This window comes from Nerophis lumbriciformis, linkage group LG09 (genome assembly GCF_033978685.3).
Source record: "Nerophis lumbriciformis linkage group LG09, RoL_Nlum_v2.1, whole genome shotgun sequence".
NCBI classification, from domain to species: domain Eukaryota; kingdom Metazoa; phylum Chordata; class Actinopteri; order Syngnathiformes; family Syngnathidae; genus Nerophis; species Nerophis lumbriciformis.
Window position 1 is genome coordinate 42210383 of NC_084556.2, and position 72089 is coordinate 42282471.

Here is a 72089-nt window from a genome sequence, read left to right on the forward strand (position 1 = left end):
GTCATATTGAGTGTGACAGTACACTTTCATAAAGAGTAAAACCTAATTTTTGTTTTTGCAAACTTTACTAAAACAACTGATTCTAGTAAAACTCACATGGATTCAATAATACAGGCATATTTACACATTTTGCATGTTTAGTTTAGAATTTATGATTGAATACATTTTTATTGCTTTTTTCGCATTATCTCAGGATTTTAAGAACATTACTGTCATATTGAGTAAAAAAATACTTTTTGTGATTGCAAGCCTTAAGAAAGCAAATGTTTCGAGGAAAACTCCCAAGGATCCATTATTTCAAACATTATTAGCCATTTTGCAAGAGTAGTTTAGGAGTTATGATTAAAAAACTGTCATATTGAGTGTGACAGTTTACTTTCATAAAGAGTAAAACCTAACTTCTGTTTTTGCAAACTTTACTAAAACAACTGATTCTAGTAAAACTCACATGGATTCAATAATACAGGCATTTTTACACATTTTGCATGTTTAGTTTAGAAATTATGATTGAATACATTTTTATTGCTTTTTTCGCATTATCTCAGGATTTTAAGAACATTCTGTCATATTGAGTAAAAAAATACATTTTGTGTTTGCAAGCCTTAAGAAAGCATATGTTTCGAGGAAATCTCCCAAGGATCCATTATTTCAAACATTATTAGCCATTTTGCATGAGTAGTTTAGGAGTTATGATTAAAAAATTGTCATATTGAGTGTGACAGTTTACTTTCATAAAGAGTAAAATCTAATTTTTGTTTTTGCAAACCTTACTAAAACAACTGATTCTAGTAACACTCACATGGATTTAATATTACAGGCATTTTTAGACATTTTGCATTGTTGGTTTAGGAATTATGTTGGAATACATTTTTATTGCTTTTTTCGCATTATCTCAGGAATTTAAGAACATTACTGTCATATTGAGTAAAAAAATACTTTTTGTGTTTGCAAGCCTTAAGAAAGCAAATGTTTCGAGGAAAACTCCCAGGATCCATTATTTCAAACATTATTAGCCATTTTGCATGAGTAGTTTAGGAGTTATGATTAAAAAACTGTCATATTGAGTAAAAACTACTTTTTGTGTTTGCAAGCCTTAAAAAAGCATATGTTTCGAGTAAAACTCCCAAGAATGCATTATTTCAGGCAATATTAGCTCATTTTTATGTGCAGTTTAGGAGTTACGTTTAATTTACTGTCATATTGAGTGTACATTGTCATGGTGAAAAAAACCTAATTTTTCTAATTGCAAACCTTTAAACAGAACTGATTCTAGTAAAACATACATTGATTCAATATTACAGGCATTTTTACACATTTTGCATGTTTGGTTTAGGAATTATAATGGAATACATTTTTATTTTGCTTTTTTCGTATTATCTCAGGATTTTAAGAACATTACTGTCATATTGAGTAAAAAAACTACTTTTTGTGTTTGCAAGATTTAAAAAAGCATATGTTTTGAGTAAAACTCCCAAGGATGCATTATTTCAGGCATCAATAGCCATTTTGCTTGTGTGGATTAGGAGTTTTTAAATAACTGTCATATTGCGTGTGGCAGTTATACTGTTATTATGAGTAAAACCTAATTTTTGTATTTTTAAACATTATAAACCACCTGATTCTAGTAAAATTCACAAAGATACAATATTACAGGCATTTTTAGACATAATGCAGGTTTGGTTTTGGAGTTAGGTTTATAACTTTTCATATTTAGTATGACAGTTATACTGTCATATTAAGTAAAAAAAAAAAAAAAAGACGTGTCTTTGCAAACCTTACAAAATATTTTTTTCCAGTAAAACTCACAAAGATACATTTCTCTTATTAGCCATTTTGCATGTGTGGTTTCGGAGTTATGTTTAAATAACTGTCAGATACAGAGACAGAGACAGAGACAGTGTGCGAGGTGGAGAAGTTCCGGCTAGATATAGTTGGACTCACTTCGACGCACAGGAACCTGTTCTCTCGAGAGGGGCTGGACTCTCTTCCACTATGGCGTTGCAAGCAATGAGAGGCTGGGGTGGCAATTCTTGTTGTCCCCCCGGCTCAAAGACACGAGTATGGGGATCAGACTGTCTGATTGTGGCGGGTCGCTCCCTGTATGATCAGTGTAGGGCAGCCTTGGTCCGCTTAGGCTGCCCTTTGTCACCGATTCTGTTGTTAACTTTTATGGACAGAATTGCAGTCATGGCGTTGAGGGGATCCGGTTTGGTGGTTGCAGGATTAGGTCTCTGCTTTTTGCAGTTGATGTGGTTCTGATGGCTTCAACTGGCCAGGATCTCCAGCTCTCATTGGATGGCCGAGTATGAAGCGACTGGGATGAGAATCAGCACCTCCAAGTCCGAGTCCATGGTTCTCGCCCGGTAAAGGGTGGGGTGCCATTTCCAGGTTGAGGAGGCGATGGCACATACTAGATGGCCCCAAGTGGAGGAGTTCAAGTACCTAGGAGTCTTGTTCACGAGTGAGGGAAGAGTGGATCATGAGATCCACAGGCGGATCGGTGCGGCGTCTTCAGTAATGAGGACGCTATATCGATCCATTGTGGTGAAGAAGGAGCTGAGCCAGAATTAAAAGCTCTAAATTTACCGGTCGATCTACATTCCCATCCTGCACCCATGGTCATGGTTATGACCGAAAAGACAAGATCCCGGGTACAAGCGGCCAAATTGAGTTTCCTCCGCCGGGTGGCGGGTCTCTCCCTTAGAGATAGGATAAGAAGCTCTGTCATCCGGGAGGAACTCAGAGTAAAGCGCTGCTCCTCCACATTGAGAGGAGCCAGATGAGGTGGTTCGGGCATCTGCTCAGGATGCCACCCGAACGCCTCCCGAGGGAGGTGTTTAGGGCAAGTCCGACCGGCAGGAGGCCACGGGGAAGACCCAGGACACATTGGGAAGATTATGTCTCCCGGCTGGCCTGGGAACGCCTCAGGATCCCCCAAGAAAAGCTGGAAGAAGTCGCTGGGGAGAGGGAAGTCTGGGCTTCTCTGTTTAGGCTGCTGCCCCCGCAACCCGACCTCGGTTAAGCGGAAGAAAATGGATGGATTTAGTAACGACAACAAAAACTGATTCTAGTAAAACTCACATGGATACAATTTTACAGGTAATGCATGTTTGGTTTTGGAATTATGTTTATATAACTTTCATATGTATTATGACAGTTATACTGTCATCTTAAATAAAACTAACTTGTGTCTTTACAAACATTACAAACTATGTTTTTCCAGTAAAACTCACAAAAATATTTTTTTCCAGGCATTATTAGACATTTTTCATGTGTGGTTTAGGAAATATGTTTAAATAACTTTCATATTGAATGTGGCAGTTATACTGTTATTATGTGTAAAACCAAATTGTTGTATTTGCAAACCTTACAAAAACAACTGATTCTAGTAAAACTCACATAGATTCAATATTACAGGCATTTTTAGACATTTCACATGTTTGAATACAGTTTTATTGCTTTTTTCGTTAGGGCAAGTCCGATCGGCAGGAGGCCACGGGGAAGACCCAGGACACATTGGGAAGACTATGTCTCAGGCTGGCCTGGGAACGCCTCGGGATCCCCCGAGAAGAGCTGGACAAAGTGGCTGGGGAGAGGGAAGTCTGGGCTTCCTGCTTAGGCTGCTTCCCCCGCAACCCGACCTCGGATAAGCGGAAGAAAATGGATGGATTTAGTATGACAGTTATACTGTCATATTGAGTAAAAAAAACTATTTTTCATAGATTCAATATTACAGGCATCTTTAAATGGATTGCATGTTTGGTTTTGGAGATATGTTTATACAACTTTCATATTTAGTATGTCAGTTATACTGTCATATTGAGTAAAAAAAAACAACTTGTGTCTGCAAACCTTACAAAAGATTATTATTCTAGTAAAACTAACAAAGATACATTTTTCCAAGCATTATTAGCATTTGTTGTTTTGGAGTTATAATGCTTGCATTGAGAGGCGACGGGCTCGGGTGGCAATTCTTGTTGCCCCCCGGCTCAAAGCCTGCACGTTGGAGTTCAACCCAGTGGACCAGTGGGTAGCTTTCCTCCGCCTTCGGGTGGGGGGACGGGTCCTGACTGTTGTTTGGCCTTACGCGCCAAACGGCAGCTCAGAGTACCCACCCTTTTTGGATTCACTCGAGGGAGTACTGGAAAGTGCTCCACCGGGTGATTCCCTCGTTCTACTGGGGGCCTTCAACGCTCATCTTGGCAACAACAGTGAAACCTGGAGAGGCGTGATTGGGAAGAATGGCCGCCCGGATCTGAACCCGAGTGGTGTTTTGTTATTGGACTTTTGTGCTCGTCACAGATTGTCAATAACAAACACCAAGTTCAAACATAAGGGTGTCCATATGTGCACTTGGCACCAGGACACCCTAGGCCGCAGTTCCATGATCGATTTTGTAGTTGTGTCATCGGATTTGCGGTCTCATGTTTTGGACACTCGGGTGAAGAGAGGGGCGGAGCTTTCTACCGATCACCACCTGGTGGTGAGTTGGCTGCGATGGTGGGGGAGGATGCCTGACAGACCTGGCAGGCCCAAACGCATTGTGAGGGTTTGCTGGGAACGCCTCCGGAAGAACTTTGAACATGTCACGAGGGAGGCGCTGGACATTGAGTCTGAGTGGACCATGTTCCGTGCCTCTCTTGTCGAGCCGGCTGATTGGAGCTGTGGCCGCAAGGAGTTTGGTGCCTGTCGTGGCGGTAATCCTAGAACCCGCTGGTGGACACCAGCAGTGAGGGATGCCGTCAAGCTGAAGAAAGAGCCTATCGGGTCCTTTTGGCTCCTGGGACTCCAGAGGCAGCCGACAGGCCAAGCGAAGTGCGGCTTCAGCGGTCGCAGAGGCAAAAACTCGGACATGGGAGGAGTTTGGAGAAGCCATGGAAAACGACTTCCAGACGGCTTCAAAGCGATTCTGGACCACCATCCGCCGGCTCAAGGGGGGGCAGCAGTGCACTGTAACACCGTGTATGGTGAGGATGGTGCGCTGCTGACCTCTACTGCAGCTGTTATTGATCGGTGGAGGGAATACTTCGAAGACCTCCTTAATCCCACCAACATGTCTTCCTATGAGGAAGCAGTGCCTGGGGAATCTGTGGTGGGCTCTCCTATTTCTGGGGCTGAGGATGCCAAGGTAGTTAAAAAGCTCCTCAATGGCAACGCCCTGGGGGTGGATGAGATCCGTCCGGAGTTCCTTAAGGCTCTGGATGCTGTGGGGCTGTCTTGGTTGACAAGACTCTGCAACATCGCGTGGACATCGGGGGCGGTACTTCTGGATTGGGAGACCGGGGTGGTGGTTCCTCTCTTTAAAAGGGGAACCAGAGGGTGTGTTTCAACTATCGTGAGATCACACTCCTCAGTCTTCCCGGTAAGGTCTATTCATGTGTACTGGAGAAGAGGCTACGCCGGATAGTCGAACCTCGGATTCAGGAGGAACAGTGTGGTTTACGTCCTGGTCGTGGAACTGCGGACCAGCTTTATACTCTCGGCAGGGTCCTTGAGGGTGCATGGGAGTTTGCCCAACCAGTCTACATGTGCTTTATGGACTTGGAGAAGGCATTCGACCATTTACCCCTGGAAGTCCTGTGGGGAGTGCTTAGAGAGTATGGGGTAACGGACTGTCTTATTGTGGCGGTTCGCTCCCTTTGCAAGAGTCAGAGCTTGGTCCGCATTGCCGGCAGTAAGTCGGACCCGTTTCCAGTGAGGGTTGGACTCCGCCAAGGCTGCCCTTAGTCACCGATTCTGTTCATAACCTTTATGGACAGAATTTCTAGGCGCAGTCAGGGCGTTGAGGGGATCCGGTTTGGTGTCTGCAGGATTAGGTCTCTGCTATTTGCAGATGATGTGGTCCTGATGGGTTCATCTGGCCAAGATCTTCAGCCCTCACTGGATCGGTTCGCAGACGAGTGTGAAGTGACTGGGATGTGAATCAGCACCTCCAAGTCCGAGTCCATGGTTCTCGCCCGGAAAAGGGTGGAGTGCCATCTCCGGGTTGGGGAGGAGATCTTGCCCCAAGTTGAGGAGTTCAAGGACCTCAGAGTCTTGTTCACGAGTGAGGGAAGAGTGGATCGTGAGATCGACAGGCGGAACGGTGCGGCGTCTTCAGTAATGCGGACGCTGTATTGATCCGTTGTGGTGAAGAAGGAGCTGAGCCGGAAGGCAAAGCTCTCGATTTACCGGTCGATCTACGTTCCCATCCTCACCTATGGTCATGAGCTTTGTGTCATGGCCGAAAGGACAAAATCACGGGTACAAGCGGCCGAAATGAGTTTCCTCCGCCGGGTGGCGGGGCTCTCCCTTAGAGATAGGGTGAGAAGCTCTGTCATCCGGGAGGAGCTCAAAGTAAAGCCATTGCTCCTCCATTTCGAGAGGAGCCAGATGAGGTGGTTCGGGCATCTGGTCAGGATGCCACCCGAACGCCTCCCTAGGGAGGTGTTTCGGTCACGTCCGACCGGTAGGAGGCCCAGGAAGACCCAGGAAACGGGAAGCTTATCTCTCCCGGCTGGCCTGAGAACGCCCCAGGATCCCCCGGGAGGAGCTGGACGAAGTGGCTGGGGAGAGGAAAGTCTGGGCTTCCCTGCTTAGGCTGCAGCCCCCGCAACCCGACCTCGGATAAGCGGAAGAAAATGGATGGCTGGATGGATGGAGTTATGTTTAAATAACTGTCATAAAGAGTAAAACCTCATTTTTGTATTTGTAAACCTTACCAAAACAACTGATTTTAGCAAAACTCACACAGATTCAATATTACAGGCATTTTTAGACATTTTGCTTATTTGGTGTAGGAATTATGATGGAATACATTGTTTTTGCTTATTTCGCATTATCTCAGGATTTTAAGAACTTTACTGTCATATAGAGGAAACCAAATACTTTTTGTGTTTGCAAGCCTTAAAAAAGCATATGTTTCGAGTAAAACTCACAAGAATGCCTTATTTCAGGCATTATTAGCCATTTTTTATGTGTAGTTTAGGCATACTTGCCAATACTCCTGGATTTTCCAGGAGACTCCCGAAATTCAGCGCCATCCTCCCGGGACAAATTTTCTCCCGAAAATCTCCCGAAATTCAGGCTGATCTGAGTGAGGACAGCCTGTATTCATGTCTGCTTTCCCACGATATAAACAGCATGCCTGCCCAATCACGTTATAACTGTAGAATGATCGAGGGCGAGTTCTTGGTTTCTTATGTGGGTTTATTGTTAGGTAGTTTCATTAACGTCCTCCCAGCGCGGTAACAACACAAAACAACAGCAGTCACGTTTTCGTCTACCGTAAAGCAGTTTGTCTGCCGTAAACAGCAATGTTGTGACACTCTTTAAACAGGGCAATACTGCCATCTACTGTACATGCATATGTGACAATAACATCCAGGGCTTTTAGAGAGTGCAGTGCACAACTGCGCACACAACAAGGAGACAAAGCAGAAGAACGCGGAAGATACAGCCATGGCGACGCCGACGACAAGTAAGATGAAGAAACATGCTTATAAGTTCCAAGCCGCAGCTGCGATTGGACCTGGATAGCCTCCGGGAAGAAGTAGTGGAATACCAAGTGCTTGGCAGTGAAGATCTTCCTCAGGAAGCAAAGATTGACCGGTTTTTGGCCATGCTCGGGAGGGATGGAAAATTCCAGACTCTCGTGCATTTGATGAAAGCACTTTTGTGCGTGCCACACAGCAATGCATCATCAGAGAGGTTGTTCAGCATGGTTATAAAAATAGTGACAGAGAATAGAACAAGGATGGACAATTCAACCCTTAACTCAACAATGAGTAGATGAGTGTTATGTGTGTGTATATGTGTAAATAAATGAAAACTGAAATTCAAGTATTTATTATATATATATATATATATATATATATATATATATATATATATATATATATATATATATATATATATATATATATGTCTTATATCTCCTGATGATTGAGGGAACCCCTCATGAAACAGGCCTGTAAAGATGATGTAGTCTTGTGATTTTTTTCCCCACACATACATATATATATATATAGCTATACATACATATATATATATATATAGCTATACATACATATATATATATATATATATATATATATATATATATATATATATATAAATATATATATATATATATATATATATATATATATATATATATATATATATATATATATATATATATATATATATATATATATGAAATACTTGACTTGGTGAATTCTAGCTCTAAATATACTCCTCCCCTCTTAACCACACCCCCAACCACGCCCCCACCCCACCCCTGACCATGCCTTCCCCACCCCCACCTCCTGAAATCGGAGGTCTCAATGTTGGCAAGTATGAGTTTAGGAGTTATGTTTAAATAACTGTCATAGTGAGTGTGGCAGTTACACTGTCATATTGAGTAAAAAAAACTAACTTGTGTCTTTGCAAACCTCACAAAAGAAAACGTTTCTAATAAAAATCACAAAGATACATTTCTTCACGCATTATTAGACATTTTTCATGTGTGGTTTAGGAATTATGTTTAAATAACTGTCATATTGAGTGTGGCAGTTATACTGTCATTATGTGTAAAACCTAATTTTGTATTTCCAAACCTTATAAAAACAACTGATTCTAGTAAAACATAGATTCAATTTTACAGGCATTTTTAGACATTTTACATGTTTGGTTTAGGAGTTGTGTTTGAATACATTTTTTATTTTTTATTCTTATTGTTGCTTTTTATTTTTATTCTATTGTAATATGTTTCTATTTTGTTTCAATTTATACCCCCATTATTTACTTTTCACTTTTTACAATTTTGTACACTACTGCTGGAATTTAAATTTTCCTGAGGGAACTCTCCTGAAGGAATCAATCAAGTACTATCTATGTATCTATCTATTTATGTCTCCTGGCTGGCCTGTAAATGCCTCGGGATCCCCCGAGAAGAGCTGGACAAAGTGGCTGGGGAGAGGAAAGTCTGGGCTTCTCTGCTTAGGCTGCTGCCCCCGCAACCTGACCTCGGATAAGCAGGAAGAAAATGGATGGATTTAGTATGACAGTTATACTGTCATATTAAGTAAAAAAATAACTCGGGTCTTTGCAAACATTACAAAATATATTTTTTCTAGTAAAACTCACTAAGATACATAACTCAAGGCATTATTAGCCATTTTGCATGTGTGGTTTAGGACTTATGTTTAAATAATCGTCAGATTGAGTGTGACAGTATACTGTCATAGTGAGTAAAACCCATATTTTGTAATTGCAAACCTTATGAAAACAAATGATTCTACTAAAACTCACATGGATACAATATTACGGGCAATACGGCCTAACCAATCTGGCGCCCTAGGCAAGATTTTAGGTGGCGCCCCCCCACATCGGCAGTGAAGTGTATATACTCACAAGAAACCGAATAGCTTTGTCTTTGACCTTTTTTTTTACTTACAACCAGAGGTGGGTAGTAACGCGCTACATTTACTCCGTTACATCTACTTGAGTAAATTTTGGGATAAATTGTACTTCTAAGAGTAGTTTTAATGCAACATACTTTTACTTTTACTTAAGTATATTTATAGAGAAGGAACGCTACTTTTACTCCGCTACTTTTATCTACATTCAGCTCGCTACTCGCTACTAATTTTTATCGATCTGTTAATGCACGCTTTGTTTGTTTTGGTCTGTCAGACAGACCTTCAAAGTGCCTGCCTTACTGGTGACGTTTCACTTCGTTCCACCAATCAGATGCAGTCACTGGTGACGTTGGACCAATCAAACAGAGCCAGGTGGTCACATGACCTGACTTAAACAAGTTGAAAAACTTATTGGGGTGTTACCATTTAGTGGTCAATTGTACGGAATATTTACTGTACTGTGCAATCTAATCATAAAAGTTCCAATCAATCAATCAAAAGTGTGAAGGAAAAAATATACTTATTTTATTTCAACCGTACATCCCGTCAAAAGCCTCAAGACCGACCGCACATGAGGATGTTTCTGTCTTCACAATAAAAGTGCCGCTCCATCGCGCCTGCGCTTTCAAAACAAGAGTCTCCGAAAGCCAGCGCGAACAAGCTAGCAAGCTACGGAGTTTGACGCCAATATATTTCTTGTAAAGTGTATAAAAACGAATATGGAAGCTGGACAAACAAGGTGCCAAAAACCAACCACTTTCATGTGGTATTAGACAGAAAGGAGGAACTTTTCTTCTCCTCCATTTGAAAACGTGGACGTTATCATCACTACTGTCTGATTACAGTCAACGCAAGTCATCAGAATCAGGTAATACACCAACTTATATTCTAGTCTGCATGAAAGAAAATAATCTATATGTTAAACATGCATGTATATTCATTAAAACATCTTTAACATGTAAACAAAAACAGCAAAATAAATACATATAAATTATATACTGTATATATCAATGTATATGTATGTATATATATATATATATATATATATATATATATATATATATATATATATATATATATATATATATATATATATATATATATATATATATATATATGTGTGTGTGTGTGTATGTTACTCATCAGTTACTCAGTACTTGAGTAGTTTTTTCACAACATACTTTTTACTTTTACTCAAGTAAATATTTGGGTGACTACTCCTTACTTTTACTTGAGTAATAAATCTCTAAAGTAACAGTACTCTTACTTGAGTACAATTTCTGGCTACTCTAGCCACCTCTGCTTACAACTATACCTAATATATAAAGGGGTGGAAAAGTGACTATTACCTGCACGGCAAACATTAGCTAACCAGAAGGCAATAACAATGTAAACAAAAACACCTGCTTAAAAGATCTAATACAAATGTCCCTGAGGAATGTAAGGTGGGAGTACTGTAATTACCTACCGTTACATTATTATTTTCCATAACAATTTAGCCCCCTCCACAATATTAACCCGACGTTAAAACAGAACTAGCTATTTATTGATTAGCAATTGCCGAATCATGTAACATTAGCTTAATGCTAAAAAGCCAGGTTACTATCACATTCTGTAACAGACAAATAATTTCATGTAGGCTAACGTTACCTACCTGCTACCTCTGTCTTTTCTCGTTTCTCCTCCTCTTCTTTTCTCTTTTTTCTTCCCTGGGCACCTGACAGTTTTGGCCGTTTTGACATCTTGTGTTGATTTTTTGATGTGGTGACGTCCAAAAAGAGTCATGATACGGGAAAGGGGGGGGGGGGGCACCGTGCGGGGGGAAGGGTGGGGGGCGTAATGTTGTAACAAATAATATTTCTATTAAATAGGCTTTAATTTGCATTTTAATTAACGTGGGATTATTTTTTGTATTTAGAAATAATAGTACCAACTTTTTTCTTTTTTTTTTTTCTCCAACATTTGTGGCACTGGCGTGGCGCCCCCTGATGGACGGCGTCCTTAGCATTTGCCTATGCGGCCTATGCCACGGGCCGGCCCTGATTACGGGCATTTTTAGACATAATGCATGTTTGGTTTTGGAGTAATGTTTATATATTTTTCATATTTTGTATGACAGTAATACTGTCATATTGAATAAAAAAAACTAACTTGTATCTGTACAAACCTTAAAAAATATTTTTTTCCCTGTAAAACTCACAAAGAGACATTTCTCCAGGCATTATTAGCCATTGTGCACATGTGGTTTAGGAGTTATGTTTAAATAAATGTCAAATTGAATGTGGCAGTTATACTGTTATTATGAGTAAAACCTAATTTTTGTAAATGTTAACCTTACCACAATACCTGATTCTGGTAAAACTCACATAGATTCAATATTACAGGCATTTTTAGACATTTTACATGTTTGGTTTAGAGTTGTGTTTGAATACATTTGTATTGCTTTTTTCATTAGGGCAAGTCCGACGGGCAGGAGGCCGCGGGGAAGACCCAGGACACATTGGGAAGACTATGTCTCCCGGCTGGGCTGTCGAACGCCTCGGGATCCCCCGAGATGAGCTGGACGAAGTGGTTGGGGATAGGGAAGTCCGGGCTTCTCTGCTTAGGCTGCTGCCCCTGCAACCGGACCTCGGATAAGCGGAAGAAAATGGATGGATTTAGTATGACAGTTATACTGTCATATTAAGTAAAAAAATAACTCGGGTCTTTGCAAACATTACAAAATATATTTTTTCTAGTAAAACTCACTAAGATACATAACTCAAGGCATTATTAGCCATTTTGCATGTGTGGTTTAGGACTTATGTTTAAATAATCGTCAGATTGAGTGTGACAGTATACTGTCATAGTGAGTAAAACCCATATTTTGTAATTGCAAACCTTATGAAAACAAATGATTCTACTAAAACTCACATGGATACAATATTACGGGCAATACGGCCTAACCAATCTGGCGCCCTAGGCAAGATTTTAGGTGGCGCCCCCCCACATCGGCAGTGAAGTGTATATACTCACAAGAAACCGAATAGCTTTGTCTTTGACCTTTTTTTTTACTTACAACCAGAGGTGGGTAGTAACGCGCTACATTTACTCCGTTACATCTACTTGAGTAAATTTTGGGATAAATTGTACTTCTAAGAGTAGTTTTAATGCAACATACTTTTACTTTTACTTAAGTATATTTATAGAGAAGGAACGCTACTTTTACTCCGCTACTTTTATCTACATTCAGCTCGCTACTCGCTACTAATTTTTATCGATCTGTTAATGCACGCTTTGTTTGTTTTGGTCTGTCAGACAGACCTTCAAAGTGCCTGCCTTACTGGTGACGTTTCACTTCGTTCCACCAATCAGATGCAGTCACTGGTGACGTTGGACCAATCAAACAGAGCCAGGTGGTCACATGACCTGACTTAAACAAGTTGAAAAACTTATTGGGGTGTTACCATTTAGTGGTCAATTGTACGGAATATTTACTGTACTGTGCAATCTAATCATAAAAGTTCCAATCAATCAATCAAAAGTGTGAAGGAAAAAATATACTTATTTTATTTCAACCGTACATCCCGTCAAAAGCCTCAAGACCGACCGCACATGAGGATGTTTCTGTCTTCACAATAAAAGTGCCGCTCCATCGCGCCTGCGCTTTCAAAACAAGAGTCTCCGAAAGCCAGCGCGAACAAGCTAGCAAGCTACGGAGTTTGACGCCAATATATTTCTTGTAAAGTGTATAAAAACGAATATGGAAGCTGGACAAACAAGGTGCCAAAAACCAACCACTTTCATGTGGTATTAGACAGAAAGGAGGAACTTTTCTTCTCCTCCATTTGAAAACGTGGACGTTATCATCACTACTGTCTGATTACAGTCAACGCAAGTCATCAGAATCAGGTAATACACCAACTTATATTCTAGTCTGCATGAAAGAAAATAATCTATATGTTAAACATGCATGTATATTCATTAAAACATCTTTAACATGTAAACAAAAACAGCAAAATAAATACATATAAATTATATACTGTATATATCAATGTATATGTATGTATATATATATATATATATATATATATATATATATATATATATATATATATATATATATATATATATATATATATATATATATATATATATATATGTGTGTGTGTGTGTATGTTACTCATCAGTTACTCAGTACTTGAGTAGTTTTTTCACAACATACTTTTTACTTTTACTCAAGTAAATATTTGGGTGACTACTCCTTACTTTTACTTGAGTAATAAATCTCTAAAGTAACAGTACTCTTACTTGAGTACAATTTCTGGCTACTCTAGCCACCTCTGCTTACAACTATACCTAATATATAAAGGGGTGGAAAAGTGACTATTACCTGCACGGCAAACATTAGCTAACCAGAAGGCAATAACAATGTAAACAAAAACACCTGCTTAAAAGATCTAATACAAATGTCCCTGAGGAATGTAAGGTGGGAGTACTGTAATTACCTACCGTTACATTATTATTTTCCATAACAATTTAGCCCCCTCCACAATATTAACCCGACGTTAAAACAGAACTAGCTATTTATTGATTAGCAATTGCCGAATCATGTAACATTAGCTTAATGCTAAAAAGCCAGGTTACTATCACATTCTGTAACAGACAAATAATTTCATGTAGGCTAACGTTACCTACCTGCTACCTCTGTCTTTTCTCGTTTCTCCTCCTCTTCTTTTCTCTTTTTTCTTCCCTGGGCACCTGACAGTTTTGGCCGTTTTGACATCTTGTGTTGATTTTTTGATGTGGTGACGTCCAAAAAGAGTCATGATACGGGAAAGGGGGGGGGGGGGCACCGTGCGGGGGGAAGGGTGGGGGGCGTAATGTTGTAACAAATAATATTTCTATTAAATAGGCTTTAATTTGCATTTTAATTAACGTGGGATTATTTTTTGTATTTAGAAATAATAGTACCAACTTTTTTCTTTTTTTTTTTTCTCCAACATTTGTGGCACTGGCGTGGCGCCCCCTGATGGACGGCGTCCTTAGCATTTGCCTATGCGGCCTATGCCACGGGCCGGCCCTGATTACGGGCATTTTTAGACATAATGCATGTTTGGTTTTGGAGTAATGTTTATATATTTTTCATATTTTGTATGACAGTAATACTGTCATATTGAATAAAAAAAACTAACTTGTATCTGTACAAACCTTAAAAAATATTTTTTTCCCTGTAAAACTCACAAAGAGACATTTCTCCAGGCATTATTAGCCATTGTGCACATGTGGTTTAGGAGTTATGTTTAAATAAATGTCAAATTGAATGTGGCAGTTATACTGTTATTATGAGTAAAACCTAATTTTTGTAAATGTTAACCTTACCACAATACCTGATTCTGGTAAAACTCACATAGATTCAATATTACAGGCATTTTTAGACATTTTACATGTTTGGTTTAGAGTTGTGTTTGAATACATTTGTATTGCTTTTTTCATTAGGGCAAGTCCGACGGGCAGGAGGCCGCGGGGAAGACCCAGGACACATTGGGAAGACTATGTCTCCCGGCTGGGCTGTCGAACGCCTCGGGATCCCCCGAGATGAGCTGGACGAAGTGGTTGGGGATAGGGAAGTCCGGGCTTCTCTGCTTAGGCTGCTGCCCCTGCAACCGGACCTCGGATAAGCGGAAGAAAATGGATGGATTTAGTATGACAGTTATACTGTCATATTAAGTAAAAAAATAACTCGGGTCTTTGCAAACATTACAAAATATATTTTTTCTAGTAAAACTCACTAAGATACATAACTCAAGGCATTATTAGCCATTTTGCATGTGTGGTTTAGGACTTATGTTTAAATAATCGTCAGATTGAGTGTGACAGTATACTGTCATAGTGAGTAAAACCCATATTTTGTAATTGCAAACCTTATGAAAACAAATGATTCTACTAAAACTCACATGGATACAATATTACGGGCAATACGGCCTAACCAATCTGGCGCCCTAGGCAAGATTTTAGGTGGCGCCCCCCCACATCGGCAGTGAAGTGTATATACTCACAAGAAACCGAATAGCTTTGTCTTTGACCTTTTTTTTTACTTACAACCAGAGGTGGGTAGTAACGCGCTACATTTACTCCGTTACATCTACTTGAGTAAATTTTGGGATAAATTGTACTTCTAAGAGTAGTTTTAATGCAACATACTTTTACTTTTACTTAAGTATATTTATAGAGAAGGAACGCTACTTTTACTCCGCTACTTTTATCTACATTCAGCTCGCTACTCGCTACTAATTTTTATCGATCTGTTAATGCACGCTTTGTTTGTTTTGGTCTGTCAGACAGACCTTCAAAGTGCCTGCCTTACTGGTGACGTTTCACTTCGTTCCACCAATCAGATGCAGTCACTGGTGACGTTGGACCAATCAAACAGAGCCAGGTGGTCACATGACCTGACTTAAACAAGTTGAAAAACTTATTGGGGTGTTACCATTTAGTGGTCAATTGTACGGAATATTTACTGTACTGTGCAATCTAATCATAAAAGTTCCAATCAATCAATCAAAAGTGTGAAGGAAAAAATATACTTATTTTATTTCAACCGTACATCCCGTCAAAAGCCTCAAGACCGACCGCACATGAGGATGTTTCTGTCTTCACAATAAAAGTGCCGCTCCATCGCGCCTGCGCTTTCAAAACAAGAGTCTCCGAAAGCCAGCGCGAACAAGCTAGCAAGCTACGGAGTTTGACGCCAATATATTTCTTGTAAAGTGTATAAAAACGAATATGGAAGCTGGACAAACAAGGTGCCAAAAACCAACCACTTTCATGTGGTATTAGACAGAAAGGAGGAACTTTTCTTCTCCTCCATTTGAAAACGTGGACGTTATCATCACTACTGTCTGATTACAGTCAACGCAAGTCATCAGAATCAGGTAATACACCAACTTATATTCTAGTCTGCATGAAAGAAAATAATCTATATGTTAAACATGCATGTATATTCATTAAAACATCTTTAACATGTAAACAAAAACAGCAAAATAAATACATATAAATTATATACTGTATATATCAATGTATATGTATGTATATATATATATATATATATATATATATATATATATATATATATATATATATATATATATATATATATATATATATATATATATATATATATATGTGTGTGTGTGTGTATGTTACTCATCAGTTACTCAGTACTTGAGTAGTTTTTTCACAACATACTTTTTACTTTTACTCAAGTAAATATTTGGGTGACTACTCCTTACTTTTACTTGAGTAATAAATCTCTAAAGTAACAGTACTCTTACTTGAGTACAATTTCTGGCTACTCTAGCCACCTCTGCTTACAACTATACCTAATATATAAAGGGGTGGAAAAGTGACTATTACCTGCACGGCAAACATTAGCTAACCAGAAGGCAATAACAATGTAAACAAAAACACCTGCTTAAAAGATCTAATACAAATGTCCCTGAGGAATGTAAGGTGGGAGTACTGTAATTACCTACCGTTACATTATTATTTTCCATAACAATTTAGCCCCCTCCACAATATTAACCCGACGTTAAAACAGAACTAGCTATTTATTGATTAGCAATTGCCGAATCATGTAACATTAGCTTAATGCTAAAAAGCCAGGTTACTATCACATTCTGTAACAGACAAATAATTTCATGTAGGCTAACGTTACCTACCTGCTACCTCTGTCTTTTCTCGTTTCTCCTCCTCTTCTTTTCTCTTTTTTCTTCCCTGGGCACCTGACAGTTTTGGCCGTTTTGACATCTTGTGTTGATTTTTTGATGTGGTGACGTCCAAAAAGAGTCATGATACGGGAAAGGGGGGGGGGGGGGGCACCGTGCGGGGGGAAGGGTGGGGGGCGTAATGTTGTAACAAATAATATTTCTATTAAATAGGCTTTAATTTGCATTTTAATTAACGTGGGATTATTTTTTGTATTTAGAAATAATAGTACCAACTTTTTTCTTTTTTTTTTTTCTCCAACATTTGTGGCACTGGCGTGGCGCCCCCTGATGGACGGCGTCCTTAGCATTTGCCTATGCGGCCTATGCCACGGGCCGGCCCTGATTACGGGCATTTTTAGACATAATGCATGTTTGGTTTTGGAGTAATGTTTATATATTTTTCATATTTTGTATGACAGTAATACTGTCATATTGAATAAAAAAAACTAACTTGTATCTGTACAAACCTTAAAAAATATTTTTTTCCCTGTAAAACTCACAAAGAGACATTTCTCCAGGCATTATTAGCCATTGTGCACATGTGGTTTAGGAGTTATGTTTAAATAAATGTCAAATTGAATGTGGCAGTTATACTGTTATTATGAGTAAAACCTAATTTTTGTAAATGTTAACCTTACCACAATACCTGATTCTGGTAAAACTCACATAGATTCAATATTACAGGCATTTTTAGACATTTTACATGTTTGGTTTAGAGTTGTGTTTGAATACATTTGTATTGCTTTTTTCATTAGGGCAAGTCCGACGGGCAGGAGGCCGCGGGGAAGACCCAGGACACATTGGGAAGACTATGTCTCCCGGCTGGGCTGTCGAACGCCTCGGGATCCCCCGAGATGAGCTGGACGAAGTGGTTGGGGATAGGGAAGTCCGGGCTTCTCTGCTTAGGCTGCTGCCCCTGCAACCGGACCTCGGATAAGCGGAAGAAAATGGATGGATTTAGTATGACAGTTATACTGTCATATTAAGTAAAAAAAACTAACCTACAAAATATATTTTTTCTAGTAAAACTCACAAAGATACATATCTACAGGCATTATTAGCCATTTTGCATGTGTGGTTTAGGAGTTATGTTTAAATAACTGTCATATTGAATGTGGCAGTAATACTGTCATCATGACCTAATTTTTGTAATTGTAAACCTTACCAAAATACCTGATTCTGGTAAAACTCACAAAGATTCAATATTACAGGCATTTTTAGACAGATTACATGTTTGGTTTTGGGGTTATGTTTATACAACTTTCATATTTAGTATAACAGTTATACTATCATATTGAGTACAAAAAACAAAAATGTGTTTCTTTGCAAACCATACAAAAGATCATTGTTTTAGTTAATCTAACAAAGATACATTTCTCCAAGCATTATTAGTCATTTTGCATTTGTTGTTTAGGAGTTATGTTTAAATAACTGTCATAGTGAGTAAAACCTAATTTTTGTATTTGCAAAAACCTTACAAAAACAACTGATTCTAGTAAAACTCACATGGATGCAATATTGCAGGCATTTTTAGACATGATGCATGTTTGATTTTGGAGTTGTGTTTATATAACTTTCATATTTAGTATTACAGTAATACTGTCATATTGAGTAATAAAAACTAACTTGTGTCTTTACAAACCTTACAAAACATTTTTTTCCTGCAAAACTCACAAAGAGACATTTCTCCAGGCATTATTAGCCATTTGGCATGTGTGGTTTAGGAGTTATGTTTAAATAACTGTCAGATTGAGTGTGACAGTATACTGTGAGTAAAACCCATATTTTGTATTTGCAAACCTTACAAAAACAACTGATTCTAGTAAAACTCACATGGATACAAAATTACAGGCATTTTTAGAGATAATGCATGTTTGGTTTTGGAGTTATGTTTATATAACTTCCATATTTAGTATGACAGTAACACTGTCATATTTAGTAAAAAAAAACTAACTTGTGTCGGTACAAACATTACGAAACATTTTTTTTCCAGTAAAACTCACAAAGAGACATTTCTCCAGGCATTAATAGCCATTGTGCATGTGTGGTTTAGGAGTTATGTTTAAATAGATGTCAAATTGAATGTGGCAGTTATACTGTCATTATGAGTGAAACCTAATTTTTGTAATTGTAAACCTTACCAAAATACCTGATTCTGGTAAAACTCACATAGATTCAATATTACATGCATTTTTAGACGGATTGCATGTTTGGTTTTGGAGTTTTGATTATAAAACTTTCATATTTAGTATGACAGTTATACTGTATATTACCATTGAGTAAAAAAAAACCTAACTTGTGACTTTGCAAACCTTACAATAGATCGTTATTCTAGTAAAGACTTAGACTTAGACTTTCTTTTTATTGTCATTCAAATTTGAACTTTACAGCACAGATAAGAACGAAATGTCGTAGTGCAGGATAAAAAAGCAATAAGGTGCATATTTCGATAAATAAATATATATAAATAATATATAAATACTATATATATATATATATATATATATATATATATATATATATATATATATATATATATATATATATATATATATATATATATACACATATATATATAATAAATAAATATATATAAATATATATAAATAGATAAATAGATTACTGTGCAGATAAATATATTGCACTTTTTCCACATGCGCCCACGTTTATGGGTGTATGTAATATTGTTTATTTCATTCCAGCGAGTTAATTCATTTTGAGGGGAGTTGAGGAGATAATTTAATTATGATGCGTTCAAGAGTCTTACGGCCTGAGGGAAGAAGCTGCTACAGAAGCTGGAGGTTCTGCTTCGGAGGCTGCGGAACCTCTTTCTAGAGTCCAGCAGTGAAAACTGTCCTTGGTGGGGGTGGGAGGAGTCTTTGCAAATTTTCTGAGCCCTGGTCAGGCAGCACTTTTTGCGATCTCCTGGATAGGAGGAAGAGGAGTCCTGATGATCTTTTCCGCCGTCCTCACCACTCTCTGGAGATACTTCCAGTCTGAGGCACTGCAGGCTCCAGTCCAGACAGAGATACTGTTGGTCAGCAGGCTCGCTATAACAACGATACATCTCTCCAAGCATTATTAGCTATTTTGCATTTGTTGTTTAGGAGTTATGTTTAAATAACTGTCAAAGTAAATAAAACCTAATTTTGGTATTTGAAAACCTTACAAAAACAACTGATTCTAGTAAAACTCACACAGATACAATATTACAGGCATTTTTAGACATAATACATGTTTGGTTTTGGAGTAATGTTTGGCGCAGTGGAAGAATGGCCGTGCGCGACCCGAGGTTCCCTGGTTCAATCCCCACCTAGTACCAACCTCGTCATGTCCGTTGTGTCCTGAACAAGACACTTCACCCTTGCTCCTGATGGGTGCTGGTTAGCGCCTTGCATGGCAGCTCCCTCCATCAGTGTGTGAATGGGTAAATGTGGAAGTAGTGTCAAAGCGCTTCGAGTACCTTGAAGGTAGAAAAGCGCTATACAAGTACAACCCATTTATTTATATATAGTATGACAGCTATACTGTTATATTGAGTAAAAAAAAACTAACTTGTGCCTTTACAAACCTAACACAATATATTTTTTCTAGTAAAACTCACAAAGAGACATTTCCCCAGGTATTATTAGCCATTGTGCATGTGTGGTTTAGGAGTTATGTTTAAATAAATGTCAAATTTAATGTGGCAGGTATACTGTCATGAGTAAAACCTAATTGTTGTAATTGTAAACCTTACCAAAATACCTGATTCTGGTAAAACTCACATAGATTGAATATTACATGCAATTTTTAGACGGATTGCTTGTTTGGTTTTGGAGTTATGTTTTTACAACTTTCATATTTAGTATGACAGTTATACTGTCATAGAGTAAAAAAAACAAATAACTTGCGTCTTTGCAAACCTTACAAAAGATCATTATTCTGGTAAAGACTTAGACTTTCTTTTTATTGTCATTCAAATTTGAACTTTACAGCATAGATAACACAATTTCGTTACATAAGCTCATGGTAGTGCAGGATAAAAAAGCAATAAGGTGCATTTATAAATAAATAAATACAAATAATATATAAAATAAATAAATATACTTAAATATATATAAATAAATAAAAATATTACTGTGCAGATAAATATATTGCACTTTTTCCACATGCGCCCACGTTTATGGGTGTATGTTATATTGTTTTTTGTTTATTCCAGCGAGTTAATCCATTTTGAGGGGAGTTGAGGGGATAATTTAATTATAATGCGTTCAAGAGTCTTACGGCCTGAGGGAAGAAGCTGGAGGTTCTGCTTCGGAGGCTGCGGAACCTCTTTCTAGAGTCCAGCAGTGAAAACAGTCCTTGGTGGGGGTGGGGGGAGTCTTTGCAAATTTTCTGAGCCCTGGTCAGGCAGCGCTTTTTGCGATCTCCTGGATAAGAGGAAGAGGATTCCTGAAGATCTTTTCCGCGGTCCTCACCACTCTCTGGAGAGACTTCCAGTCTGAGGCACTGCAGGCTCCAGTCCAGACAGAGATGCTGTTGGTCAGCAGGCTCTCTATAACAAAGATACAGTTCTCCAAGCATTATTAGCTATTTGCATTTGTTGTTTAGGATTTATGTTTAAATAACTGTCATAGTGAGTAAAACCTAAATTTTGTATTTGCAAACCTTACAAAAACAATTGATTCTAGTAAAACTCAGATACAATATCAAAGGCATTTTTAGACATAATGCATGTTTGGTTTTGGAGTTGTGTTTATATAACTTTCATATTTAGTATTACAGTAATACTGTCATATTGAGTAAAGAAAAAACAACTAACTTGTGTCTTTACAAACCTTACAAAATATTTTTCCCAGTAAAACTCAAAGATACATTTCTACAGGCATTATTAGCCATTTTGCATGTGCGGTTTAGGATTTATGTTTAAATAAGTGTCATATTGAGTGTGAAAGTCATAGTGAGTAAAACAAACTAACTTGTGTCTTTGCAATGCTTACAAAAGAAAATGTTACTTGTAAAACTCACAAAAGATACATTTCTTCATGCATTATTAGAAAATGTTCATGTGTAGTTTAGGAGTTATGTTTTAATAACTGTCAAATTGAGTGTGGCAGTTATACTGTCATTAAGTGTTAAACCTAATTTTTGTATTTGCAAACCTTACAAAAACAACTGATTCTAGTAAAACTCTTATAGATTCAATATTGCAGGCATTTAGACATTTCACATGTTTGGTTTAGGAGTTGTGTTTGAATACATTTTAATTGCTTTTTTCGTTAGGGCAAGTCCGACCGGCAGGAGGCCACAGGGAAGCCCCAGGACACATTGGGAAGACTATGTCAGCCGGCTGGCCTGGGAACGCTTCGGGATCCCCCGAGAAGAGCTGGACGAAGTGGCTGGGGAGAGGGAAGTCTGGGCTTCTCTGCTTAGGCTGCTGCCCCCGCAACCCGACCTCGGATAAGCGGAAGAAAATGGATACATTTAGTATGACAGTTATACTATTATATTGAGTAAAAAAAACTAACTTGTGTCTTTAAAAAACCTTACAAATTATATCTTTTCTAGTAAAACTCACAAAGATACATCTCCAGGCAATATAAGCCTTTTTGCATGTGGTTTAGGGGTTATGTTTAAATAACTGCCATATTGAATGTGGCAGTTATACTGTCATGAGTAAAACCTAATTTTTGTAATTGTAAACCTTACCAAAATACCTGATTCTGGTAAAACTCACATAGATTCAATATTACAGGTATTTTTAGACGGATTGCATGTGTAGTTTTGAAATTATGTTTATACAACTTTCTTATTTAGTATGACAGTGATACTATCATATTGAGTAAAAAAACTAACTTGTGTCTTTGCAAACCTTACAAAAGAACATTTTAGTAAAACTCAAAGATACATCTCCAGGCAATATTAGCCATTTTGCATTTGTTGTTTAGGAGTTATGTTTAAATAACTGGCATAGTGAGTAAAACTTAATTTTTGTATTTGCAAACCTTACAAAAACAACTGATTCTAGTAAAACTCACATGCATTCAATATTACAGTTATTTTTAGACATTTTGCCTGTTTGGTTTAGAAATTATGATGGAATACATTTGTATTGCTTTTTTCGCATTATCTCAGGATTTTAGGAATATTACTGTCATATTGAGAAAAAAACTACTTTTTGTGTTTGCAAGCCTTAAAAAAGCATATGTTTCGAGTTAAACTAACAAGAATGCATTATTTCAGGCAATATTAGCTCATTGTTATGTGTAGTTTAAGAGTTATGTTTAATTTACGGTCATATTGAGTGTACATTGTCATGGTGAAAAAAAACACAATTTTTTATTTGCAAAAATATCAAACACAGCTGATTCTAGTAAAATTCACAAGGATTCATTATTACAGGCATTTTTACACATATTGCATGTTTGACTTAGGAAATATGTTTGAATACATTTTTAATGCTTTTTTCGCATTATCTCAGGATTTTAGGGATATAACTGTCATAATGAGTAAAAAACTACTTTTTGTGTTTGCAAGATTTAAAAAAGCATATGTTTAGAGTAAAACTCCGTAGAATGCATTATTTGAGGCAACATTAGCCATTTTGCATGTGTAGTTAGGAGTTATTTTTAAATAACTGTCATATTGAGTCTGACAGTATACTGTCATAGTGAGTAAAACTTAATTTTTGTATTTGCAAACATTATAAAAACATCTGATTCTAGTAAAACTCACATGGATTTAATATTACAGGCATTTTTAGACATTTTACATTGTTGGTTTAGGAATTATGTTGGAATACATTTTTATTGCTTTTTTCGCATTATCTCAGGATTTTAAGAACATTACTGTCATATTGAGTAAAAAACTACTTTTTGTGTTTGCAAGCCTTAAAAAAGCATATGTTTCGAGTAAAACTCACAATAATGCATTATTTCAGGCAATAATAGCTCATTTTTATGTGTAGTTTAGGAGTTATGTTTATTTACTGCTATATTGAGTGTACTTGTCATGGTGAAAAAAACCTAATTTTTTTTATTTGCAAAAATTTCAAACACAACCGGTTCTAGTAAAACTCACATGGATTCAATAATACAGGCATTTTTACACATTTTGCATGTTTAGTTTAGAAATTATGATTGAATACATTTTTATTGCTTTTTTCGCAGTATCTCGGAGTTTAAGAACATTACTGTCATATTGAGTAAAAAAAAATACTTTTTGTGTTTGCAAGCCTTAAGAAAGCATATGTTTCGAGGAAAACTCCCAAGAATCCATTATTTCAAACATTATTAGCCATTTTGCATGAGTAGTTTAGGAGTTATGATTAAAAAACTGTCATATTGAGTGTGACAGTTTACTTTCATAAAGAGTAAAACCTAATTTTTGTTTTTGCAAACCTTACTCCAACAACTGATTCTAGTAAAACTCACATGGATATTACAGGCATTTTTAGACATTTTGCATTGCTGGTTTAGGAATTATGTTGGAATACATTTTTATTGTTTTTTTCGCATTATCTCAGGAGTTTAAGAACATTACTGTCATATTGAGTAAAAAAATACTTTTTGTGTTTGCAAGCCTTAAGAAAGCATATGTTTCCAGGAAAACTCCCAATAATTCATTATTTCAAACATTATTAGCCATTTTGCATGAGTAGTTTAGGAGTTATGATTAAAAAACTGTCATATTGAGTGTGACAGTTTACTTTCATAAAGAGTAAAACCTAATTTTTTTTTTGCAAACTTCACTAAAACAACTGATTCTAGTAAAACTCACATGGATTCAATAATACAGGCATTTTTGCACATTTTGCATGTTTAGTTTAGAAATTATGATTGAATAAATTTTTATTGCTTTTTTCGCATTATCTCAGGATTTTAAGAACATTACTGTCATATTGAGTAAAAAACTACTTTTTGTGTTTGCAAGCCTTAAAAAAGCATATGTTTCGAGTAAAACTCACAAGAATGCATTATTTCAGGCAATATAAGCTCATTTTTAAGTGTAGTTTAGGAGTTATGATAATGTGATGATGCTAATAAATAATAATAATAAATGTCATATTGAGTGTGACAGTTTACTTTCATAAAGAGTAAAACCTATTTTTTGTTTTTGCAAACCTTACTAAAACAACTGATTCTAGTTAAACTCACAAGGATTCAATAATACAGGCATTTTTACACATTTTGCATGTTTACTTTAGAAATTATGATTGAATACATTTTTATTGCTTTTTTCGCATTATCTCAAGATTTAAAGAACATTACTGTCATATTAGGTAAAAAAAATACTTTTTGTGTTTGCAAGCCTTAAAAGCATAAGTTTCGAGGAAAACTCCCAAGGATCCATTATTTCAAACATTATTAGCCATTTTGCAAGAGTAGTTTAGGAGTTATGATTAAAAAACTGTCATATTGAGTGTGACAGTTTACTTTCATAAAGAGTAAAACCTAACTTCTGTTTTTGCAAACTTTACTAAAACAACTGATTCTAGTAAAACTCACATGGATTCAATAATACAGGCATTTTTACACATTTTGCATGTTTAGTTTAGAAATTATGATTGAATACATTTTTATTGCTTTTTTCGCATTATCTCAGGATTTTAAGAACATTACTGTCATATTGAGTAAAAAAATACTTTTTGTGTTTGCAAGCCTTAAGAAAGCATATGTTTCGAGGAAATCTCCCAAGGATCCATTATTTCAAACATTATTAGCCATTTTGCATGAGTAGTTTAGGAGTTATGATTACAAAATTGTCATATTGAGTGTGACAGTTTACTTTCATAAAGAGTAAAATCTAATTTTTGTTTTTGCAAACCTTACTAAAACAACTGATTCTAGTAACACTCACATGGATTTAATATTACAGGCATTTTTAGACATTTTGCATTGTTGGTTTAGGATTTATGTTGGAATACATTTTTATTGCTTTTTTCGCATTATCTCAGAATTTTAAGAACATTACTGTCACATTGAGTAAAAACTACTTTCTGTGTTTGCAAGGATTAAAAAAGCATATTTTTCGAGGAAAACTCCTAAGGATGCATTTTTTTCAGGCATCATTAGCCATTTAGCATTTGTAGTTTAGGAGTTATGTTTAAATAACTGTCATATTAAATGTAACAGTATACTCTCATATAGAGTAAAACCTAATTTTTGTATTTGCAAACCTTACAAAAACAACTGATTCTAGTAAAACTCACATGCATTCAATATTACAGTTATTTTTAGACATTTTGCCTGTTTGGTTTAGAAATTATGATGGAATACATTTGTATTGCTTTTTTCGCATTATCTCAGGATTTTAGGAATATTACTGTCATATTGAGAAAAAAACTACTTTTTGTGTTTGCAAGCCTTAAAAAAAGCATATGTTTCGAGTTAAACTCACAAGAATGCATTATTTCAGGCAATATTAGCTCATTGTTATGTGTAGTTTAAGAGTTATGTTTAATTTACTGTCATATTGAGTGTACATGGTCATGGTGAAAAAAAACACAATTTTTTATTTGCAAAAATTTCAAACACAGCTGATTCTAGTAAAATTCACAAGGATTCATTACTACAGGCATTTTTACACATATTGCATGTTTGACTTAGGAAATATGTTTGAATACATTTTTAATGCGTTTTTCGCATTATCTCAGGATTTTAGGGATATAACTGTCATAATGAGTAAAAAACTACTTTTTGTGTTTGCAAGATTTAAAAAAGCATATGTTTAGAGTAAAACTCCGTAGAATGCATTATTTGAGGCATCATTAGACATTTTGCATGTGTAGTTTAGGAGTTATGATTAAAACACTGTCATATTGAGTGTGACAGTTTACTTTCATAAAGAGTAAAACCTAACTTCTGTTTTTGCAAACTTTACTAAAAAAACTGATTCTAGTAAAACTCACATGGATTCAATAATGCAGGCATTTTTACACATTTTGCATGTTTGGTTTAGAAATTATGATTGAATACATTTTTATTGCTTTTTTCGCATTATCTCAGGATTTTAAGAACATTACTGTCATATTGAGTAAAAAAATACATTTTGTGTTTGCAAGCCTTAAGAAAGCATATGTTTCGAGGAAATCTCCCATGGATCCATTATTTCAAACATTATTAGCCATTTTGCATGAGTAGTTTAGGAGTTATGATTAAAAAATTGTCATATTGAGTGTGACAGTTTATTTTTATAAAGAGTAAAACCTAATTTTTGTTTTTGCAAACCTTACTAAAACAACTGATTCTAGTAAAACTCACATGGATTTAATATTACAGGCATTTTTAGACATTTTGCATTGTTGGTTTAGGAATTATGTTGGAATACATTTTTATTGCTTTTTTCGCATTATCTCAGAATTTTAAGAACATTACTGTTATATTGAGTAAAAACTACTTTTTGTGTTTGCAAGCCTTAAAAAAGCATATGTTTCGAGTAAAACTCACAAGAATGCATTATTTCAGGCAATATTAGCTCATTATTAAGTGTAGTTTAGGAGTTATGTTTAATTTACTGTCATATTGAGTGTACATTGTCCTGGTAAAAAAAACCTAATTTTTGTATTTGCAAAAATTTCAAACACAACCTAATCTAGTAAAACTCACATGGATTCGATATTACAGGCATTTTTACAAATTTTGCATGTTTGATATAGGAAATATGATTGAATATATTTTCATTGCTTTTTTCGCAATATCTCACGATTTTAGGAATATTACTGTCATATTGAGTAAAAAACTACTTTTTGTGTTTGCAAGATTTGAAAAAGCAAATGTTTCGAGTAAAACTCCATAGAATGCATTATTTGAGGCATCATTAGACATTTTGCATGTGTAGTTTAGGTGTTATGATTAAATAACTGTCATATTGAGTGTGACAGTTTACTTTCATAAAGAGTAAAACCTAATTTTTGTTTTTGCAAACCTTACTAAAACAACTGATTCTAGTAAAACTCACATGGATTCAATATAACAGGCATTTTTACACATTTTGCATGTTTAGTTTAGAAATTATTATTGAATACATTTTTATTGCTTTTTTCGCATTACTCAGGATTTTAAGAACATTACTGTCATATTGAGTAAAAAACTACTTTTTGTGTTTGCAAGCCTTAAAAAAGCATATGTTTCGAGTAAAACTCACAAGAATGCATTATTTCAGGCAATATTAGCTCATTTTTACGTGCAGTTTAGGAGTTATGTTTAATTTACTGTCATATTGAGTGTACATTGTGATGGTGAAAAAAACCTAATTTTTCTAATTGCAAACCTTTAAACAGAATTGATTCTAGTAAAACATACATTGATTCAATATTACAGGCATTTTTACACATTTTGCATGTTTGGTTTAGGAATTATAATGGAATACATTTTTTTTTGCTTTTTTCGTATTATCTCAAGATTTTAAGAACATTACTGTCATATTGAGTAAAAAACTACTTTTTGTGTTTGCAAGATTTAAAAAAGCATATGTTTTGAGTAAAACTCCCGAGGATGCATTATTTCAGGCATCAATAGCCATTTTGCTTGTGTGGATTAGGAGTTTTTAAATAACTGTCATATTGCGTGTGGCAGTTATACTGTTATTATGAGTAAAACCAAATTTTTGTATTTTTAAACCTTATAAACCACCTGATTCTAGTAAAATTCACAAAGATACAATATTACAGGCATTTTTAGACATAATGCAGGTTTGTTTTTGGAGTTAGGTTTATAACATTTCATATTTAGTATGACAGTTATACTGTCATATTAAGTAAAAAAAAAAAAAAAAGACTTGTGTCTTTGCAAACCTTACAAAATATTTTTTTCCAGTAAAACTCACAAAGATACATTTCTCTTATTAGCCATTTTGCATGTGTGGTTTCGGAGTTATGTTTAAATAACTGTCAGATACAGAGACAGAGACAGTGTGCGAGGTGGAGAAGTTCCGGCTAGATATAGTTGGACTCACTTCGACGCACAGGAACCTGTTCTCTCGAGAGGGGCTGGACTCTCTTCCACTATGGCGTTGCAAGCAATGAGAGGCTGGGGTGGCAATTCTTGTTGTCCCCCCGGCTCAAAGACACGAGTATGGGGTATCGGACTGTCTGATTGTGGCGGGTCGCTCCCTGTATGATCAGTGTAGGGCAGCCTTGGTCCGCTTAGGCTGCCCTTTGTCACCGATTCTGTTGTTAACTTTTATGGACAGAATTGCAGTCATGGCGTTGAGGGGATCCGGTTTGGTGGTTGCAGGATTAGGTCTCTGCTTTTTGCAGTTGATGTGGTTCTGATGGCTTCAACTGGCCAGGATCTCCAGCTCTCATTGGATGGCCGAGTATGAAGCGACTGGGATGAGAATCAGCACCTCCAAGTCCGAGTCCATGGTTCTCGCCCGGTAAAGGGTGGGGTGCCATTTCCAGGTTGAGGAGGCGATGGCACATACTAGATGGCCCCAAGTGGAGGAGTTCAAGTACCTAGGAGTCTTGTTCACGAGTGAGGGAAGAGTGGATCATGAGATCCACAGGCGGATCGGTGCGGCGTCTTCAGTAATGAGGACGCTATATCGATCCATTGTGGTGAAGAAGGAGCTGAGCCAGAATTAAAAGCTCTAAATTTACCGGTCGATCTACATTCCCATCCTGCACCCATGGTCATGGTTATGACCGAAAAGACAAGATCCCGGGTACAAGCGGCCAAATTGAGTTTCCTCCGCCGGGTGGCGGGTCTCTCCCTTAGAGATAGGATAAGAAGCTCTGTCATCCGGGAGGAACTCAGAGTAAAGCGCTGCTCCTCCACATTGAGAGGAGCCAGATGAGGTGGTTCGGGCATCTGCTCAGGATGCCACCCGAACGCCTCCCGAGGGAGGTGTTTAGGGCAAGTCCGACCGGCAGGAGGCCACGGGGAAGACCCAGGACACATTGGGAAGATTATGTCTCCCGGCTGGCCTGGGAACGCCTGAGGATCCCCCAAGAAGAGCTGGAAGAAGTGACTGGGGAGAGGGAAGTCTGGGCTTCTCTGTTTAGGCTGCTGCCCCCGCAACCCGACCTCGGTTAAGCGGAAGAAAATGGATGGATTTAGTAACGACAACAAAAAATGATTCTAGTAAAACTCACATGGATACAATTTTACAGGTAATGCATGTTTGGTTTTGGAATTATGTTTATATAACTTTCATATGTATTATGACAGTTATACTGTCATCTTAAATAAAACTAACTTGTGTCTTTACAAACATTACAAACTATGTTTTTCCAGTAAAACTCACAAAAATATTTTTTTCCAGGCATTATTAGACATTTTTCATGTGTGGTTTAGGAAATATGTTTAAATAACTTCCATATTGAATGTGGCAGTTATACTGTTATTATGTGTAAAACCAAATTGTTGTATTTGCAAACCTTACAAAAACAACTGATTCTAGTAAAACTCACATAGATTCAATATTACAGGCATTTTTAGACATTTCACATGTTTGAATACAGTTTTATTGCTTTTTTCGTTAGGGCAAGTCCGATCGGCAGGAGGCCATGGGGAAGACCCAGGACACATTGGGAAGACTATGTCTCAGGCTGGCCTGGGAACGCCTCGGGATCCCCCGAGAAGAGCTGGACAAAGTGGCTGGGGAGAGGGAAGTCTGGGCTTCCTGCTTAGGCTGCTTCCCCCGCAACCCGACCTCGGATAAGCGGAAGAAAATGGATGGATTTAGTATGACAGTTATACTGTCATATTGATTAAAAAAAACTATTTTTCATAGATTCAATATTACAGGCATCTTTAGATGGATTGCATGTTTGGTTTTTGAGATATGTTTATACAACTTTCATATTTAGTATGACAGTTATACTGTCATATTGAGTAAAAAAAACAAACTTGTGTCTGCAAACCTTACAAAAGATTATTATTCTAGTAAAACTAACAAAGATACATTTTTCCAAGCATCATTAGCATTTGTTGTTTTGGAGTTATAATGCTTGCATTGAGAGGCGACGGGCTCGGGTGGCAATTCTTGTTGCCCCCCGGCTCAAAGCCTGCACGTTGGAGTTCAACCCAGTGGACCAGTGGGTAGCTTTCCTCCGCCTTCGGGTGGGGGGACGGGTCCTGACTGTTGTTTGGCCTTACGCGCCAAACGGCAGCTCAGAGTACCCACCCTTTTTGGATTCACTCGAGGGAGTACTGGAAAGTGCTCCACCGGGTGATTCCCTCGTTCTACTGGGGGCCTTCAACGCTCATCTTGGCAACAACAGTGAAACCTGGAGAGGCGTGATTGGGAAGAATGGCCGCCCGGATCTGAACCCGAGTGGTGTTTTGTTATTGGACTTTTGTGCTCGTCACAGATTGTCAATAACAAACACCAAGTTCAAACATAAGGGTGTCCATATGTGCACTTGGCACCAGGACACCCTAGGCCGCAGTTCCATGATCGATTTTGTAGTTGTGTCATCGGATTTGCGGTCTCATGTTTTGGACACTCGGGTGAAGAGAGGGGCGGAGCTTTCTACCGATCACCACCTGGTGGTGAGTTGGCTGCGATGGTGGGGGAGGATGCCTGACAGACCTGGCAGGCCCAAACGCATTGTGAGGGTTTGCTGGGAACGCCTCCGGAAGAACTTTGAACATGTCACGAGGGAGGTGCTGGACATTGAGTCTGAGTGGACCATGTTCCGTGCCTCTCTTGTCGAGCCGGCTGATTGGAGCTGTGGCCGCAAGGAGTTTGGTGCCTGTCGTGGCGGTAATCCTAGAACCCGCTGGTGGACACCAGCAGTGAGGGATGCCGTCAAGCTGAAGAAAGAGCCTATCGGGTTCTTTTGGCTCCTGGGACTCCAGAGGCAGCCGACAGGCCAAGCGAAGTGCGGCTTCAGCGGTCGCAGAGGCAAAAACTCGGACATGGGAGGAGTTTGGAGAAGCCATGGAAAACGACTTCCAGACGGCTTCGAAGCGATTCTGGACCACCATTCGCCGGCTCAAGGGGGTGCAGCAGTGCACTGTAACACCGTGTATGGTGAGGATGGTGCGCTGCTGACCTCTACTGCAGCTGTTATTGATCGGTGGAGGGAATACTTCGAAGACCTCCTTAATCCCACCAACATGTCTTCCTATGAGGAAGCAGTGCCTGGGGAATCTGTGGTGGGCTCTCCTATTTCTGGGGCTGAGGATGCCAAGGTAGTTAAAAAGCTCCTCAATGGCAACGCCCTGGGGGTGGATGAGATCCGTCCGGAGTTCCTTAAGGCTCTGGATGCTGTGGGGCTGTCTTGGTTGACAAGACTCTGCAACATCGCGTGGACATCGGGGGCGGTACTTCTGGATTGGGAGACCGGGGTGGTGGTTCCTCTCTTTAAGAAGGGGAACCAGAGGGTGTGTTTCAACTATCGTGAGATCACACTCCTAGTCTTCCCGGTAAGGTCTATTCATGTGTACTGGAGAAGAGGCTACGCCGGATAGTCGAACCTCGGATTTAGGAGGAACAGTGTGGTTTACGTCCTGGTCGTGGAACTGCGGACCAGCTTTATACTCTCGGCAGGGTCCTTGAGGGTGCATGGGAGTTTGCCCAACCAGTCTACATGTGCTTTATGGACTTGGAAAAGGCATTCGACCATTTACCCCTGGAAATCCTGTGGGGAGTGCTTAGAGAGTATGGGGTAACGGACTGTCTTATTGTGGCGGTTCGCTCCCTTTGCAAGAGTCAGAGCTTGGTCCGCATTGCCGGCAGTAAGTCGGACCCGTTTCCAGTGAGGGTTGGACTCCGCCAAGGCTGCCCTTTGTCACCGATTCTGTTCATAACCTTTATGGACAGAATTTCTAGGCGCAGTCAGGGCCTTGAGGGGATCCGGTTTGGTGTCTGCAGGATTAGGTCTCTGCTATTTGCAGATGATGTGGTCCTGATGGCTTCATCTGGCCAAGATCTTCAGCCCTCACTGGATCGGTTCGCAGACGAGTGTGAAGTGACTGGGATGTGAATCAGCACCTCCAAGTCCGAGTCCATGGTTCTCGCCCGGAAAAGGGTGGAGGGCCATCTCCGGGTTGGGGAGGAGATCTTGCCCCAAGTGGAGGAGTTCAAGGACCTCAGAGTCTTGTTCACGAGTGAGGGAAGAGTGGATCGTGAGATCGACAGGCGGAACGGTGCGGCGTCTTCAGTAATGCGGACGCTGTATTTATCCGTTGTGGTGAAGAAGGAGCTGAGCCGGAAGGCAAAGCTCTCGATTTACCGGTCGATCTACGTTCCCATCCTCACCTATGGTCATGAGCTTTGTGTCATGGCCGAAAGGACAAAATCACGGGTACAAGCGGCCGAAATGAGTTTCCTCCGCCGGGTGGCGGGGCTCTCCCTTAGAGATAGGGTGAGAAGCTCTGTCATCCGGGAGGAGCTCAAAGTAAAGCCATTGCTCCTCCATTTCGAGAGGAGCCAGATGAGGTGGTTCGGGCATCTGGTCAGGATGCCACCCGAACGCCTCCCTAGGGAGGTGTTTCGGGCACGTCCGACCGGTAGGAGGCCCAGGAAGACCCAGGAAACGGGAAGCTTATCTCTCCCGGCTGGCCTGGGAACGCCCCAGGATCCCCCGGGAGGAGCTGGACGAAGTGGCTGGGGAGAGGAAAGTCTGGGCTTCCCTGCTTAGGCTGCAGCCCCCGCAACCCGACCTCGGATAAGCGGAAGAAAATGGATGGCTGGATGGATGGAGTTATGTTTAAATAACTGTCATAAAGAGTAAAACCTCATTTTTGTATTTGTAAACCTTACCAAAACAACTGATTTTAGTAAAACTCACACAGATTCAATATTACAGGCATTTTTAGACATTTTGCTTATTTGGTGTAGGAATTATGATAGAATACATTGTTTTTGCTTATTTCGCATTATCTCAGGATTTTAAGAACTTTACTGTCATATAGAGGAAACCAAATACTTTTTGTGTTTGCAAGCCTTAAAAAAGCATATGTTTCGAGTAAAACTCACAAGAATGCCTTATTTCAGGCATTATTAGCCATTTTTTATGTGTAGTTTAGGCATACTTGCCAATACTCCTGGATTTTCCAGGAGACTCCCGAAATTCAGCGCCTCTCACGAAAACCTCCAGGGACAAATTTTCTCCCGAAAATCTCCCGAAATTCAGGCTTATCTGAGTGAGGACAGCCTGTATTCACGTCTGCTTTCCCACGATATAAACAGCATGCCTGCCCAATCACGTTATAACTGTAGAATGATCGAGGGCGAGTTCTTGGTTTCTTATGTGGGTTTATTGTTAGGTAGTTTCATTAACGTCCTCCCAGCGCGGTAACAACACAAAACAACAGCAGTCACGTTTTCGTCTACCGTAAAGCAGTTTGTCTGCCGTAAACAGCAATGTTGTGACACTCTTTAAACAGGGCAATACTGCCATCTACTGTACATGCATGTGTGACAATAACATCCAGGGCTTTTAGAGAGTGCAGTGCACAACTGCGCACACAACAAGGAGACAAAGCAGAAGAAAGCGGAAGATACAGCCATGGCGACGCCGACGACGAGTAAGATGAAGAAACAGGCATTTTTATACATAATGCAGGTTTGGTTTTAGGGTTATGTTTATACAACTTTCATATTTAGAATGACAGTTATACAATCATATTGAGTAAAACAAACTAACTTGTGTCTTTACAAACATCACAATTTTTTTTTTTTTTTCAGGAAAACTCACAAAGATACATTTCTCCAGGGATTATTAGCCATTTTTTATGTGCGGTTTAGGAGTTACATTATGTTTAAATAACTGTCAAATTGAATTTAGCAGATATACTGTCATTATGACAAAAACCCAATTTTTGTATTTGTAAACCTTTCCAAATTACCTGATTCTGGTTAAACTCACATAGATACAATATTACAGGCATTTTAAGACATAATGCATGTTCAGTTTTGGAGTTATGTTTACATAACTGTCATATTAAATGTGGCAGTTATACTGTCATTATGAGTAAAACCTAATTTTTGTATTTGTAAACCTTACCAAAATACATGATTCTGGTAAAACTCACATTTAAACAATTTTACAGGCATTTTAATACATAATGCATGTTTGTTTTTAGGGTTATGTTTATACAACTTTCATATTTAGTAAGACAGTTATACAATCATATTGAGTAAAAAAAATACTAACTTGTGTCTTGACAAACCTTACAAAATATATTTTTTTTTTCAGGAAAACTCACAAAAATACATTTTTCCAGGCATTATTAGCCATTTTGCATGTGGTTTAGGCGTTACAGTATGTTTAAATAACTGTCAGATTGAATGTGACAATATACTGTCATAGTGAGTAAAACCTAGATTTTGTATTTGTAAACCTTACCAAGATACCTGATTCTGGTGAAACTCACATAAATACAACATTACAGGCATTTTTAGACATAATGCATGTTTGGTTTTGGAGTTATGTTTATATAACTTTCATATTTAGTATGAGAGTTATGCCATTATATTGAGTAAAAAAAGCTAACTTGTGTCTTTATGAACCTTAAAAAATATTTTTTTCCAGTAAAACTCACAAAGATACATTTCTCCAGGCATTATTAGCCATTAATTATGTTTGGTTTAGGAGTTATGTTTAAATAACTGTCATATTGAGTGTGGCAGTTATACTGTCATTATGAGTAAAACCTATTTTTTGTATTTGTAAACCTTACCAAAATAACTGATTCTGATAAAACTCACATAAATTCAATATTACAGGCAGTTTAAGACAGATTGCAAGTTTGGTTTAGGAGTTTGGTTTTGGAATTATGTTTATATAACTTTCATATTTAGTATGACAGTTATATCATCATATTGAGTAAAAAAAAAAACTTTTGTCTTTACAAACCTTACAAAATATTGTTTTCTAGTAAAACTTACAAAGATACATTTCTCCAGGCAGTATTAGCCATTTTGCATGTGTGGTTTAAGAGTTATGTTAAAATAACTGTCATATCAAATGTTGCAGTTATACTGTCATTATGAGTAAAACACAAGTTGTGTATTTGTAAACCTTACCAAAATATCTGATTCTGGTAAAACTCACATAGATTCAAAATTACAGGCATTTTTAGACGGATTGCAAGTTTGATTTTGGAGTTATGTTTATTTAACTTTCATATTTAGTATGACAGTTATGCTGTCATATTGAGTAAAAAAACAACTAACTTTTGTCTTTACAAACCTTACAAAATAATTTTTTTCCAGTTAATTTCACAAAAATACATTTCTCCATGCATTATTAGCCATTTAGCATGTTTGGTTTAGGAGTTATGTTTAAATAACTGTTATTTTGAATATGGCAGTTATACTGTCATTAAGAGTAAAACCCAATTTTTGTATTTGTAAACCTTACCAAAATACCTGATTCTGGTAAAACTCACATAGATTCAATATTACAAGCATTTTTAGACCGATTGCAAGTTTGGTTTTGGACTTATGATTATTTAACTTTCATATTTAGTACGACAGTTACACTGTCATATTGAGTAAAAAACACTAACTTGTGTCTTTACAAACCTTACAAACTATTTTATTTCCCAGTAAAACTTACAAATATACATTTTTCCCGGCATTATTAGTCATTTTGCATGTGTGGTTTAGGAGTTATGTTTAAATAACTGTCAGATTGAATGTGACAGTTTACTGTCATAGTGAGTAAAACCTAATTTTTGTATTTGTAAACCTTGACAAAATACTTGATTCTAGTAAAACTCACATAGATTCAATATTACAGGCATTTTTAGACAGATTGCATGTTTGGTTTTGGAGTTGTTTATATACCTTTCATATTTAGTATGTCATATTGAGTAAAAAAAAATAACTTGTGTCTTTACAAACCTTACAAAATAAAGTAAGGTATATAAACCAGACACCAGTTACCAGATGTCACCAATTCTGTTCATAACTTTTATGGACAGAATTTCTAGGCGCAGTCAAGGCGTTGAGGGGATCTGGTTTGGTGGCTGCAGGATTAGGTCTCTGCTTTTTGCAGATGATGTGGTCCTGATGGCTTCATCTGGCCAAGATCTTTAGCTCTCACTGGATCGGTTCGCAGCTGAGTGTGAAGCGACTGGGATGACAATCAGCACCTCCAAGTCCGAGTCCATGGTTCTCGCCCGGAAAAGGGTGGAGGAGGAGGAGATCTTGCCCCAAGTGGAGGAGTTCAAGTACCTCGGAGTCTTGTTCACAAGTGAGGGATGAGTGAATCGTGAGATCGACAGGCGGATCGGTGCGGCGTCTTCAGTAATGCGGACGCTGTATCGGTCCGTTGTGGTGAAGAAGGAGCTGAGCCGGAAGGCAAAGCTCTCAATTTACCGGTCGATCTACGTTCCCATCCTCACCTATGGTCATGAGCTTTGGGTTATGACCGAAAGGACAAGATCACGGGTACAAGCGGCCGAAATGAGTTTCCTCCGCCGGGTGGCGGGGCTCTCCCTTAGAGATAGGGTGAGAAGCTCTGCCATCCGGGAGGAGCTCAAAGTAAAGCCGCTGCTCCTCCACATCGAGAGGAGCCAGATGAGGTGGTTCGGGCATCTGGTCAGGATGCCACCCGAACGCCTCCCTAGGGAGGTGTTTCGGGCACGGTAGGAGGCCGCGGGGAAGACCCAGGACACGTTGGGAAGACTATGTCTCCCGGCTGGCCTGGGAACGCCTCGGGGTCCCCCGGGAGGAGCTGGATGAAGTGGCTGGGGAGAGGGAAGTCTGGGCTTCCCTGCTTAGACTGCTGCCCCCGCGACCCGACCTCGGATAAGCGGAAGAAGATGGATGGATGGAAAAAATTTTTTTTTTCAGTTAAACTCACAAAGATACCTTTCTCCAGGCAGTATTATCCATTTAGCATGTTTGGTTTAGGAGTTATGTTTAAATAACTGTAATTTTGAACGTGGCAGTTATACTGTCATTATGAGTTTAACCTACTTTTTGTATTTGTAAACCTTACCAAAATACCTGATTCTGGTCAAACTCACTTAGATTTAATATTACAGGCATTTTTAGACATAATGCATGTTTGGTTTCGGAGTTATGTTTATATAACTGTCATTTTAAATGTGGCAGTTATACTGTCATTATGAGTAAAAAAAACTAACTTGTGTCTTTACAAACCTTACAAAATATTTTTCTTTCCAGTTAAACTCACAAAGATACATTTCCCCAGGCATTATTAGCCATTTATCATGTTTGGTTTAGGAGTTATGTTTAAATAACTGTCATATTGAGTGTGGCAGTTATACTGTCATTATGAGTAAAACCTATTTGTTGTATTTGTAAACCTTACCAAAATACCTGATTCTGGTAAAACCCACATAGATACAATGTTACAGGAATTGTTAGACATAAAGTATGTTTGGTTTTGGAGTTATGTTTTTATAACGTTCATATTTAGTATGACAGTTATACCATCAGGCAGCATGGTGGAAGAGGGGTTAATGCATCTGCCTCACAATACGAAGGTCCTGAGTAGTCTTGGGTTCAATCCCGGGCTCGGGATCTTTCTGTGTGGAGTTTGCATGTTCTCCCCGTGACTGCGTGGGTTCCCTCCGGGTACTCCGGCTTCCTCCCACCTCCAAAGACATGCACCTGGGGATAAGTTGATTGGCAACACTAAATTGGCCCTAGTGTGTGGATGTGAGTGTGAATGTTGTCTGTCTATCAGTGTTGGCCCTGCGATGAGGTGGCGACTTGTCCAGGGTGTACCCCGCCTTCCGCCCGATTGTAGCTGAGATAGGCTCCAGCGCCCCCCCGCAACCCCAAAGGGAATAAGCGGTAGAAAATGGATGGATGGATGGAGTTATACCATCATATTGAGTAAAAAAAAAACTAATTTGTATCTTTACAAACCTTACAAAAAATTGTTTTCCAGTAAAATTCACAAATATACATTTCTCTAGGCATTATTAGTCATTTTGCATTTGTTTTTTAGGAGTTATGTTTAACTGTCATATTAAGTGTGGCAATTATACTGTCACAATGAGTAAAACCTATTTTTTGTATTTGTAAACCTTACCAAAATACCTGATTCTGATAAAACTCACATATAATAAATATTACAGACATTTTTAGATGGATTGCATTTTGGTTTTGGAGTTATGTTTATAAAACGTTCATAAAAAGAATGACAGCTATACTGTTAAATTGAGTAAAAAAAACTAACTTGTGTCTTTACAAACCTTACAAAATATTTTTTTTCCAGTAAAATTCACAAAGATACATTCCTCTAGGCATTATTAGCCATTTTGTCAGATTGATTGTGACAGTATACTGACATTATGAGTAAAACTAATATTTTGTATTTGTAAACCTTACAAAAACAACTGATTCTAGTAAAACTCACGTGGATACAAAATTATAGGCATTTTTAGACATAATGCCTGTTTGGTTTTGGAGTTATGTTTAGATAATTGTCATATTGAATGTGGCAGTTATACTATCATTATGAGTAAAACCTAATTTCTGTATTTGTCAACCCAAACAAAGTACCTGATTCTGGTAAAACTCCAATGGATACATTATAACAGGTATTTTTAGACATAATGCATTTTGGTTTTGGAGTTATGTTTTTATAACTTCCATATTTAGTATGACAGCTATACTATCATATTAAATTAAAAAAACAACTAACTTGTGTCTTTATAAACCTTACAAATTATTTTTTTCCAGTAAAACTCACAAAGATACATTTATCCAGGTATTATTAGCTATTTATCATGTTTGGTTTAGGAGTCATGTTTAAATAACTGTCATATCAAATGTTGCAGTTATACTGTCATTATGAGTACAACCCAAGTTTTGTATTTGTAAACCTTACCAAAATACCTGATTCTGGTAAAACTCACATAGATTCAATATTACAGAAAGTTTAAAACGGATTGCACGTTTGGTTTAGAAGTTTGGTTTTGGATTTAAGTGTATATAACTTTCATAATTGGTATGACAGTTATACCATCATATAGAGTAAAAAAAACTAAATTTTGTCTTTACAAACCTTAAAAAATATTTTTTTCTAGTAAAACTCACAAATATTCATTTCTCCAGGCATTATTAGCCATTTAGCATATTTGTTTTAGGAGTTATGTTTAAATAACTGTTATTTTGAATATGGCACTTATACTGTCATTATGAGTAAAACCCAATTGTTGTATTTGTAAACCTTACCAAAATACCTGATTCTGGTAAAACTCACATAGATTCAATATTACAGGCATTTTTAGATGGATTGCAAGTTTTGTTTTGGTGTTATATTTATTCAACTTTCATATTTAGTATGACAGTTATACTGTCATATTGAGTAGAAAAAAGCTAACTTGTGTCTTTACAAACCTTACAAACTATTTTTTTCCAGTAAAACTTACAAAGATACATCTCTCCAGGCATTATTAGACATTTTGCATGCATGGTTTAGGTATTATGTTTAAATAACAGTCAGATTGAGTGTGACAGTATAAATAAATAATGATAAATGGGTTGTACTTGTATAGCGCTTTTCTACCTTCAAGGTACTCAAAGCGCTTTGACACTACTTCCACATGTACCCATTCACACACACATTCACACACTGATGGAGGGAGCTGCCATGCAAGGCGCTACCAGCACCCATCAGGAGCAAGGGTGAAGTGTCTTGCTCAGGACACAACGGACATGACGAGGTTGGTACTAGGTGGGGATTGAACCAGGGACCCCCGGGTCGCGCACGGCCACTCTTCCACTGCGCCACGCCGTATACTGTCATAGTAGTTTTTTACTCAATATGCCAGTAATGTTCTTAAAATCCTGAGATAATGCAAAAAAAGCTATAAAAATGTTTTTCAACATAATTCCTACACCAAACATGCAACATGTCTAATAACTGGAGACATGTATATTTTGTTAATTTTACTAGAAAATGTATCTTTTATAAGTTTTGCAATGCAGTATAACTGTCAAACTAAATGTAAAAGTTATATAAACATAACTCCAAAAATGAACATGCATTATGTCTAAAAATGCCTAAAATTTTGTATCTATGTGAGTTTTACCAGAATCAGGTAATTTGGTAAGGTTTACAAACACAAAAATTGGGTTTTTCTCATAATGACAGTATAACTGCTACATTCAATTTGACAGTTTTTTAAACATAACTTCCTAACCACACATGATTGAGTGTGGCACTTATAATGTCACTATCAGTAAAACCTATTTTTTTTTATTTGTCAACCTTACCAAAATACCTCATTTTGGTAAAACTCACATAGATTCAATATTACAGACATTTTTAGACGGATTACAAGTTTGGTTCTGGAGTCATGTTTATATATTTTTTGCATGCAGTATGACAGTTATACTGTCATATTGAGTAAAAAAAAACTAACATGGGTCTTTACAAACCTTACAAAATATTTGTCCTAGTAAAACTCACAAAGATACATTTCTCCAGGCATTATTAGCCATTTTGCATGTGTGGTTTAGAAGTTATGTTTACATAACTGTCAGATTGAATGTGACAGTATACTGTCATAGTGAGTAAAACCTAATTTTTGTATTTGTAAACCTTACCAAAATACCTGATTCTGGTAAAACTCACATAGATACAATATTACAGGTATTTTTAGACAAAATTCATGTTTGTTTTTGGAGTTATGTTTATATAACTTTCATATTTAGTATGACCGTTATACCATCATATTGAGTAAAAAAAACAACTACCTTGTGTCTTTATAAACCTTACAAATTATTTGTTTTCCTGTAAAACTCACAAAGATACATTTCTCCAGGCATTATTAGCCATTTATCATGTTTGGTTTAGGAATTATCCATCCATTATGTTTAAATACCTTTTCATGTTAAATGTGGCAGTTATACTGTCATTATGAGTAAAACATAATTTTTGTATTTGTAAACCTTACCAAAATACCTGATTCTGGTAAAACTCACATAGATTCAATATTACAGGCATTTTTAGACGGACTGAAAGTTTGGTTTTGGAGTTATGTCTATTAAACTTTCATATTTAGTATGACAGTTAAACTGTCATATTGAGTAAAAAAAACTAACTTGTGTTTTTACAAAATTTAAAAAATATTTTTTTCCAGAAAAATTCACAGAGATACATTTCTCCAGGCATTATTAGTCACTTTGAATGTGTGGTTTAGGAGTTATGTTTAAATAACTGTCAGATTGAATGTGACAGTATACTGTCATAGTGAGTGAAACCAATATTTTGTATTTGCAAAACTTACAAAAACAACTGATTCTAGTAAAACTCACATGGATACAATATTACAGGCATTTTTAGACATAATGCATGTTTGGTTTTGGAGTTATGTTTATACTACTTTTACATTTAGTATGACAGTTATACTGTCCATCCATCCATCCATTTTCTACCGCTTATTCCCTTAGGGGTTGCGGGGGGCGCTGGAGCCTATCTCAGCTACAATCGGGCGGAAGGCGAGGTACACCCTGAAAAAGTCGCCACCTCATAAGATTAAGTAAAAAAAACTAAATTGTTTCTTTAGGGACGGCGTGGCGCAGTGTAAGAGTGGCCGTGTGCAACCCGAGGGTCACTGGTTCAATCCCCACCTAGTACCAACCTCGTCATGTCCGTTGTGTCCTGAGCAAGACACTTCACCCTTGCTCCTGATGGGTGCTGGTTAGCGCCTTGCATGGCAGCTCCCTCCATCAGTGTGTGAATGTGTGTGTGAATGGGTAAATGTGGAAGTAGTGTCAAAGCGCTTTGAGTACCTTGAAGGTAGAAAAGCGCTATACAAGTACAACCCATTTATCATTTATTATTTATTTATTTACAAACCTTACAAAATATGTTTTTCCAGTAATCTCACAAAGATACATTTCTCCAGAAATTATAGCCATTTTGCATGTGTGGTTTGGTAGTTATGTTTAAATAACTGTCAAATTGAATGTGACAGTATACTATCATGGTGAGTAAAATCAATATTTTATAATTGCAAACCTTACTACAACAATTGATTTTAGTAAAACTCGCATGGATACAAAATTACAGGCATTTTTAAACATAATGCATGTTTGGTTTTGGAGTTATGTTTATATATTTTTTACATTTAGTATTACAGTTATACTGTCATATTGAGTAAAAAAAACTAACTTGTGTCTTTATAAACCTTAAAAAATATATTTTTCCAGTAAAACTCACAAAGATACATTTCTCCAGGCATTATTAGCCATTAACCATGTTTGGTTTAGAGTTATGTTTAAATAACTGTCATATTGAGTGTGGCAGATATACTGTCATTATGAGTAAAACCTATTTTTTGTATTTGTAAAATTACCAAAATAACTGATTCTGATAAAACTCACATGGATAAAATATTACAGGATTTTTTAGACATAAAGCATGTTTCCATCATATTGAGTAAAAAAAAACTAACTTTTGTCTATACAAACATTACAAAATATTTTATTTTCCAGTAAAACTCACAAAAATACATTTCTCCAGTTATTATTGGCCATTTTGCATCTGTGGAGGAGTTCAAGTACCTCGGAGTCTTGTTCACGAGTGAGGGAAGAGTGGATCGTGAGATCGACAGGCGGATCGGTGCGGCGTCTTCAGTAATGCGGACGCTGTATCGGTCCGTTGTGGTGAAGAAGGAGCTGAGCCGGAAGGCAAAGCTCTCAATTTACCGGTCGATCTACATTCCCATCCTCACCTATGGTCATGAGCTTTGGGTTATGACCGAAAGGACAAGATCACGGGTACAAGCGGCCGAAATGAGTTTCCTCCGCCGGGTGGCGGGGCTCTCCCTTAGAGATAGGGTGAGAAGCTCTGTCATCCGGGGGGAGCTCAAAGTAAAGCCGCTGCTCCTCCGCATCGAGAGGAGCCAGATGAGGTGGTTCGGGCATCTGGTCAGGATGCCACCCGAGCGCCTCCCTAAGGAGGTGTTTAGGGCATGTCCAAGCGGTAGGAGGCCACGAGGAAGACCCAGGACACGTTGGGAAGACTATGTCTCCCGGCTGGCCTGGGAACGACTCGGGATCCCCCGGGAGGAGCTGGACGAAGTGGCTGGGGAGAGGGAAGTCTGGGCTTCCCTGCTTAGGCTGCTGCCCCCGCGACCCGACCTCGGATAAGCGGAAGAAGATGGATGGATGGATGGGTTTACAATTTGTGTTTAAATAACAGTCAGATTGAATGTGACAGTATACTGTCATAGTGAGTAAAACCTAATTTTTGTATTTGTAAACCTTAACAAAATACCTGATACTAGTAAAACTCACATAGATTCAATATTACAGGCATTTTTAGACGGATTGCATGTTTGGTATTGGAGTTATTATGACAGTTATACAAATATATTGAATAAAAAAAACTATTTTGTGTCTTATCAAACCTTACAAAATATTTTTTTCCTGTAAAACTCACAAAGATACATTTCTCCAGGCATTATTAGCCATTTTGCATGTGTGGTTTAGGAGTTATGTTAACATAACCGTCATATTGAGGATGGCAGTTATACTGTCATTATGAGTAAAACCTAATTTTTGTATTTATAAACCTTACCAAAATTCCTGATTCTGGTAAAACTCACATAGATACAATATTACAGGCATTATGTTTAAATAACTGTCATATCAAATAATGCAATTATACTGTCATTATGAGTAAAACCCAAGTTTTGTATTTGTAAACCTTACCAAAATACCTGATTCTGGTAAAACTCATATAGATTCAGTTTAAGACGGATTGCAGCTTTGGTTTAGGAGTTTGGTTTTGGAATGATGTGTATATTACTTTTATAATTAGTTTGACAGTTACACCATCATATTGAGTAAAAAAAACAACTTTTTTCTTTACACACCTTACAAAATATTTTTTTCTAGTAAAACTCACAAAGATACATTTCTCCAGGCATTATTAGCTATTTAGCATGTTTGGTTTAGGAGTTCTGTTTAAATAACTGTTATTTTGAATATGGCAGTTATACTGTCATTATGAGTAAAACCCAATTTTTGTAATTGTAAACCTTACCAAAATACCCGATTCTTGTAAAACTCACATAGATTCAATATTACAGGCGTTTTTAGACGTATTGCAAGTTTGGTTTTGGAGTTATGTTTATTTAACTTTCATATTTAGTATGACAGTTTTACTGTCATATTAAGTAAAAAAACTAACTTGTGTCTTTACAAACCTTATACATTTTTTATTCGTTTTCCAGGAAAACTCACAAAGATACATTTCCCCAGGCATTATTAGCCATTTTGTATTTGTGGTTTAGGAGTTATGTTTACATAACTGTCAGATTGAATGTGACAATATACTGTCATAGTGAGTAAAACCTAAATTGTGTATTTATAAACCTTACCAAAATACCTGATTCTGGTAAAACTCACATAGATACAATATTACAGGCATTTTTAGACATAATGTATGTTTGGTTTTGGAGTTATGTTTATATACATTTCTCCAGGCATTATTAGCCATTTGTCATGTTTGGATTAGGAATTATGTTTAAATAACTGTCATATCAAATGTTGCAGTTATACTGTCATTATGAGTAAAACCCAAGTTTTGTATTTATAAACCTTGCCAAAATACCTGATTCTGGTAAAACTCACATAGATTCAATATTACAGGCAGTTTAAGACAGATTGCAAGTTTGGTTTAGGAATTTGGTTTTGGAATTATGTTTATATAACTTTCATATTTAGTATGACAGTTATACCATCATATTGAGTAAAAAAAACAACTAACTTTTGTCTTTACAAACCTTACAAAATATTTTTTTTCTAGTAAAAATCACAAAGATACAATTCTCCAGGCATTATTAACCATTTTGCATGTGTGGTATAGGAGTTATGTTTACATAACTGTCATATTAAATGTGGCAGTTATACTGTCATTATGAGTAAAACCAAATTTGTATATATGTAAACCTTACCAAAATACCTGATTCTGGTAAAACTCACATAGATTCAATACTAAAGGTATTTTTAGACATAATGCATGTTTGCTTTTGGAGTTATGTTTGTATACATTTCTCCAGGCATTAATAGCCATTTAGCATGTTTGGTTCAGGAGTTATGTTTAAATAACTGTTATTTTGAATATGGCAGTTATACTGTCATCCATCCATCCATCCATCCATCCATCCATCTTCTTCCGCTTATCCGAGGTCGGGTCGCGGGGGCAGCAGCCTAAGCAGGGAAGCCCAGACTTCCCTCTCCCCAGCCACTTCGTCCAGCTCTTCCTGTGGGACCCCGAGGCGTTCCCAGGCCAGCCGGGAGACATAGTCTTCCCAACGTGTCCTGGGTCTTCCCCGCGGCCTCCTACCGGTCTTAGGACATTTAAAAACGGCATCCCAACAACCCACAATTAGATTCATACCTATTATGAAGGGGTGTGTACAGTTTTGATCCACAACAATTACTACTCCTCTTTCGGGAACTTTAACACCCTCTACCTCAAAACCAAGAACCGCATAGCCGATATAGGGGATTTCCAGGCCATTAGCTGCTCTTAGACGAAAAAGGGTAGGGGTCCTTTCGAGCTTAGCTTTGGTAAAGTGAGCATTAAATAGGCTTTCGGACATTAGCGTCACTTGGGACCCGGTGTCTAAAAGTCCTGGCAGAATAGTGCCTCCAGCATCTACTTGTATTTTGTTTGTTTGTTTTTAGACATAATGCATGTTTGGTTTTGGAGTTATGTTTATATAACTTGTGTTTATAGTATGACAGTTATACTGTTATATTGAGTAAAAAAAACTAACTTGTGTCTTTACAAACCTTACAAAATATGTTTTCCCAGTAAAACTCACAAAGTTACATTTCTACAGGCATTATTAGCCATTTTGCATGTGTGGTTTAGGAGTTATGTTTAAATAACTGATATTGAGTGTGACAGTATACTGTCAAAGTGAGTAAAAAAAACTAACTTGTGTCTTTGCAAGCCTTACAAAAGAAAATGTTACTCGTAAAACTCACAATGATACATTTCTTCATGCATTATTAGAAAACGTTCATGTGTAGTTTTGACGTTATGTTTATATAACTTTCATATATAGTATGACAGTTATACTGTTATATTGAGTAAAAAAACTAACTTGTGTCTTTACAAACCTTACAAAATATTGTTTCCCAGTAAAACTCACAAATATACATTTCTACAGGCATTATTAGCCATTTTGTATGTGTGGTTTAGGAGTTATGTTTAAATAACTGAAATTGAGTGTGACAGTATACTGTCAAAGTGAGTAAAAAAAAACTAACTCGTGTCTTTGCAAACCTTACAAAAGAAAATGTTACTAGTAAAACTCACAAAGATACATTTCTTCATGCATTATTAGAAAATGGTCATGTGTAGTTTAGGAGTTATGTTTAAATAACTGTCATTTTGAGTGTGGTAGTATAACTGCCACACATATTGAGTTATAAAGTTAAGTGTAAAACCTAATTTTTGTATTTGCAAACCTTACAAAAACAACTGATTCTTGTAAAACTCACATAGATTCAATATTAAAGGCATTTTAGACATTTTACATGTTTTGTATAGGAGTTGTGTTTGAATACATTAGTATTGCTTTTTTTTGTTAAGGCAAGTCCAAACGGCAGGAGGCCACGGGGAAGACACAGGACACATTGGGAAGATTATATCAGCTGGCTGGGCTGGGAACGCCTCGGGATCCCCCGAGAAGAGCTGGACAAAGTAGCTGGGGATAGGGAAGTCTGGGCTTCTCTGCTTAGGCTGGATTTAGTATGACAGTTATACTCCCTGCTAAAAATGTTCTATAGAATTTCTATAAAAAAAAGTGTAAAGAATTTCTAAAGAATATCTCAATAGAACTCTATAGAATTGCTAATGAACTTTAGGACCGAAGTTCTATAGAACAGGATTCTAAAGAATGGTTCTATAGAACAGGATTCTAAAGAATGGTTCTATAGAACAGGGTTCTAAAGAATGGTTCTATAGAACAGGATTCTAAAGAATGGTTCTATGGAACACAATTCTGAAGAATAGTGCTATAGAAGAAAGTTCTAAAGAGTAGTTCTATAAAACTATGGAATGGCTTTCTGTGGAATACGGTTCAGAACGATGTAGAAATGATTGGGCAGGCATTCTACAAAATCTGTGGTCTAACACTGGCAATGGAGAAAGACAAATATTGCAGTTGAATGAATGTTGACTTGTATTTATTATATACATGTAAATCAAATCTTATTGAGTAAAAAAAAACTAACTTTTGTTTTTGTAAACATTCAAAATATATTTTTTCTAGTAAAACTCACAAAGAAACATGGAGTTTAAATAACTGTCATAGTAAGTAAAACCTATTTTTTGTATTTGAAAACCTTACAAAAACAACTGATTCTAGTAAAACTCACATGGATTCAATATTACAGACATTTTTACACATTTTGCATGTTTGGTTTAGAAATTATGATGGAACACATTTTTATTGCCAACACGTCTTCCTATGAGGAAGCAGTGCCTGGGGAGTCTGTGGTGGGCTCTCCTATTTCTGGGGCTGAGGTTGCTGAGGTAGTTAAAAAGCTCCTCGGTGGCAAGGCCCCAGGGGTAGATGAGATCCGCCCGGAGTTCCTTAAGGCTCTGGACGCTGTGGGGATGTCTTGGTTGACAAGACTCTGCAGCATCGCGTGGACACCGGGGGCGGTACCTCTGGATTGGCAGACCGGGGTGGTGGTTCCTCTCTTTAAGAAGGGGAACCGGAGGGTGTGCTCTAACTATCGTGGGATCACACTCTTCAGCCTTCCCGGTAAGGTCTATTCAGGTGTACTGGAGAGGAGGCTACGCCGGATAGTTGAACCTCAGATTCAGGAGGAACAATGTGGTTTTCGTCCTGGTCGTGGAACTGTGGACCAGCTCTATACTCTCGGCAGGGTCCTTGAGGGTGCATGGGAGTTTGGCTAACCAGTCTACATGTGTTTTGTGGACTTGGAGAAGGCATTCGACCGTGTCCCTCGGGAAGTCCTGTGGGGAGTGCTCAGAGAGTATGGGGTATCGGACTGTCTGATTGTGGCAGTCCGCTCCCTGTATGCTCAGTGCCAGAGCTTGGTCCGCATTGCCGGCAGTAAGTCGGACACGTTTCCAGTGAGGGTTGGACTCCGCCAAGGCTGCCCTTTGTCACCGATTCTGTTCATAACTTTTATGGACAGAATTTCTAGGCGCAGTCAAGGCGTTGAGGGGATCTGGTTTGGTGGCTGTCGGATTAGGTCTCTGCTTTTTGCAGATGATGTGGTCCTGATGGCTTCATCTGGCCAGGATCTTCAGCTCTCACTGGATCGGTTCGCAGCCGAGTGTGAAGCGACTGGGATGAGAATCAGCACCTCCAAGTCCGAGTCCATGGTTCTCGGCCGGAAAAGGGTGGAGTGCCATCTCCGGGTTGGGGAGGAGATCTTGCCCCAAGTGGAGGAGTTCAAGTACCTCGGAGTCTTGTTCACGACTGAGGGAAGAGTGGATCGTGAGATCGACAGGCGGATCGGTGCGGCGTCTTCAGTAATGCGGACGCTGTATCGATCTGTTGTGGTGAAGAAGGAGCTGAGCCGGAAGGCAACGCTCTCAATTTACCGGTCGATCTACGTTCCCATCCTCACCTATGGTCATGAGCTTTGGGTTATGACCGAAAGGACAAGATCACGGGTACAAGCGGCCGAAATGAGTTTCCTCCGCCGGGTGGCGGGGCTCTCCCTTAGAGATAGGGTGAGAAGCTCTGTCATCCGGGGGGAGCTCAAAGTAAAGCCGCTGCTCCTCCACATCGAGAGGAGCCAGATGAGGTGGTTCGGGCATCTGGTCAGGATGCCACCCGAACGCCTCCCTAGGGAGGTGTTTAGGGCACGTCCGACCGGTTGGAGGCCGCAGGGAAGACCCAGGACACGTTGGGAAGACTATGTCTCCCGGCTGGCCTGGGAACGCCTCGGGGTCCCACAGGAAGAGCTGGACGAAGTGGCTGGGGAGAGGGAAGTCTGGGCTTCCCTGCTTAGGCTGCTGCCCCCGCGACCCGACCTCGGATAAGCGGAAGAAGATGGATGGATGGATGGATTTTTATTGCTTTTTTCGCATTATCTCAGGATTTTAAGAATATTACGGCGTGGCGCAGTGGAAGAATGGCCGTGCGCGACCCGAGGGTCCCTGGTTCAATCCCCACCTAGTACCAACCTCGTCATGTCTGTTGTGTCCTGAGCAAGACACTTCACCCTTGTTCCTGATGGGTGCTGGTTAGCGCCTTGCATGGCAGCTCCCTCCATCAGTGTGTGAATGTGTGTGTGAATGGGTAAATGTGGAAGTAGTGTCAAAGCGCTTTGAGTACCTTGAAGGTAGAAAAGCGCTATACAAGTACACCCATTTATCATGTATCATTTATCTCAGGATTTTAGGAATACTACTGTCATATTGAGAAAAAAACTACTTTTTGTGTTTGCAAGCCTTAAAAAAGCATATGTTTCAAGTAAAACTCACAAGAATGCATTATTTCAGGCAATATTAGCTCATATTTATGTGTAGTTTAGGAGTTATGTTTAATTTACTGTCATATTGAGTGTACATTGTCATGGTGAAAAAAAACAATATTTTTTATTTGCAAAAATTTCAAACACAGCTGAATCTAGTAAAATTCACATGGATTCAATATTACAGGCATTTTTACACATATTGCATGTTTGACTTAGGAAATATGATTGAATACATTGTTATTGCTTTTTTCGCATTATCTCAGGATTTTAGGAATATAACTGTCATATTGAGTAAAAAACTACTTTTTGTGTTTGCAAGATTTAAAAAAGCATATGTTTAGAGTAAAACTCCGTAGAATGCATTATTTGAAGCATCATTAGCCATTTTGCATGTGTAGTTAGGAGTTATTTTTAAATAACTGTCATATTGAGTGTGACAGTATACTTTCATAAAGAGTAAAACCTAATTTTTGTTTTTGCAAACTTTACTAAAACAACTGATTCTAGTAAAACTCACATGGATTCAATAATACAGGCATATTTACACATTGTGCATGTTTAGTTTAGAAATTATGATTGAATACATTTTTATTGCTTTTTTCGCATTATCTCAGGATTTTAAGAACATTACTGTCATATTGAGTAAAAAAATACTTTTTGTGTTTGCAAGCCTTAAGAAAGCAAATGTTTCGAGGAAAACTCCCAAGGATCCATTATTTCAAACATTATTAGCCATTTTGCATGAGTAGTTTAGGAGTTATGATTAAAAAATTGTCATATTGAGTGTGACAGTTTATATTCATAAAGAGTAAAACCTAATTTTTGTTTTTGCAAACCTTACTAAAACAACTGATTCTAGTAAAACTCACATGGATTTAATATCACAGGCATTTTTAGACATTTTGCATTGTTGGTTTAGGAATTATGTTGGAATACATTTTTATTGCTTTTTTCGCATTATCTCAGAATTTTAAGAACATTACTGTCATATTGAGTAAAAACTACTTTTTGTGTTTGCAAGCCTTACAAAAGCATATGTTTCGAGTAAAACTCACAAGAATGCATTATTTCAGGCGATATTAGCTCATTTTTAAGTGTAGTTTAGGAGTTTTGTTTAATTTACTGTCATATTGAGTCATGGTGAAAAAAACCTAATTTTTGTATTTGCAAAAATTTCAAACAACCTAATCTAGTGAAACTCACATGGATTCAATATTACAGGCATTTTTACACATTTTGCATGTTTGATTTAGGAAATATGATTGAATATATTTTCATCGCTTTTTTCGCATTATCTCAAGATTTTAGGAATATTACTGTCATATTGAGGAAAAAACTACTTTTTGTGTTTGCAAGATTTGAAAAAGCATATGTTTCGAGTAAAACTCCGTAGAATGCATTATTTGAGGCATCATTAGACATTTTGCATGTGTAGTTTAGGAGTTATGATTAAATAAATGTCATATTGAGTGTGACAGTTTACTTTCATAAAGAGTAAAACCTAATTTTTGTTTTTGCAAACCTTACTAAAACAACTGATTCTAGTTAAACTCACATGGATTCAATAATACAGGCATTTTTACACATTTTGAATGTTTAGTTTAGAAATTATGATTGAATACATTTGTATTGCTTTTTTCGCATTATCTCAGGATTTTAAGCACATTACTGTCATATTGAGTAAAAAAATACATTTTGTGTTTGCAAGCCTTAAGAAAGCAAATGTTTCGAGAAAAACTCCCAAGGATCCATTATTTCAAACATTATTAGCTATTTTGCATCAGTAGTTTAGGAGTTATGATTAAAAAACTGTCATATTGAGTGTGACAGTTTACTTTCATAAAGAGTAACACCTAATTTTTGTTTTTGCAAACCTTACTAAAACAACTGATTCTAGTTAAACTCACATGGATTCAATAATACAGGCATTTTTACACATTTTGCATGTTTGGTTTAGGAATTATAATGGAATACATTTTTTTTTGCTTTTTTCGTATTATCTCAGGATTTTAAGAACATTACTGTCATATTGAGTAAAAAAACTACTTTTTGTGTTTGCAAGATTTAAAAAAGCATATGTTTTGAGTAAAACTCCCGAGGATGCATTATTTCAGGCATCAATAGCCATTTTGCTTGTGTGGATTAGGAGTTTTTAAATAACTGTCATATTGCGTGTGGCAGTTATACTGTTATTATGAGTAAAACCTAATTTTTGTATTTTTAAACCTTATAAACCACCTGATTCTAGTAAAATTCACAAAGATACAATATTACAGGCATTTTTAGACATAATGCAGGTTTGGTTTTGGAGTTAGGTTTATAACATTTCATATTTAGTATGACAGTTATACTGTCATATTAAGTAAAAAAAAAAAAGACGTGTCTTTGCAAACCTTACAAAATATTTTTTTCCAGTAAAACTCACAAAGATACATTTCTCTTATTAGCCATTTTGCATGTGTGGTTTCGGAGTTATGTTTAAATAACTGTCAGATACAGAGACAGAGACAGTGTGCGAGGTGGAGAAGTTCCGGCTAGATATAGTTGGACTCACTTCGACGCACAGGAACCTGTTCTCTCGAGAGGGGCTAGACTCTCTTCCACTATGGCGTTGCAAGCAATGAGAGGCTGGGGTGGCAATTCTTGTTGTCCCCCCGGCTCAAAGACACGAGTATGGGGTATCGGACTGTCTGATTGTGGCGGGTCGCTCCCTGTATGATCAGTGTAGGGCAGCCTTGGTCCGCTTAGGCTGCCCTTTGTCACCGATTCTGTTGTTAACTTTTATGGACAGAATTGCAGTCATGGCGTTGAGGGGATCCGGTTTGGTGGTTGCAGGATTAGGTCTCTGCTTTTTGCAGTTGATGTGGTTCTGATGGCTTCAACTGGCCAGGATCTCCAGCTCTCATTGGATGGCCGAGTATGAAGCGACTGGGATGAGAATCAGCACCTCCAAGTCCGAGTCCATGGTTCTCGCCCGGTAAAGGGTGGGGTGCCATTTCCAGGTTGAGGAGGCGATGGCACATACTAGATGGCCCCAAGTGGAGGAGTTCAAGTACCTAGGAGTCTTGTTCACGAGTGAGGGAAGAGTGGATCATGAGATCCACAGGCGGATCGGTGCGGCGTCTTCAGTAATGAGGACGCTATATCGATCCATTGTGGTGAAGAAGGAGCTGAGCCAGAATTAAAAGCTCTAAATTTACCGGTCGATCTACATTCCCATCCTGCACCCATGGTCATGGTTATGACCGAAAAGACAAGATCCCGGGTACAAGCGGCCAAATTGAGTTTCCTCCGCCGGGTGGCGGGTCTCTCCCTTAGAGATAGGATAAGAAGCTCTGTCATCCGGGAGGAACTCAGAGTAAAGCGCTGCTCCTCCACATTGAGAGGAGCCAGATGAGGTGGTTCGGGCATCTGCTCAGGATGCCACCCGAACGCCTCCCGAGGGAGGTGTTTAGGGCAAGTCCGACCGGCAGGAGGCCACGGGGAAGACCCAGGACACATTGGGAAGATTATGTCTCCCGGCTGGCTTGGGAACGCCTCAGGATCCCCCAAGAAGAGCTGGAAGAAGTGGCTGGGGAGAGGGAAGTCTGGGCTTCTCTGTTTAGGCTGCTGCCCCCGCAACCCGACCTCGGTTAAGCGGAAGAAAATGGATGGATTTAGTAACGACAACAAAAAATTATTCTAGTAAAACTCACATGGATACAATTTTACAGGTAATGCATGTTTGGTTTTGGAATTATGTTTATATAACTTTCATATGTATTATGACAGTTATACTGTCATCTTAAATAAAACTAACTTGTGTCTTTACAAACATTACAAACTATGTTTTTCCAGTAAAACTCACAAAAATAATTTTTTCCAGGCATTATTAGACATTTTTCATGTGTGGTTTAGGAAATATGTTTAAATAACTTTCATATTGAATGTGGCAGTTATACTGTTATTATGTGTAAAACCAAATTGTTGTATTTGCAAACCTTACAAAAACAACTGATTCTAGTAAAACTCACATAGATTCAATATTACAGGCATTTTTAGACATTTCACATGTTTGAATACAGTTTTATTGCTTTTTTTCGTTAGGGCAAGTCCGATCGGCAGGAGGCCACGGGGAAGACCCAGGACACATTGGGAAGACTATGTCTCAGGCTGGCCTGGGAACGCCTCGGGATCCCCCGAGAAGAGCTGGACAAAGTGGCTGGGGAGAGGGAAGTCTGGGCTTCCTGCTTAGGCTGCTTCCCCCGCAACCCGACCTCGGATAAGCGGAAGAAAATGGATGGATTTAGTATGACAGTTATACTGTCATATTGAGTAAAAAAAAACTATTTTTCATAGATTCAATATTACAGGCATCTTTAGATGGATTGCATGTTTGGTTTTGGAGATATGTTTATACAACTTTCATATTTAGTATGACAGTTATACTGTCATATTGAGTAAAAAAAACAAACTTGTGTCTGCAAACCTTACAAAAGATTATTATTTAGTAAAACTAACAAAGATAAATTTTTCCAAGCATTATTAGCATTTGTTGTTTTGGAGTTATAATGCTTGCATTGAGAGGCGACGGGCTCGGGTGGCAATTCTTGTTGCCCCCCGGCTCAAAGCCTGCACGTTGGAGTTCAACCCAGTGGACCAGTGGGTAGCTTTCCTCCGCCTTCGGGTGGGGGGACGGGTCCTGACTGTTGTTTGGCCTTACGCGCCAAACGGCAGCTCAGAGTACCCACCCTTTTTGGATTCACTCGAGGGAGTACTGGAAAGTGCTCCACCGGGTGATTCCCTCGTTCTACTGGGGGCCTTCAACGCTCATCTTGGCAACAACAGTGAAACCTGGAGAGGCGTGATTGGGAAGAATGGCCGCCCGGATCTGAACCCGAGTGGTGTTTTGTTATTGGACTTTTGTGCTCGTCACAGATTGTCAATAACAAACACCAAGTTCAAACATAAGGGTGTCCATATGTGCACTTGGCACCAGGACACCCTAGGCCGCAGTTCCATGATCGATTTTGTAGTTGTGTCATCGGATTTGCGGTCTCATGTTTTGGACACTCGGGTGAAGAGAGGGGCGGAGCTTTCTACCGATCACCACCTGGTGGTGAGTTGGCTGCGATGGTGGGGGAGGATGCCTGACAGACCTGGCAGGCCCAAACGCATTGTGAGGGTTTGCTGGGAACGCCTCCGGAAGAACTTTGAACATGTCACGAGGGAGGCGCTGGACATTGAGTCTGAGTGGACCATGTTCCGTGCCTCTCTTGTCGAGCCGGCTGATTGGAGCTGTGGCCGCAAGGAGTTTGGTGCCTGTCGTGGCGGTAATCCTAGAACCCGCTGGTGGACACCAGCAGTGAGGGATGCCGTCAAGCTGAAGAAAGAGCCTATCGGGTCCTTTTGGCTCCTGGGACTCCAGAGGCAGCCGACAGGCCAAGCGAAGTGCGGCTTCAGCGGTCGCAGAGGCAAAAACTCGGACATGGGAGGAGTTTGGAGAAGCCATGGAAAACGACTTCCAGACGGCTTCGAAGCGATTCTGGACCACCATCCGCCGGCTCAAGGGGGTGCAGCAGTGCACTGTAACACCGTGTATGGTGAGGATGGTGCGCTGCTGACCTCTACTGCAGCTGTTATTGATCGGTGGAGGGAATACTTCGAAGACCTCCTTAATCCCACCAACATGTCTTCCTATGAGGAAGCAGTGCCTGGGGAATCTGTGGTGGGCTCTCCTATTTCTGGGGCTGAGGATGCCAAGGTAGTTAAAAAGCTCCTCAATGGCAACGCCCTGGGGGTGGATGAGATCCGTCCGGAGTTCCTTAAGGCTCTGGATGCTATGGGGCTGTCTTGGTTGACAAGACTCTGCAACATCGCGTGGACATCGGGGGCGGTACTTCTGGATTGGGAGACCGGGGTGGTGGTTCCTCTCTTTAAGAAGGGGAACCAGAGGGTGTGTTTCAACTATCGTGAGATCACACTCCTAGTCTTCCCGGTCTATTCATGTGTACTGGAGAAGAGGCTACGCCGGATAGTCGAACCTCGGATTTAGGAGGAACAGTGTGGTTTACGTCCTGGTCGTGGAACTGCGGACCAGCTTTATACTCTCGGCAGGGTCCTTGAGGGTGCATGGGAGTTTGCCCAACCAGTCTACATGTGCTTTATGGACTTGGAAAAGGCATTCGACCATTTACCCCTGGAAGTCCTGTGGGGAGTGCTTAGAGAGTATGGGGTAACGGACTGTCTTATTGTGGCGGTTCGCTCCCTTTGCAAGAGTCAGAGCTTGGTCCGCATTGCCGGCAGTAAGTCGGACCCGTTTCCAGTGAGGGTTGGACTCCGCCAAGGCTGCCCTTTGTCACCGATTCTGTTCATAACCTTTATGGACAGAATTTCTAGGCGCAGTCAGGGCTTTGAGGGGATCCGGTTAGGTGTCTGCAGGATTAAGTCTCTGCTATTTGCAGATGATGTGGTCCTGATGGCTTCATCTGGCCAAGATCTTCAGCCCTCACTGGATCGGTTCGCAGACGAGTGTGAAGTGACTGGGATGTGAATCAGCACCTCCAAGTCCGAGTCCATGGTTCTCGCCCGGAAAAGGGTGGAGGGCCATCTCCGGGTTGGGGAGGAGATCTTGCCCCAAGTGGAGGAGTTCAAGGACCTCAGAGTCTTGTTCACGAGTGAGGGAAGAGTGGATCGTGAGATCGACAGGCGGAACGGTGCGGCGTCTTCAGTAATGCGGACGCTGTATTTATCCGTTGTGGTGAAGAAGGAGCTGAGCCGGAAGGCAAAGCTCTCGATTTACCGGTCGATCTACGTTCCCATCCTCACCTATGGTCATGAGCTTTGTGTCATGGCCGAAAGGACAAAATCACGGGTACAAGCGGCCGAAATGAGTTTCCTCCGCCGGGTGGCGGGGCTCTCCCTTAGAGATAGGGTGAGAAGCTCTGTCATCCGGGAGGAGCTCAAAGTAAAGCCATTGCTCCTCCATTTCGAGAGGAGCCAGATGAGGTGGTTCGGGCATCTGGTCAGGATGCCACCCGAACGCCTCCCTAGGGAGGTGTTTCGGGCACGTCCGACCGGTAGGAGGCCCAGGAAGACCCAGGAAACGGGAAGCTTATCTCTCCCGGCTGGCCTGGGAACGCCCCAGGATCCCCCGGGAGGAGCTGGACGAAGTGGCTGGGGAGAGGAAAGTCTGGGCTTCCCTGCTTAGGCTGCAGCCCCCGCAACCCGACCTCGGATAAGCGGAAGAAAATGGATGGCTGGATGGATGGAGTTATGTTTAAATAACTGTCATAAAGAGTAAAACCTCATTTTTGTATTTGTAAACCTTACCAAAACAACTGATTTTAGTAAAACTCACACAGATTCAATATTACAGGCATTTTTAGACATTTTGCTTATTTGGTGTAGGAATTATGATAGAATACATTGTTTTTGCTTATTTCGCATTATCTCAGGATTTTAAGAACTTTACTGTCATATACAGGAAACCAAATACTTTTTGTGTTTGCAAGCCTTAAAAAAGCATATGTTTCGAGTAAAACTCACAATAATGCCTTATTTCAGGCATTATTAGCCATTTTTTATGTGTAGTTTAGGCATACTTGCCAATACTCCTGGATTTTCCAGGAGACTCCCGAAATTCAGCGCCTCTCACGAAAACCTCCCGGGACAAATTTTCTCCCGAAAATCTCCCGAAATTCAGGCTTATCTGAGTGAGGACAGCCTGTATTCACGTCTGCTTTCCCACGATATAAACAGCATGCCTGCCCAATCACGTTATAACTGTAGAATGATCGAGGGCGAGTTCTTGGTTTCTTATGTGGGTTTATTGTTAGGTAGTTTCATTAACGTCCTCCCAGCGCGGTAACAACACAAAACAACAGCAGTCACGTTTTCGTCTACCGTAAAGCAGTTTGTCTGCCGTAAACAGCAATGTTGTGACACTCTTTAAACAGGGCAATACTGCCATCTACTGTACATGCATGTGTGACAATAACATCCAGGGCTTTTAGAGAGTGCAGTGCACAACTGCGCACACAACAAGGAGACAAAGCAGAAGAAAGCGGAAGATACAGCCATGGCGACGCCGACGACGAGTAAGATGAAGAAACAGGCATTTTTATACATAATGCAGGTTTGGTTTTAGGGTTATGTTTATACAACTTTCATATTTAGAATGACAGTTATACAATCATATTGAGTAAAACAAACTAACTTGTGTCTTTACAAACATCACAATTTTTTTTTTTTTTTCAGGAAAACTCACAAAGATACATTTCTCCAGGGATTATTAGCCATTTTTTATGTGCGGTTTAGGAGTTACATTATGTTTAAATAACTGTCAGATTGAATGTGACAGTATACTGTCATAGTGAGTAAAACCTACTTTTTGTATTTGTAAACCATACCAAATTACCTGATTCTGGTAAAACTCACATAGATACAATATTACAGGCATTTTTAGACATAATGCATGTTTGGTTTTGGAGTTATGTTTGTATTACTTTTACATTTGGTATGATACTGTCATATTGAGTAAAAAAAAACTAATTTGTGTCTTTATAAACATTACGAATTCTTTTTTTCCAGTAAAACTCACATAGATACATTTCTCCAGATATTTTTAGCCATTTTACATGTGTGGTTTAGTAGCTATGTTTAAATAACAGTCAGATTGAATGTGACAGTATACTGTCAAAGTGAGTAAAGCCAATATTTTGTATTTGCAAACCTTTCAAAAACAACTGTTTCTAGTAAAACTCACATGAATACAATATTACAGGCATTTTTAGACATAATGCATGTTTGGTTTTGGAGTTATGTTTATATAACTTTCAAATTTAGTATGACGGTTATACTGTCATATTGAGTAAAAAAAAGTAACTTGTGTCTTTACAAACCTTACAAAATATTTTTTTTCCCAGTAAAACTCACAAAGATACATTTCTCCAGGCATTATTAGCCATTTTGCATGTGTGGTTTAGGAGTTATGTTTAAATAACTGTCATATCAAATGTTGCAGTTATACTGTCATTATGAGTATGACCCAAGTTTTGTATTTGTAAACCTTACCAAAATATCTGATTCTGGTAAAACTCACATAGATTCAATACTACAGGCTTTTTTAGACGGATTGCAAGTTTGGTTTTGGAGTTATGTTCATTTAACTTTCATATTTATTATGACAGTTATAAAACTTGTGTCTTTACAAACCTTACAAAATATTTTTTTTCCAGCAAAACTCACAAAGATTCATTTCTCCAGGCATTACTAGCCATTTAGCATGTTTGGATTAGGAGAGATAACTGTCAGATTGAATGTGACAGTTATTTTTAAAACTGTCCTAGTGAGTAAAACCAATATTTTGTATTTGCAAAAGTTACAAAAACATATGATTCTAGTAAAACTTACATGGACACAATATTACAGGCATTTTTAGACATAATGCATGTTTGGTTTTGGAGTTATGTTTGTATAACTTTTACATTTAATATGACAGTTATACCATCATATTGAGTAAAAAAAACTAACTTGTGTCTTTACAAACCTTACAAAGCATTGTTTTCCAGTAAAACTCACACATATACATTTGTCCAGGCATTATTAGCCCTTGAGCATGTTTGGTTTAGGAGTTATGTTTAAATAAATGTCATTTTGAATGTGGCAGTTATATTGTCATTATGAGTAAAACTTAATTTTTGTATTTGTAAACCTTACCAAAATACATAATTCAGGTAAAACTCATGTATAAAAAATATTACAGGCATTTTTAGACATAATGCATGTTTTAGTTTGGAATTATGTTTATATAACTTTCATATTTAGTAAGAGAGCTTACTGTCATATTGAGTAAAAAAAAAAGTAACTTGTGTCTTTACAAACCTTACAAAATATTTTTTTTTCCAGTAAAACTCACAAAGATACATTTTTCCAGGGATTATTAGCCAATATGTGTGGTTTAGGAGTCATATTTAAGTAACTGTCATATTGAGTGTGGCAGTTATACTGTCATTATGAGTAAAACCTAATTTTTGTATTTGTAAACCTTAACAAAATACCTGATTCTAGTAAAACTCACATAGATTCAATATTACAGGCATTTGTGGACGGATTGAATGTTTGGTTTTGAAGATTTGTTTATAAACTTTCAAATTTAGTAAGACAGTTATACCATTATATTGAGTAAAAAAAACTAACTTGTGTCTTTACAAACCTTACAAAATATTTTTGTCCAGTAAAACTCACAAAAATACATGTCTTCAGGCATTATTAGCCATTTTGCATCTGTGGTTTCGAATTTATGTTTAAATAACATTAGGATTGAATGTGACAGTATACTGTCATTGTGAGTAAAACCAAAATTAACTTAAACTTAAAAAAAAAACTGATTCTACTAAAACTCACATTGACACAATATTATAAGCATTTTTAGACATAATGCATGTTTGGTTTTGGAGATATGTTTATATAACTTTTACATTTAGTATGACAGTTATCATACGGAGTAGAAAAAACTAACTTGTGTCTTTACAAACATTACATTTTTTTTTTCCAGTAAAATTCACAAAGGCACATTTCTGTATATTGTCATAGTGAGTAAAACCAGTATTTTGTATTTGCAAAACTTACAAAAACAACTGATTCTGGTAAAATTCAATATTACAGGCAATTTTAGACAGATTGCAAGTTTGGTCTTGGAGTTATGTTTTTATAATTTTCATATTTAGTATGACAGTTATACTGTCATATTGAGTAAAAAAAAACTAACTTGTGTTTTTACAAACCTTACAAAATATTTTTTTCCAGAAAAATACACAGAGATATATTTCTCGAGGCATTATTAGTCATTTTGAATTTGTGTATTAGGAGTTATGTTTCAATAACTGTCAGATTGAATGTGACAGTATACTGTCATAGTGAGTAAAACCAATATTTTGTATTTGCAAAACTTACAAAAACAACTGATTCTAGTAATACTCACATAGATACATCATTGCAGGTATTTTTAGACATAGTGCATGTTTGGTTTTGGAGTTATGTTTATATAACTTTGACATTTAGTATGAAAGTTATACTTTCTTTTTGAGTTAAAAAAACTAACTTGTGTCTTTACAAACCTTACAAAATGTTTTTTTTCCAGTAAATATACCATTCTCCAGGCATTATTAGCCATTTAGCATGTTTGGTATAGGAGTTATGTTTAAAAAAACTGTCATTTGGAATGTGGCAGTTATACTGTCATTATGAGTAAAACCTAATTTTTGTATTTGTAAACCTTACCAAAATACCTGTTTCTAGTAAAACTCACACAGATTCAAAATTCAAGCATTTTTAGACACAAGGCATGTTTGGTTTTGGAGTTATGTGTATAAAAACCTTCATATTTAGTATGACAGTTATCCAATCATATTGAGTAAAAAAAATTAAGTGTGTCTTTACAAACCTTACAAAATATTTGTTTCCAGTAAAACTCACAAAGATACATTTCCCCAGGCATTATTAGCCATTTAGCATGTTTGGTTTAGGAGTTATGTTTAATTAACTGTCATTTGGAATGTGGCAGTGATACTGTCATTATGAGTAAAACCTAATTTTTGTATTTGTAAACCTTACCAAAATAGTAAAATTCTAGTAAAACTCACACAAATTCAAAAATACAGGCATTTTTAGACGGGTTGCATGTTTGGTTTTGGAGTTATGTTTATATAACTTTCATATTTAGTATGACAATTATACCATCATATTAAATAAAAATAAAAAACTTGTGTCTTTATAAACCATACAAATTATTTCTTTCCAGTAAAACTCACAAAAATACATTCCTCCAGTTATTATTAACCAATTTGCATGTGATTTAGGAGTCATGTTTAAATAACTGTCATTTTGAATGTGGCAGTTATATTGTCAATATGAGTAAAACCTTAATTTTTGTATTTGTAAACCTTACCAAAATAACAGATTGACAATACTCACGGATATAAAATATTACAGGCATTTTTAGACATAATGCATGTTTAATTTTGGAGTTATGTGTAAATAACTTTCGTATTTAGTATGACAGCTATACTGTCATATTAAATAAATAAAAAACATTTTGTGTCTTTGCAAACCTTACAAAAGATACTTTTTCTAGTAAAAACTAACAAGGATACATGTCTCCAGGCATTATTAGACATATTACATGTTTGGTGTAGGAATTATGTTAAAAAACATTTTTTTTTGCTTTTTTCGCATTATCTCAGGATTTTAAGAATATTACTGTCATATTGAGTAAAAAACTACTTTTTGTGTTCGCAAGCCTTAAAATACCATATGATTCGAGTAACACTCACAAGGATGCATTGTTTTAGGCTTTATTAGCCTTTTTTGCATGTATGGTTAGAAAGTTATGTTTAAATAACTGTCAAATTGAATGTAGCAGTTTTACTGTCATTATGAGAAAAACTTTATTTTTGTATTTTGAAAACCTTACCAAATTACCTGATTGTGGTAAAACTCACATAGATACAATATTACAGGCATTTTTAGACTTAATGCATCTTTACTTTTGGAGTTATGTTCATATAACTTTCATATTTGGTATGACAGTTATACTCTCATATTGAATTAAAAAAACTAACTTGCGTCTTTGCAAAACTTACAAAAGATTATTTTTCTAGTAACACTAACAAAGATACATGTCTTCAGGCATTATTAGACATTTTGCATGTTTGGTGTAGGAATTATGTTGAAAAACATTGTTATTGCTTTTTTGGCATTATATCGGTATTTCAAGAACATTACTGTCATTTTGAGGAAAAAACTACTTTTTGTTTTGGCAAGCCTTAAAATAGCATATGTTTCGAGTAAAACTCACAAAGATGCATTGTTTTAGGCTTTATTGGCCTATTTGCATGTGTTATTATGAAGATATGTTTAAATAACTGTCAAATTGAATTTAGCAGATATACTGTCATTATGACAAAAACCCAATTTTTGTATTTGTAAACCTTTCCAAATTACCTGATTCTGGTTAAACTCACATAGATACAATATTACAGGCATTTATAGACATAATGCATCTTTACTTTTGGAGTTATGTTTATATAACCTTCATATTTGGTATGACAGTTATACTGTCATATTGAATTAAAAAAATTAACTTGCGTCTTTGCAAAACTTACAAAAGATTATTTTTCTAGTTAAACTAACAAGGATACATGTCTCCAGGCATTATTAGACATTTTGCATGTTTGGTGTAGGAATTATGTTAAAAAACATTTTTATTGCTTTTTTCGCATTATCTCAGTATTTTAAGAATATTACTGTCATTTTGAGGAAAAAACTACTTTTTGTTTTGGCAAGCCTTAAAATAGCATATGTTTCGAGTAAAACTCACAAAGATGCATTGTTTTAGGCTTTATTGGCCTATTTGCATGTGTTATTATGAAGATATGTTTAAATAACTGTCAAATTGAATTTAGCAGATATACTGTCATTATGACAAAAACCCAATTTTTGTATTTGTAAACCTTTCCAAATTACCTGATTCTGGTTAAACTCACATAGATACAATATTACAGGCATTTTAAGACATAATGCATGTTCAGTTTTGGAGTTATGTTTACATAACTGTCATATTAAATGTGGCAGTTATACTGTCATTATGAGTAAAACCTAATTTTTGTATTTGTAAACCTTACCAAAATACATGATTCTGGTAAAACTCACATTTAAACAAGTTTACAGGCATTTTAATACATAATGCATGTTTGTTTTTAGGGTTATGTTTATACAACTTTCATATTTAGTATGACAGTTATACAATCATATTGAGTAAAAAAAATACTAACTTGTGTCTTGACAAACCTTACAAAATATATTTTTTTTTTCAGGAAAACTCACAAAAATACATTTTTCCAGGCATTATTAGCCATTTTGCATGTGGTTTAGGCATTACAGTATGTTTAAATAACTGTCAGATTGAATGTGACAATATACTGTCATAGTGAGTAAAACCTAGATTTTGTATTTGTAAACCTTACCAAGATACCTGATTCTGGTGAAACTCACATAGATACAACATTACAGGCATTTTTAGACATAATGCATGTTTGGTTTTGGAGTTATGTTTATATAACTTTCATATTTAGTATGAGAGTTATGCCATTATATTGAGTAAAAAAAGCTAACTTGTGTCTTTATGAACCTTAAAAAATATTTTTTTCCAGTAAAACTCACAAAGATACATTTCTCCAGGCATTATTAGCCATTAATTATGTTTGGTTTAGGAGTTATGTTTAAATAACTGTCATATTGAGTGTGGCAGTTATACTGTCATTATGAGTAAAACCTATTTTTTGTATTTGTAAACCTTACCAAAATAACTGATTCTGATAAAACTCACATAAATTCAATATTACAGGCAGTTTAAGACAGATTGCAAGTTTGGTTTAGGAGTTTGGTTTTGGAATTATGTTTATATAACTTTCATATTTAGTATGACAGTTATATCATCATATTGAGTAAAAAAAAAAAACTTTTGTCTTTACAAACCTTACAAAATATTGTTTTCTAGTAAAACTTACAAAGATACATTTCTCCAGGCAGTATTAGCCATTTTGCATGTGTGGTTTAAGAGTTATGTTAAAATAACTGTCATATCAAATGTTGCAGTTATACTGTCATTATGAGTACAACACAAGTTGTGTATTTGTAAACCTTACCAAAATATCTGAATCTGGTAAAACTCACATAGATTCAAAATTACAGGCATTTTTAGACGGATTGCAAGTTTGATTTGGGAGTTATGTTTATTTAACCTTCATATTTAGTATGACAGTTATGCTGTCATATTGAGTAAAAAAACAACTAACTTTTGTCTTTACAAACCTTACAAAATATTTTTTTTCCAGTTAATTTCACAAAAATACATTTCTCCAGGCATTATTAGCCATTTAGCATGTTTGGTTTAGGAGTTATGTTTAAATAACTGTTATTTTGAATAAGGCAGTTATACTGTCATTAAGAGTAAAACCCAATTTTTGTATTTGTAAACCTTACCAAAATACCTGATTCTGGTAAAACTCACATAGATTCAATATTACAAGCATTTTTAGACCGATTGCAAGTTTGGTTTTGGACTTATGATTATTTAACTTTCATATTTAGTACGACAGTTACACTGTCATATTGAGTAAAAAACACTAACTTGTGTCTTTACACACCTTACAAACTATTTTTTTTCCCAGTAAAACTTACAAATATACATTTTTCCAGGCATTATTAGTCATTTTGCATGTGTGGTTTAGGAGTTATGTTTAAATAACTGTCAGATTGAATGTGACAGTTTACTGTCATAGTGAGTAAAACCTAATTTTTGAATTTGTAAACCTTAACAAAATACTTGATTCTAGTAAAACTCACATAGATTCAATATTACAGGCATTTTTAGACAGATTGCATGTTTGGTTTTGGAGTTGTTTATATACCTTTCATATTTAGTATGTCATATTGAGTAAAAAAAAAAAACTTGTGTCTTTACAAACCTTACAAAATAAAGTAAGGTATATAAACCAGTCACCAGTTACCAGATGTCACCAATTCTGTTCATAACTTTTATGGACAGAATTTCTAGGCGCAGTCAAGGCGTTGAGGGGATCTGGTTTGGTGGCTGCAGGATTAGGTCTCTGCTTTTTGCAGATGATGTGGTCCTGATGGCTTCATCTGGCCAAGATCTTCAGCTCTCACTGGATCGGTTCGCAGCTGAGTGTGAAGCGACTGGGATGAGAATCAGCACCTCCAAGTCCGAGTCCATGGTTCTCGCCCGGAAAAGGGTGGAGTGCCATCTCCGGGTTGGGGAGGAGATCTTGCCCCAAGTGGAGGAGTTCAAGTACCTCGGAGTCTTGTTCACGAGTGAGGGATGAGTGAATCGTGAGATCGACAGGCGGATCGGTGCGGCGTCTTCAGTAATGCGGACGCTGTATCGGTCCGTTGTGGTGAAGAAGGAGCTGAGCCGGAAGGCAAAGCTCTCAATTTACCGGTCGATCTACGTTCCCATACTCACCTATGGTCATAAGCTTTCGGTTATGACCGAAAGGACAAGATCACGGGTACAAGCGGCCGAAATGAGTTTCCTCCGCCGGGTGGCGGGGCTCTCCCTTAGAGATAGGGTGAGAAGCTCTGCCATCCGGGAGGAGCTCAAAGTAAAGCCGCTGCTCCTCCACATCGAGAGGAGCCAGATGAGGTGGTTCGGGCATCTGGTCAGGATGCCACCCGAACGCCTCCCTAGGGAGGTGTTTAGAGCACGTCCGACCGGTAGGAGGCCGCGGGGAAGACCCAGGACACGTTGGGAAGACTATGTCTTTCATATTACAGTTATACTGTCATATTGAGTAGAAAAAAGCTAACTTGTGTCTTTACAAACCTTACAAACTATTTTTTTCCAGTAAAACTTACAAAGATACATCTCTCCAGGCATTATTAGACATTTTGCATGCATGGTTTAGGTGTTATGTTTAAATAACAGTCAGATTGAGTGTGACAGTATACTGTCATAGTAGTTTTTTACTCAATATGCCAGTAATGTTCTTAAAATCCTGAGATAATGCAAAAAAAGCTATAAAAATGTTTTTCAATATAATTCCTACACCAAACATGCAACATGTCTAATAACTGGAGACATGTATATTTTGTTAATTTTACTAGAAAATGTATCTTTTATAAGTCAATGCAGTATAACTGTCAAACTAAATGTAAAAGTTATTTAAACATAACTCCAAAAATGAACATGCATTATGTCTAAAAATGCCTAAAATTTTGTATCTATGTGAGTTTTACCAGAATCAGATAATTTGGTAAGGTTTACAAATACAAAAATTGGGTTTTTCTCATAATGACAGTATAACTGCTACATTCAATTTGACAGTTTTTTAAACATAACTTCCTAACCACACATGATTGAGTGTGGCACTTATAATGTCACTATCAGTAAAACCTATTTTTTTTATTTGTCAACCTTACCAAAATACCTCATTTTGGTAAAACTCACATAATTCAATATTACAGACATTTTTAGACGGATTACAAGTTTGGTTCTGGAGTCATGTTTATATATTTTTTGCATGCAGTATGACAGTTATACTGTCATATTGAGTAAAAAAAAACTAACATGGGTCTTTACAAACCTTACAAAATATTTGTCCTAGTAAAACTCACAAAGATACATTTTTCCAGGCATTATTAGCCATTTTGCATGTGTGGTTTAGAAGTTATGTTTACATAACTGTCAGATTGAATGTGACAGTATACTGTCATAGTGAGTAAAACCTAATTTTTGTATTTGTAAACCTTACCAAAATACCTGATTCTGGTAAAACTCACATAGATACAATATTACAGGTATTTTTAGACAAAATTCATGTTTGTTTTTGGAGTTATGTTTATATAACTTTCATATTTAGTATGACCGTTATACCATCATATTGAGTAAAAAAAAACAACTACCTTGTGTCTTTATAAACCTTACAAATCATTTTTTTCCCTGTAAAACTCACAAAGATTCAGGCATTATTAGCCATTTATCATGTTTGGTTTAGGAATTATGTTTAAATACCTTTTCATGTTAAATGTGGCAGTTATACTGTCATTATGAGTAAAACATAATTTTTGTATTTGTAAACCTTACCAAAATACCTGATTCTGGTAAAACTCACATAGATTCAATATTACAGGCATTTTTAGACGGACTGAAAGTTTGGTTTTGGAGTTATGTCTATTTAACTTTCATATTTAGTATGACAGTTAAACTGTCATATTGAGTAAAAAAAACTAACTTGTGTTTTTACAAAATTTAAAAAATATTTTTTTCCAGAAAAATTCACAGAGATACATTTCTCCAGGCATTATTAGTCACTTTGAATGTGTGGTTTAGGAGTTATGTTTAAATAACTGTCAGATTGAATGTGACAGTATACTGTCATAGTGAGTAAAACCAATATTTTGTATTTGCAAAACTTACAAAAACAACTGATTCTAGTAAAACTCACATGGATACAATATTACAGGCATTTTTAGACATAATGCATGTTTGGTTTTGGAGTTATGTTTATACTACTTTTACATTTAGTATGACAGTTATACTGTCCATCCATCCATCCATTTTCTACCGCTTATTCCCTTAGGGGTCGCGGGGGGCGCTGGAGCCTATCTCAGCTACAATCGGGCGGAAGGCGAGGTACACCCTGAAAAAGTCGCCACCTCATAAGATTAAGTAAAAAAAACTAAATTGTTTCTTTAGGGACGGCGTGGCGCAGTGGCCGTGCGCAACCCGAGGGTCCCTGGTTCAATCCCCACCTAGTACCAACCTCGTCATGTCCGTTGTGTCCTGAGCAAGACGCTTCACCCTTGCTCCTGATGGGTGCTGGTTAGCGCCTTGCATGGCAGCTCCCTCCATCAGTGTGTGAATGTGTGTGTGAATGGGTAAATGTGGAAGTAGTGTCAAAGCGCTTTGAGTACCTTGAAGGTAGAAAAGCGCTATACAAGTACAACCCATTTATCATTTATTATTTATTTATTTACAAACCTTACAAAATATGTTTTTCCAGTAATCTCACAAAGATACATTTCTCCAGGAATTATAGCCATTTTGCATGTGTGGTTTGGTAGTTATGTTTAAATAACTGTCAAATTGAATGTGACAGTATACTATCATGGTGAGTAAAATCAATATTTTATAATTGCAAACCTTACTACAACAATTGATTTTAGTAAAACTTGCATGGATACAAAATTACAGGCATTTTTAAACATAATGCATGTTTGGTTTTGGAGTTATGTTTATATATTTTTTACATTTAGTATTACAGTTAAACTGTCATATTGAGTAAAAAAAACTAACTCGTGTCTTTATAAACCTTAAAAAATATATTTTTCCAGTAAAACTCACAAAGATACATTTATCCAGGCATTATTAGCCATTAACCATGTTTGGTTTAGAGTTATGTTTAAATAACTGTCATATTGAGTGTGGCAGATATACTGTCATTATGAGTAAAACCTATTTTTTGTATTTGTAAAATTACCAAAATAACTGATTCTGATAAAACTCACATGGATAAAATATTACAGGATTTTTTTAGACATAAAGCATGTTTCCATCATATTGAGTAAAAAAAAACTACCTTTTGTCTATACAAACATTACAAAATATTTTATTTTCCAGTAAAACTCACAAAAATACATTTCTCCAGTTATTATTGGCCATTTTGCATCTGTGGAGGAGTTCAAGTACCTCGGAGTCTTGTTCACGAGTGAGGGAAGAGTGGATCGTGAAATCGACAGGCGGATCGGTGCGGCGTCTTCAGTAATGCGGACGCTGTATCGATCCGTTGTGGTGAAGAAGGAGCTGAGCCGGAAGGCAAAGCTCTCAATTTACCGGTCGATCTACGTTCCCATCCTCACCTATGGTCATGAGCTTTGGGTTATGACCGAAAGGACAAGATCACGGGTACAAGCGGCCGAAATGAGTTTCCTCCGCCGGGTGGCGGGGCTCTCCCTTAGAGATAGGGTGAGAAGCTCTTTCATCCGGGGGGAGCTCAAAGTAAAGCCGCTGCTCCTCCGCATCGAGAGGAGCCAGATGAGGTGGTTCGGGCATCTGGTCAGGATGCCACCCGAGCGCCTCCCTAAGGAGGTGTTTAGGGCATGTCCAAGCGGTAGGAGGCCACGAGGAAGACCCAGGACACGTTGGGAAGACTATGTCTCCCGGCTGGCCTGGGAACGCCTCGGGATCCCCCGGGAGGAGCTGGACGAAGTGGCTGGGGAGAGGGAAGTCTGGGCTTCCCTGCTTAGGCTGCTGCCCCCGCGACCCGACCTCGGATAAGCGGAAGAAGATGGATGGATGGATGGGTTTACAATTTGTGTTTAAATAACAGTCAGATTGAATGTGACAGTATACTGTCATAGTGAGTAAAACCTAATTTTTGTATTTGTAAACCTTAACAAAATACCTGATACTAGTAAAACTCACATAGATTCAATATTACAGGCATTTTTAGACGGATTGCATGTTTGGTATTGGAGTTATTATGACAGATATACAAATATATTGAATAAAAAAAACTATTTTGTGTCTTATCAAACCTTACAAAATATTTTTTTCCTGTAAAACTCACAAAGATACATTTCTCCAGGCATTATTAGCCATTTTGCATGTGTGGTTTAGGAGTTATGTTAACATAACCGTCATATTGAGGATGGCAGTTATACTGTCATTATGAGTAAAACCTAATTTTTGTATTTATAAACCTTACCAAAATTCCTGATTCTGGTAAAACTCACATAGATACAATATTACAGGCATTATGTTTAAATAACTGTCATATCAAATAATGCAATTATACTGTCATTATGAGTAAAACCCAAGTTGTGTATTTGTAAACCTTACCAAAATACCTGATTCTGGTAAAACTCATATATATTCAGTTTAAGACGGATTGCAGCTTTGGTTTAGGAGTTTGGTTTTGGAATGATGTGTATATTACTTTTATATTTAGTTTGACAGTTACACCATCATATTGAGTAAAAAAAACAACTTTTTTCTTTACACACCTTACAAAATATTTTTTTCTAGTAAAACTCACAAAGATACATTTCTCCAGGCATTATTAGCTATTTAGCATGTTTGGTTTAGGAGTTCTGTTTAAATAACTGTTATTTTGAATATGGCAGTTATACTGTCATTATGAGTAAAACCCAATTTTTGTAATTGTAAACCTTACCAAAATACCCGATTCTTGTGAAACTCACATAGATTCAATATTACAGGCATTTTTAGACGTATTGCAAGTTTGGTTTTGGAGTTATGTTTATTTAACTTTCATATTTAGTATGACAGTTTTACTGTCATATTAAGTAAAAAAAACTAACTTGTGTCTTTACAAACCTTATACATTTTTTATTCGTTTTCCAGGAAAACTCACAAAGATACATTTCCCCAGGCATTATTAGCCATTTTGTATTTGTGGTTTAGGAGTTATGTTTAAATAACTGTCAGATTGAATATACTGTCATAGTGAGTAAAACCTAAATTGTGTATTTATAAACCTTACCAAAATACCTGATTCTGGTAAAACTCACATAGATACAATATTACAGGCATTTTTAGACATACTGTATGTTTGGTTTTGGAGTTATGTTTATATACATTTCTCCAGGCATTATTAGCCATTTGTCATGTTTGGATTAGGAGTTATGTTTAAATAACTGTCATATCAAATGTTGCAGTTATACTGTCATTATGAGTAAAACCCAAGTTTTGTATTTATAAACCTTGCCAAAATACCTGATTCTGGTAAAACTCACATAGATTCAATATTACAGGCAGTTTAAGACAGATTGCAAGTTTGATTTAGGAATTTGGTTTTGGAATTATGTTTATATAACTTTCATATTTAGTATGACAGTTATACCATCATATTGAGTAAAAAAAAACTAACTTTTGTCTTTACAAACCTTACAAAATATTTTTTTTCTAGTAAAAATCACAAAGATACAATTCTCCAGGCATTATTAACCATTTTGCATGTGTGGTATAGGAGTTATGTTTACATAACTGTCATATTAAATGTGGCAG